This window comes from Triticum dicoccoides, chromosome 5A, assembly GCF_002162155.2.
Source record: "Triticum dicoccoides isolate Atlit2015 ecotype Zavitan chromosome 5A, WEW_v2.0, whole genome shotgun sequence".
In the NCBI taxonomy this organism is placed as follows: domain Eukaryota; kingdom Viridiplantae; phylum Streptophyta; class Magnoliopsida; order Poales; family Poaceae; genus Triticum; species Triticum dicoccoides.
In genome coordinates, this window is record NC_041388.1 from 602,382,276 (window position 1) to 602,453,101 (window position 70,826).

The 70,826-nt window shown below is 45.8% G+C and overlaps 5 protein-coding genes across 7 annotated transcripts; 4 read left to right on the forward strand and 1 right to left on the reverse strand.

The window, feature by feature from the left end:
* The first annotated feature begins 9,930 nt into the window (after positions 1-9,930).
* Positions 9,931-10,760, forward strand: LOC119303272. Its single transcript, XM_037580382.1, has 2 exons — positions 9,931-10,085; positions 10,186-10,760. The coding sequence occupies exon 2, from the start codon at positions 10,205-10,207 to the stop codon at positions 10,562-10,564; it is 360 nt and encodes a 119-aa protein (XP_037436279.1). The 5' UTR covers positions 9,931-10,085; positions 10,186-10,204; the 3' UTR covers positions 10,565-10,760.
* A 340-nt stretch (positions 10,761-11,100) lies between these two features.
* LOC119303271 (transmembrane protein 147-like) lies at positions 11,101-16,583 on the reverse strand. The gene is made up of 7 exons (XM_037580381.1): positions 16,404-16,583; positions 14,025-14,094; positions 13,403-13,465; positions 13,201-13,315; positions 12,574-12,689; positions 12,358-12,482; positions 11,101-11,568 (listed from the first exon to the last, which is right to left on the reverse strand). The coding sequence occupies exons 1-7, from the start codon at positions 16,478-16,480 to the stop codon at positions 11,448-11,450; spliced, it is 687 nt and encodes a 228-aa protein (XP_037436278.1). The 5' UTR covers positions 16,481-16,583; the 3' UTR covers positions 11,101-11,447.
* A 13,397-nt stretch (positions 16,584-29,980) lies between these two features.
* On the forward strand, positions 29,981-35,884 carry LOC119303273 (probable transcription factor RL9). Its single transcript, XM_037580384.1, has 6 exons — positions 29,981-30,717; positions 30,857-30,933; positions 31,331-31,379; positions 31,538-31,811; positions 35,002-35,110; positions 35,548-35,884. The coding sequence occupies exons 1-6, from the start codon at positions 30,315-30,317 to the stop codon at positions 35,770-35,772; spliced, it is 1,137 nt and encodes a 378-aa protein (XP_037436281.1). The 5' UTR covers positions 29,981-30,314; the 3' UTR covers positions 35,773-35,884.
* A 10,180-nt stretch (positions 35,885-46,064) lies between these two features.
* Positions 46,065-46,847, forward strand: LOC119303274. The gene has a single exon (XM_037580385.1). It carries the CDS (start codon positions 46,331-46,333, stop codon positions 46,562-46,564), a length of 234 nt encoding a protein of 77 aa, XP_037436282.1. The 5' UTR covers positions 46,065-46,330; the 3' UTR covers positions 46,565-46,847.
* A 4,790-nt stretch (positions 46,848-51,637) lies between these two features.
* On the forward strand, positions 51,638-57,244 carry LOC119303275 (proteasome assembly chaperone 2-like). 3 transcript variants are annotated; one of them, XM_037580387.1, is made up of 8 exons: positions 51,638-51,813; positions 51,912-52,077; positions 53,951-54,009; positions 54,128-54,246; positions 54,335-54,569; positions 54,647-54,770; positions 55,024-55,116; positions 56,311-56,602. In XM_037580387.1, the coding sequence occupies exons 1-7, from the start codon at positions 51,754-51,756 to the stop codon at positions 55,101-55,103; spliced, it is 843 nt and encodes a 280-aa protein (XP_037436284.1). In that variant the 5' UTR covers positions 51,638-51,753; the 3' UTR covers positions 55,104-55,116; positions 56,311-56,602. The 3 variants fall into 3 exon arrangements, with proteins under 3 accessions (XP_037436284.1, XP_037436285.1, XP_037436283.1); XM_037580388.1 differs by lacking the exon at positions 56,311-56,602 and adding an exon at positions 55,218-55,512; XM_037580386.1 differs by lacking the exon at positions 56,311-56,602 and adding an exon at positions 57,025-57,244 and having other exon boundaries at positions 51,639-51,813.
* Positions 57,245-70,826: the final 13,582 nt, after the last annotated feature.

A 70,826-nucleotide genomic window follows, 5' to 3' on the forward strand; every position in this document is an offset into this window, starting at 1 on the left:
TCACATCATTCTCCTAATGATGTGATCCCGTTATCAACGACATCCAATGTCCATGGTCAGGAAACTGTAACCATCTATTGATCAACGAGCTAGTCAACTAGAGGCTTACTAGGGACATGGTGTTGTCTATGTATCCACACATGTATCTGAGTTTCCTATCAATACAATTCTAGCATGGATAATAAACGATTATCATGAACAATGAAATATAATAATAATAACTAATTTATTATTGCCTCTAGGGCATATTTTCAACAGTCTCCCACTTGCACTAGAGTCAATAATCTAGTTCACATCACCATGTGATTAACACTCACAGGTCACATCGCCATGTGACCAACATCCAAAGAGTTTACTAGAGTCACTAATCTAGTTCACATCACTATGTGATTAATACTCAGTGAGTTCTGGTTTTGATCATGTTATGTTTGTGAGAGAGGTTGTAGTCAACGGGTCTTGCCATATTCAGATCCCTATGTATTTCGTAAAACTTTATGTCATAGATGTTGCTACCACGTTCCACTTGGAGCTATTCCAAATTGTTGCTCCATTATACGTATCTGGTATTTCTACTCAGAGCTATCCGGATAGGTGTTAATCTTGCATCGACGTAACTCTTTATGTCGAACTCTTTATCACCTCCATAACCGAGAAACATTTCCTTATTCCTCTAAGGATAATTTTGACCGCTATCTGGTGATCTACTCCGAGATCACCTTTGTACCCTCTTGCCAGACATGTGGCAAGGCACACATTAGGTACGGTACTCAGTATGGCATACCGTATAGAGCCTATGACAAGAGCATAGGGGACGACATTCGTCCTTCCTCTTTCTTCTGCCGTGGTCAATCTTTGAGTCTTACTCAACTTCACACCTTACAACTCAGGTAAGAACCCCTTCTTTGACTGATCTATTTTGAACTCCTTCAAAAACATGTCAAGGTGTGCGTTCTTTGAAAGTATCATCAGGCGTTTTGATCTATCTCTATAGATCTTGATGCCCAATATGTAAGCAGCTTTATCCAGGTCTTCCTTTGAAAAACACTCTTCAAACAACCGTTTATGGTTTCCAGAAATTCTACATTATTTTGGATCAACAATATGTCATCCACATATACTTATCAGAAATGTTGTAGTGCTCCCACTCACTTTCTTGTAAATACAAGTTTCTAACAAACATTGTATAAACCTAAAAGCTTTGATCACTCCATCAAAACATATATTCCGATTCCGAGATGCTTGCTCTAGTCCATAGAAGGATTGCTAGAACCAGCATACCTTTTAGCATCCTTAGGATCGACAAAACCTTTTATTGTATCACATACAACTTTTCTTACGAAAACTGGTAAGAAAATTGTTTTGACATCCATCTGTAAGATTTCATAATCGAAAAATACAGCTAATGCTAACATGATTCCGACGGACTTAAGCATCGCTACGGGTGAGAAATTCTCATCGTAGTCAACTCCTTGAACTTGTGAAAAGATTCTTTCCCACAAGTCGAGCTTCATAGACGGTAACATTACCGCCCACATTCGTCTTCTTCTTAAAGATCCATTTATCTCAATGGCTTGCCGATCATCGGGCAAGTCCACCAAAGTCCATACTTTGTTCTGATACATGGATCCTGTCTCGGATTTCATGGCTTCTAACCATTTGTCGGAATACGGGCCCACCATTGCTTCTCCATAGCTCGTAGGTTCATTGTTGTCTAATAACATGATATCTAAGACAGGATTATCGTACCACTCAGGAGTAGTACATATCCTGGTCGACCTATGAGGTTCGATAGCAACTTGATCCGAAGCTTCATGATCACTATCATTAACTTCCTATTCAACAGATGTAGGCGCCACAGAAAACATCTTTCTGTGTTGCATCACTCTCTGGTTGAAGTAAAGGTTCGACAACCTCATCAAGTTCTATCTTCCTCCCTCTCAATTCTTTCGAGAGAAACTCCTTCTCGAGAAAGGACCCGTTCTTAGCGACAAATAATTTGCCCTCGGATCTGAGATAGAAGGTATACCCAACTGTCACCTTTGGGTATCCTATGAAGATGTGTTTGTCCGCTTTGGGTTTGAGCTTCTTCGGCTGAAGCCTTAAGCATCGCAGCCCCAAACATTAAGAAACGACAACTTTGGTTTCTTGCCAAACCAATGTTCATACTACGTCATCTCAACGGACTTATATGGTGTCCTATCTAAAGTGAATGTAGTTGTCTCTAATGCATAACCTCAAAATAATAGCGGTAGATCGGTAAGAGACATCATAGATCGCACCATATCTCATAAGGTTCGATTACAACGTCCGGACACACCATTACCTTGTGGTGTTCCAGGTGGCTTCAACTACGAAACAATTCCACAATGTCTTAAGTGATTGCCAAACTCATAACTCAGAAAATCCCCTTTTGATCAGATTGTAGGAACATGATCTTCTTTGTTATGATGATTCTTAACTTCACTCTGAAATCGCTTGAACTTTTCAAACGTTTCAAACTTGTGCTTCATTAGGTAGATATACCTATATCTACCCAAATCGTCAGTGAAGATGAGAAAATAGTGATATCCACCGCACGCTTCAATTCTCATTGAATCACACGCATCAGCATGCATGATTTCCAACAAGTCACTTGCCCGTTTCATTGTACCTGAAAACGGGGTCTTAGTCATCCTGCCCATGAGGCATGGCTCGCATGTGTCAAGTGATTCAAAATCAAGTGACTCCAAACATCCATCGACATGGAGTTTCTTCATGCATCTTATGCCAATATGACCTAAGCGGTAGTGCCACGAGAAAGTGGTACTATCATTATTAACTCTACATCTTTTGGCGTGAACATGTGTATTACCACGACCGAGATTCAATGAACCATTCACATAGGGTGCATGACCATGAAAGGTATCATTCATGTAAACAGAATAACCATTATTCTCTAACTTAAATGAATGACCGTATTGCAATGAACATGATCTAATCATATTCATGCTCAACGTAGACACCTGATAACATTTATCTAGGTTCAATACTAATCCTGAAGGCGGATGGAGCATGCGATGGTGATCTCATCAACTTTGGAAACACTTCCAACACACATCGTCACCTCGCCCTTAGCTAGTCTCCGTTTAGTCCGTAGCTTTTGCTTCAAGTCACCAATAATAGCAACTGAACCGGTATCCAATACCCAGGTGCTACCAGGAGTACTAGTGAGGTACACATTAATAACACGTATATACTTTGAAGTTGTCAGCCTTCTTATCTACCATGCATTTGGGGTAATTCCGCTACCAGTGACTGTTCCCTTTACAATAGAAGCACTTAGTCTCGGGTTTGGGTTCAACCTTGGGTTCCTTCACTGGAGCGGCAACTGGTTTGCCATCCATGAAGTTTCCCTTCTAGCCCTTGCCCTTCTTGAAACCAGTGGTCTTGTTAAACCATCAACACTTGATGCTCCTTCTTGATTTCTACCTTTTGTGGTCCTAAGCACCGCGAACAGCACCGGGATCAACTCCATCCCTTGCATGTCATAGTTCATCACGAAGATCTAGTAGCTTAGTGATAGTGTCTAGAGAACTCCATCAAACACTATCTTATATGGAAGTTTAACTCCCACTTGATTTAAGTGATTGTAGCACCCAGACATTCTGAGCACATGCTCACTAGCTGAGCTATTCTCCTCCATCTTGTTGGCAAAAGAACTTGTCAGAGGTCTCACACCTCTCAACACGGGCATGAGCCTGAAATCCCAATTTCAGCTCTTGGAACATCTCATATGTTCTATGGCGTTCAAAATGTCATTGGAATCCCGATTCTAAGCCGTAAAGTATGGTGCACTAAACTATCAAGTAGTCATCTGGATGTGTTTGTCAGGTGTTCACAACATCCACAGACGATGTTGTAGGGGTTTTCACATCGAGCGGTGTATCAAAGACGTAAGCCTTCTGTGTAGCAGTGAGGACACTCCTCGAACTACGGACCTAGTCCGCATCATTGCTTACAATATCTTTCAACTTAATCTTTCTCTAGGAACATATTGAAACAGGGAGCTACAACGTGAGCTATTTATCTACAACATATTTGCAAAGACAATTTAGACTATGTTCATGATAATTGAGTTCATCTAATCAAATTATTTAATGAACTCCCACTCAGATAGACATCCCTCTAGTCATCTAAGTGAAACATGATCCGAATCGACTAGGTCGTGTCCGATCATCACGTGAGACGGACTAGTCATCAACGGTGAACATCTCATGTTGATCGTATCTTCTATATGACTCATGTTCGACCTTTTGGTCTTCCGTGTTCCAAGGCCATGTCTGTACATGCTAGGCTCGTCAAGTCAACCTAAGTGTATTGCGTGTGTAAATCTGGCTTACACCCGTTGTATTCGAACGTTAGAATCTATCACACCCGATCATCACGTGGTGCTTCGAAACAATGAACCTTCACAATGGTGCACAGTTAGGGGGAACACTTTCTTGAAATTATTGCGAGGGATCATCTTCTTTAAGCTACCGTCGTTCTAAGCAAATAAGATGTAAAACATGATAAACATCACATGCAATCAAATAGTGACATGATATGGCCAATATCATTTTGCTCCTTTTGATCTCCAACTTCGAGGCTCCATGATCATCGTTGTCACCGGCACGACACCATGATCTCCATCATCATGATCTCCATCATCGTGTCTTCTTGAAGTTATCTCGTCATCTATTACTTCTACTACTATGGCTAACGCTTTAGCAATAAAGTAAAGTAATTACATGACGTTTATGTTGACACGCAGATCATAAATAAATTAAGACAACTCCTATGGCTCCTGCCGGTTGTCATACTCATCGACATGCAAGTCGTGATTCCTATTACAAGAACATGATCAATCTCATACATCACATATATCATTCATCACATCCTTTTGGCCATATCACATCACAAGGCATATGCTGCAAAAACAAGTTAGACGTCCTTTAATTGTTGTTGCAAGTTTTTATGTGGCTGCTATAGGTTTCTAGCAAGAACGTTTCTTACCTACGCGAAAACCACAACGTGATATGCCAATTTCTATTTACCCTTCATACGGACCCTTTTCATGGAATCCGATCTGACTAAAGTGGGAGAGACACACACCCGCTAGCCACATTATGCAACTAGTGCATGTCAGTCGGTGGAACCAGTCTCACGTAAGAGTACGTGTAAGGTCGATCCGGGCCGCTTCATCCCACGATGCCGCCGAATCAAGATAAGACTAGTAACGGCAAGCAAATTGACAAAATCGACGCCCACAACAACTTGTGTTCTACTCGTGCATAGAAACTACGCATAGACCTAGCTCATGATGCCACTGTTGGTGAACGTAGCAGAAATTCAAAATTTTCTACGCATCACCAAGATCAATCTATGGAGTAATCTAGCAATGAGGGAAGGAGAGTGCATCTACATACCCTTGTAGATTGCTAAGCGGAAGCGTTCAAGTGAATGGGGTTGATGGAGTCGTACTCGTCGTGATCCAAATCACCGATAATCCTAGCGCCAAACGGACGGCACCTCCACGTTCAACACACGTACGGTTGGGAGACGTCTCCTCCTTCTTGATCCAGCAAGGTGATAGGAGAAGTTGAGGGAAAACTCCGACAGCACGACGGCGTGGTGGTGATGGAGCTCGTGGTTCTCTGGCAGGGCTTCACCAAGCACTACGGAGGAGGATGAGGTGTTGGAGGAGGAAGAGGGCTGCGCCAGGGGAAGGGTGCGGCTGCCCTCTATCTCCCTCACTATATATAGGGGGAAGGGAGGAGGGGGAGGCGCCCTAGGGTTCCCTAGGGGAGGGGCGGCGGCCACAAGGGAAACCCTAGATGGGTTTGGGCGCCCCCACCCCTTAGGAAACTTGCCCCCCAAGCCGGGAGGGGCGGCTGCCCTAGGGGTGGCGCCCCCACCTCTCCTGGTTACGTGAGATGGGGTGGGAGGGGCGCTCATCCCCTTAGTGGGCTGATGTTCCCTCTCCCCTTGGCCCATAAGGCCCCCCAACGCTTGCCGGGGCCTCCGAAACCCCTTTCGGACACGCTGGTCATCACCTGGTACCCCCGGAACAATTCCGGACTCCAATACCCTATGTCCAATATACCGATCTTTACCTTCGGACCATTCCGGAGCTCCTCGTCATGTTCGGGATCTCATCCAGGACTCCGAACAACCTTCGCTAACCACATACTATTTCCCATAACAACTCTAGCGTCACCGAACCTTAAGTGTGTAGACCCTACGGGTTCGGGAACCATGCAGACATGACCGAGACAACTCTCCGACCAATAACCAACAGCGGGATCTGGATACCCATGTTGGCTCCCACATGTTCCACGATGATCTCATCGGATGAACCACGATGTCGAGGATTCAATCAATCCCGTATACAATTCCCTTTGTCCAGCGGTATTGTACTTGCCCGAGATTCGATCATCGGTATCCGATACCTTGTTCAATCTCGTTACCGACAAGTCTCTTTACTCGTTTTGTAACACATCATCCCGTGATCAACTCCTTGGTCACATTGTGCACATTATGATGATGCCCTACCGAGTGGGCCCAGAGATACCTCTCCGTTTACACGGAGTGACAAATACCAGTCTCGATTCGTGCCAACCCAACAGACACTTTCGGAGATACCTGTAGTGAACCTTTATAGCCACCCAGTTACGTTGTGACGTTTGGTACACCCAAAGCATTCCTACGATATCCGAGAGTTGCACAATCTCATGGTCTAAGGAAATGATACTTGACATTAGAAAAGCTTTAGCATACGAACTACATGATCTATGTTCTAGGCTTAGGATTGGGTCTTGTCCATCACATCATTCTCCTAATGATGTGATCCCGTTATCAACGACATCCAATGTCCATGGTCAGGAAACTGTAACCATCTATTGATCAACGAGCTAGTCAACTAGAGGCTTACTAGGGACATGGTGTTGTCTATGTATCCACACATGTATCTGAGTTTCCTATCAATACAATTCTAGCATGGATAATAAACGATTATCATGAACAATGAAATATAATAATAATAATAACTAATTTATTATTGCCTCTAGGGCATATTTCCAACACCCTCCACCATAATCCACCTCGATCATATTGTAGCAGTGCTTAGGCGAAGCCCTGCGTCGGTAGAACATCATCATCGTCACCACGCCGTCATGCTGACGAAACTCTCCCTCGGCACTCGGCTGGATCGGAGTTCGAGGGACATCATCAAGTTGAACGTGTGCAGAACTCGGAGGTGTCGTGCGTTCGGTACTTGATCGGTCGGATCGTGAAGACGTACGACTACATCAACCGTGTTGTGCTAATGCTTCCGCTTTCGGTCTACGAGGGTACGTGGACAACACTCTCCCATCTCGTTGCTATGCATCACCATGATCTTGCGTGTGCGTAGGGAAATTTTTGAAATTGCTACGTTCCCCAACAGTCTATGGCTAGGAAACTTAACCATCTTTGATTAACGAGCTAGTCAACTAGAGGCATACTAGGGACACTCTGTTAGTCTATGTATTCACACATGTACTAAGTTTCCAGTTAATACAATTCTAGCATGAATAATAAACATTTATCATGATATAAGGAAATATAAATAATAACTTTATTATTGCCTCTAGGGCATATTTCCTTCACTTGATGTACCGCGAGCTTTGTTACTATAGTTGGATCATATGGTGTTTCTCCCCCTCTACCTTCTTGTGATGAATTGAGTTTTACCTTTGAGGTTTCACTATTATGGATTTGAAAACACTTGATGTATGTCTTGCGTGGGATACCCGTGGTGGCAATGGGGTGTTCTATTGATTCACTTGATGTATGTTTTGGCATTCAACTCGCGGATTCCCGAGGTGACATTGGGGTAATCTATGCATAGGGGTTGATGCACGTTTTCGTCCTTGTTTCTCCGGTAGGAATCTTGGGGCACTCTTTGAGGTTCTTTGTGTTGGATTAAATATTATGAATCTGAAGTTGTTTGATGCATATCGTATAATTGACCCACGGATACTTGTGGTGACATTGGAGTATCTAGGTGACATTAGGGTCGATTGATGTGTATCATATGATGTTATTTTACTACGAACTCTAGGGCTATTTGCGACACTTATATGAATAGCTCAATGGATTTATCGGAAAGAATAACTTTGAGGTGGTTTTGTACCCTACAAGCAATTTCATCTTATGTTCTCCGCGATAGGAACTTTGGAGTGACTTTTGTTGCACGTTGAGGGATTGCCATATGATTTAATTATGTTATCATTGTTGAGAGAACTTGTACTGGTGAAAGTATGAACCCTAGCCTTGTTTCCAAGCATTTTAATACCGTTTTTGCTCACTTTTGTTACTTGCTACCTTGCTGTTTTTATATTTTCAGATTACAAGAACCTATATCTACCATCCATATTACACTTGTATCACCATCTCTTCGCAACTAGTGCACCTATACAATTTACCATTGTATTGGGTGTGTTGGGGACACAAGAGACTCTTTGTTATTTGGTTGCAGGGTTGTTTGAGAGAGACCATCTTCATCCTACGCCTCCCATGGATTGATAAACCTTAGGTCATCCACTTGAGGAAAATTTGCTACTGTCCTACAAAACTTTGCGCTTGGGGTCCCAACACGAGTCTACAAGAAGAAGGTTGCGTAGTAGACATCAGTGAACTTGAGAAACACCCGGGATAACTTGCTTGATCAGAGAGGAGCTACGTTCAATCACGAGGCATAGGAGAAGAGCTGGTCATCTCTTTGGAACACCAAAGTCCCTGGGAAAATTATAACTTTCCTTTGGAGGCTGGCAAAACATTATTCGCTATCGGAGGACATGCGCCACCACAAAAATATGTGCAACGCGGATTTTTGCCAACTTTGTGGAGCTGCCGATTCCTGGAGGCACTCGTTGATTGATTGCACAACTTCGAGGTGTGTTTGTGCCTTAGGTGATGAGAAATTAACTGATCAAATTGTTGAGTCTCATGAACCCAATGCGAAAAACTGGCTTTTTAACATGATGGATTCATTATCACATGCGGAGTTTGTGAAGATGGTCGTCACTCTTTGGGCACTATGGACCGCTCGTCGAAAAGCAATACATGAGTCTATCTTCCAAAGACCAATGTCTACCCACCGTTTTGTCTGAGAGCTTCATCCCCGAGTTGGATGGCCTCAACATTGCCAGGACTTCCACTTCGGCAGGACGTGCACTTGTAATACCAATGAGAAGCTGTTGGAAACCCCCTCCGAATGGACACGTTAAAATCTATGTAGATGGGGTTTTGTCCAATGATGGGCGTGTTGGAGCTGCGGCGGCAGTATACAGGGATGAACACGGTCACTACCTTGGGTCCTCATCAATTGTTCCACCTGGTGTTATTAACCCTACAGTTTTTTTTTTGCAGGGAAACCTTACAGTTTTAGAGACCATTGCTTGTCGTGAGGCTTTAGCACTTGCGGATGATCTATCTTTGGATCACTTGATAATTGCTAGTGTCTACAAACCGATTGTGGATGACATCATAAAAGGGGTAGGAGGCCCTCATATCACAGTCGTCAAGGAGATAGATAATAGAAGAGCACATTTTACTTGTTTTGATTTTATGTTCGAAGGTCGTGCTTCAAATGATGAGGCTCGCAATTTTGTAAAATTTTCGCTTATTTCCTCTCATGACCCTCTTTGTATCCCTTTGAATATTGTTCCAAATTACTAATAAAGTATGGGATCCTAAAAAAGAAGTAAACTGTACTACTCCTAGGCCAGCGTGTGGATTCCACGAACGACTCTCGCGAAACAACAAAGGGGGAAGCATGCACATGTGGACCAGGTCCGGCCAATGGGGATCCATCTAGCCACCAATTGGACCTTCTCCTTTGGAGGAGCAAGGATAAACTGCCCTCCGGCCACCGCCCGTTGCCTCCCGCACCTTATCCTCCCCTGATCCCCCGTACAAAACCACTCCTTCCTTTCCCTCCATGTGACCCACCCAACCCCAAGCACCGCAGCCGGCCACACTCCCTCCTCCTCCTCCTCCTCCAGCTCCAAGAACTCCAAAAGGTAAGCGATCCAAGCCGCATTCCCGTACCAGATCGCAGCTCGCCACCAATCAGCTGCGGATTACTCAGTCCTTGCTTTGTTTCCGTGGGTTCGCGTGCAGGTTCAGCCGAGCTCGATCAATGGCGTCGCTCTCCGTGGCCACGCTCCCGCAGCTGGCCGGCGCGCCGGCGGCGGCGGCGGCGAAGAAGAGGTCCGGCGTGACGTACGTGGAGGGCATGAACGCCTACAGCGGCCTCAAGGGGCTCAACAAGGTGACCATGCTGGGCGTGCGCAAGAGCGCCGACTACAAGTTCGCCAGGATCGTGGCGTCGCTCAGCCCCGCGGGCAAGAGGCGCGGGGGCTCGTTCGGCGCGCAGTGCAACGCCGCCGGCGAGATCTTCCAGATCGCCGTCGTCATGAACGCGCTCACGCTCGTCGGCGTCGCCGTCGGCTTCGTGCTGCTCCGGGCCGAGGCGGCCTACGAGGAGTCGGAGGAGTGAGTGAAACCCAACCCACCGCCGTGTGCCTGCCCTGACCAGCCGTTTCAGTTCGGTTCAGGCTGCTGCTGTTTGGCTGGCGCGTAAGCCGTGATATATAAAACGTGATGTATGCTATTTTACATTTGGTTTTGTATCAATGACAATTGATTGATGAATACCCCGGAAACACATTTTTGGAGGCTCAGCCCTGCAAATTTGTCTCGATTGTCCGCCGCTTGTATGATTCTTCTCTAGAAAGAGTACACTTCGAAAGGGAAAATGTTCATAGGTCATAGTGCACCATTGTCTAACAACTTTCAGACCCAAAGTCATACATACTTGGTAGTAAGGTGAGAAATCTGAAACAACAGTGTACTCTCTTCAGGCTTGGAGAATAACTACAAGATTTTCACCCGCGGGGCATTCGATTCACAAGAATATGCCCATGTTGACCTTAGTTTCTTAGAATTCCTAGGAGGAATACACTTCGAAAGGGAAAATGTTCTGCAAAACTGATAGCACAACATTCAGAAGTCATAATGCAACATTGTCTGACATCTTCCTGAAACGACGGTGTATTTTCTCGTAAATCTGTGAATGTCCTGGCTTCAGACTAGAAGATGCAATGCTATTGAGCAGAATATGCAATACACAGAACAGGGAATAAAGGTGCTACGTTTTAGCTCGATTCCTACAAGAGCACCTGTTACAGTGGCGCTCATTAGATCATGTGTTTCTGCACTATAGCAGACAAATAAGTAAAACGTTCTGCTAAAGAACCCTCAAAAAATAGTTATGGTAGTGGCAAGGCTCTAAGCAGCATTCTAATTTTGCCCAAGTACAACAAGAGACATCTCGGGAGCGCCCGATCTCCGGTAAAGCTAGCAGTGCTTTGTTCTGTTGATTACATTGGCCTCTGGCAAGCCGAGAACAGCTGCCAGCTGATGAAAGCCATAACCAGCGAGGAGAAGAGCTCGAAGCCGACCACCTTGGGAGTCTGCCACTCCAATGATCTCCGTAAGTAACTGCAGCATCGTTTCAGCATGTTTAGCAGCGTGAACAAGAATGAACAAAAAATAATTGAATAACATGGCCGTGAAAGTGCAGCACATAAACAAATGGACCAAATGGTGATGAATACAGAACGATGTTTCAACTGAAAACAGGTAGAAAATAATTTGATCATTCTAAATATTTTAGTACGTATCCACTAAAAATGTCAACATGAGCATGCCTGATTTGAAAGAAACTGCCCTAGTAAACTTGGCAAACAAGTGATATTACTTCCAAGATAATATTTACTCAAGTTGCAATGGCTTGTGATGTTTCATACACATGCTATTGTGCAGCACACGATAGGGCTTTACTTCGGATACCATTAACTGAACTCTCTGTGTGTCCTAAAATTTCAGTGGTCCACAAGGAGAGATAAAGTTCTAAGACAATCATTACTGACTTGTAACTAAGGATATTCCATGGATAGGAGAGATGCACCGACTTTAGAGTTAGCATGATAGGACTGTAATGAAATTTTGGACAAGAATGGCAGTAGGTCAAAAGTTATATGGAATACAGCAGAAATGTTTGTGGATGGATATATTTTTCTCAGATCCGTATTGACCACGTGTAGGAGGTAGGTATTAAGCCAATATACATAGATTGACACAAATCCTGCAAGATTTACCAACATCTACTTGCTAGTACTTCATAACCAAGAACAGTTTCTCAAAAAAAAAGGAAATAAGAACATCAACATATGTTGAAGCATGATAATTATTCTTTTTGAGGATTACTGCAGATAGAAACGGGATTACCTGGTGATAGATGGCATTGTTGCCAGAAGCAGAGCACATGCATAAATTATTGGAATTAAAGTCCTAGGTTTGTTCTTCCTCAGCCACATCAAGGATCCTAATGCGGCAAGGGAGAGGGTCATCACCTGCAGAAGTACAAAAGTAAGTCTTCTGAAATTAGGATAATCAAAAAAAGGAAGCTGACATTATATTTTTCACACTATATAGTAGCATTACAAGATTGGCATTTGCTTCGAGCCCTTGGAATATGTACTCCCAAGTAAATTCAAGCCCTCGTGCCCCAATCCAGAGAGGTGCCAGCCGGTGCAGAACTGAATCAGCAAAAGCCCAGCCTGAAACCCCAAAAAAGTCCAATAGATCAATGGTAGTCAAGATAAGGTTAAATTGCAGCTGGAAATAAGTCGAAGTATTGTATCACTTCCCAATTTATCTGGAGTAACAAACTTAAGGAGGCCCAATTCAATTTAAATAATAAAGTGAAGTAAGAGCATTCAATTTCCTGAGAAACGCTATCAGTAGCCAAAATAAGCATGCCTCTATTCTTTCAATTGTGTGAATGACAAAAGCATGAGCACGAAAACAAATTTCAGTACAGCTAAAAGGCAAGCAGCAATTACAAACATCAACATCAGAAATGCATCTGTTTATAAAAAGGTTGACCAGCACAGTATAGAAGGAAAAGTTGGAATTTAAAGGTGTAGTGAGGAAGGTGAACATACAGAATGGAGATGGGAAATAAGATTAAAACAAACATATGTGACTATCGATGAAATGTTATAATTTGACAAGACACACTTCAGCTAAATCAAATCAGAAAGTGAACAAGCACAACTACGAACTCACCAAGACCAACAGCCTGGAACTTATGGTTCTGGGAGATGTTTCTGTGGGTCAACTGTGTCAAAGCAAAATAAAGGCCAGCAACATCTATAAACCCAATTAGAATTTTCATTAATTCCTGCAGGGTTGAAAATAATCGGAAGATTAGATGCACTGGCAAACAGGGTAAATCCAGGCATGTTTTGTCAAAGTGCGTAAAATATACCTGGTAGGGATCAAAGCTATCATTCGCATCAGGCACTTTGAGGAATGTTGCTAAGCAAACAAGCTGCCATTATAAAATAGCAATGGTTAGCAATCCCACAAATCTCTTCCATGCAACTGGTGATAAGCATAGAAAACTATATGCCAAAACTAAAACATAAACTAGGCAATGTAAAACATCATGTGGTAATAAAAAGAACCAAGAATAACAAACAGGCTAAGCTGACAATATCAGGATGACAAGCTTCAACTTGTACTGTGATTTTTGGACAAACAGGACTGCATAGCAGGGAAGATAACCAGTACAAACCATGAAAATTGAGATGCCATTTACAACCTTTTAATAACTAATGGAATTTCAAAGAAAAAAAATCAGCCTGCTGAGTGGCATACAACCCTCGAACGATCAGTTTGCTGTCAAAACTGGTACATGAATGTTAGATAAAGAAAAAGACTAGTTGAGTGGTCATTCCAAAGAACATATTAATTGTAGAAGTCAAGTAGTTGGCAAGGGCACATTGATCAAACAACTAAAAAGTTTCTCAAGCAATGACAGATTAATGAATGGTGGATTGTTTGGGCATGTCAATCATGGTACTAAAAATCCACAACTAGTTACTCACCTTTACAAGTGCTGCTCCCAGATAAACAACAGCTGCTTTTACACTAGTGCCAATCGTGTCATACTCTGACCTGCAAAAGGTAGTATGGGAAACTTATTACTGCTTTTACACCAGTGTTTAATGCAGCAGATCAATACCTCATTTATGGTTCTTATTTCGATGAGTCACACACGATAGTATGTGAAAGTTATTACTGGACTACACCCCTTAACCATTGGTACTTATCTTTTAACAATCACACACTAGTGTGCAACTCTTATTACTGGAGTATATAACCCGCTCATCAACCACCAGAAGGGACATATGGAAGTAGGTTGGCAGCGTGCTTCCCATATACAGCAGCCTCATCGCCATCATAGTATGCATAAAGAACCTGATGCATGTTCAGCAACATCTGGCAGCTGACACCATGCCCTGGAGCTGCACACAACACTGCTTCCACAGGAAAGACATGGGTTTCCACCTGTGCTGAATGCCACTGCCTATACAGATCCATGGCACCCACTGTCATAATTGGTGGGAAGTACTGTAGATTGGTAGTTGCCATAGAAGCACGGGCAAAAAGAGCAATGTGCGCAAAAGGGAAAGATGTTGATGGTGTATGCTACCATTGATGATACTTCAGATGCTTAACAAAATTGCAAGATGGTGTAGATAATATGGGTGCGTGTGATGGGCTGATGATTGATCATGGACCTATAATAAAAAATATGTGGACTAGCATTTGTGCAGGCCAAGCTAGGTCTTGCCGTTTAAAAAACTACCTGCTGGAGTCCAGATAAGTTAGAGATCATATAGTGTAAGATTTATTTACAAATTTGCTAAGTGATTCTTGGATGATGGGGAGGTGGCAAGATGTGTAGTAGATATTTTTCAAAGGTTGTTTCTGCTGATGCTTTTTCTATGTGTGCCGAAGGATGTTGTTCACATATGAAGGTCATACCACAATGGTTTGCTGTTTATTTTTTGTAGTGCTCTGATTGGTCGTGATCAGAAACTTTGTTGAACTGAATTTGCCCAGGACTTGTAGCATGTCTTACATAACTCACAACTCACACTTGTAACATTCCAGGGACAGGCTAATTGTCATGCATGACTAATCGAGTAGGCAGCTTTGGAGCTTTGTAACTGTGCTTTAGTATAATGCAAACTTTGAAATTCTGTGAAGGTGCTTTAATAGAACGCATACTTACTGTAGTCACAGCGGCGGCGCTAGGAGTCAGACCCAGTGATGTCAACGCTATATACTTATGCAATATGTGGATCAGCTATAGTCAATCACAAGCCTATTAGTGCAGCTAACCCAAATTTTATGTTGTCACTTGACATCACAAACAAGGACTAGCACCGCCACTGTGTAGTCGTATACATTTGGAGTATTGCTAACAAGAAACAAACCTAAGAGTAAAAATTATCCGGGCGTATGCCTTGTCTATGATTGACGCAACTAAACAACATTTCCATAAAGGAAAAGAATACAAATTGAAAGGAGAAAGTGCCTTCTAGACCTAGCCCAAAAATAAAAGCAAAGTCTTCTTCCACACTCTTTGTAACCCTTGGTTGCTCCTTGTGTGGAATTAGTGCCTCTGTCTTACAAAGTAAAAATGAAAAAATAAAGGAAACAATCATTTTTTTGTTTCAAATCAAATCTGATTAGCTTAGTATTGGTTGGGCGTTACACCAATTACAAATAACGGTGTCTACTTAAATACAGTTACTACCTTCCTAGAATTATTATCAATACTTCAAATGTCTTCACCGCAGCTAGAATGTGTTACAGCTTCATATCACTATCAGACAATCGCATAGTAACTCTTTACTCAGCACATGGATAGAATTACCATGTATTCTCTTGTTTAACTAACATGAAGTTCTTGACGAGGTTCGAGTTCATTACTCAGAGCACTTCATATTGTTAGCGTGCAACTCACACAGGCAAGTCTTCTACTGTATCATCTTCCCATCCAACTTACAAAATGAGCTACAATGCTCTGAACTTACTTGACAGTAGAGGAGACATAAACCACACTAATTATGACTAAACCAATCAGATTCAATTCGAACAGCACAATTCAGCCGACAAAGCTCGAATCCAAGCGAACATTTCAGTAGAAACTCGTCTACACCACGCATTAAACCAATACCTTCCTAACCCTGCCTCAACTGAGCAAAATTCACTGAAACCGCACTGATCAAAACCCCATCCGACGAGCCAAAATCGCACGCGGAACCAACAGTGTCCGGCACTCCTACTCCGCCGTGCCCGGATCACGCAACCAAGCAAGGACCAGACAGCTTGACGGACACAGATCTAACACGTTTGGGATACGGATCTCGTGGATAGAGAGGGGAGGAGGGGGAGAGAGGAAGTTAGCTTACAGGGGGGTGGCGGAGTAGTAGACGACGTGGGGGCCGAAGGTGAGGACCGCGCAGTTGAGGAAGTGGAACACCGTCATCTCGTCGGCGTCGTCGTCTCCGGCGCCTGAGCAACGGCGAGGTCGAATCGCCTGATGCTGCGCGACGATTTCGAGATGCAGCTGGGTAATGGGCTCGAGATGGATCCGGTCGAGCTCTAAGTAACAAACACGCTCGGCGCACGTGGATTGGTTCGTGGGCTTCGCTCTAGTCGGCAGGCAGATGGGCCTAAATGAAGTGCTACCCACCTTGTGTTAGAAAAAAACAATATCCTACTGCCCTTCCCCACAAAAAAATCCTATACCCCTAAAAAAATGTTAGAAATTCCTTAAGAGAGAGTCAATCGAGAAATGCTAAAAAAACATAAAAATAACTCCCTCCGCAACAAAATCTAAGACGTTTTTTATGCCCTATACAAAACCAAAAAAGTCTTACATTTTGACATGAAGGGAGTACTAGTAATTACTAAATGTTCTTTGTTTATGGTAAATGCTAAATGTTATGCTAAAACAAAGAAATGGCAACTACCCTAAGAAAATGCTAATGTTCTAAAATAACTGAAGACATATTAAAGAGACAACACACTCTCCAAAGTACAGAAAACTTGCGTGTTGCTCACTCGCATATGCTAGGAGAGAGATGTAGAAGAAACACAATGGACAAGAAACTATCCCGTGGAAACCAATAACTCGGTGGAAACATCGAAACCCAAACATGAGCCATCAGATCTAAAACGTGGGTAGCTTATTGAATCTTGTGTTTTTGCATACAAGCACCCACAATGCTAGTTATTATTTTGCACAAAGGATCTAAGCTTTTGTGAAATATGCGGAATGTGTTTGTGGGTGAAGCGCCCCTAGATTTTCATATCCAACGACCACATATGAGTTTCCATGTTTCCACTGAGTGAGTGGTTTCCATGTGATACTTCCTCCACAATGCCACAATGGGCATCTTGATGTTGTCTTGTTTTGCTTCTTTAAGAGACGGTTACATAAAATACAATGACTTTCGACCGAGCATCCCAAGTCTTGATTCGTTCTTAGTATTGTACTTCTCATGGCGAGATGTTAAAGACGCAGCTTTACTTTTGCTGATCTTTATGGTGTTTTCAAGTCACTTTTTCATGGTCTATTTTCTAGGTTGAGGACACGGTGACTTGAACCCTCGGTGAAACTGCAATGCACATATAACATGTGTCACCTTTGACAGGAGAACCCTCATTTGGGGTTCTCTTTACTGTCTATATGAAAAATTAAATGCCAAAGATGTTTTGACTTGACATAAGTCAGTATAGGAGTTGTGAAGCATGTCGTATTTGACAAACTACTACCATCGGAGAGAAAAATCGATAGAAAGATCACCTACCGATAGAAAAATAAAAGATGAAGGTAAAAGTAATAGTTTTTGTAGTAGGGTGGAAAGAGTTTAAAAAACATTGGACACACAAGATAGCATCTGTTGTCTACACATGGCGAGTGGTGAGGCATCCGACGGGCGCTCCGCCAATAGAACCCCCACCCTACTCCGAAGAAAATAGAACTATATGTGTGACAGTGTCCTCTTGTTTCACAAATCATATCGATAGAAGTGACTTGTCTTCATACGAAGAAACAAGCTAGTTAGGACCAAATTGGCTATGAGAATCAGCCAAGCCATAGTCCCTAGCCGCCACAGAAGGGGAGCTCCATTATCGTATGTTTCTGATGGTTTCCCTCGTCTTCGGAGGTCTCTCAAACACCAAGAAGCAAGGAAATTATAGGTATTAACATTGGGGGATAGTTTTAGTCCCTTTTATGTCATATTAACATATTATTGGCGATAATCTCGCCGTGATGTCGTACAGATGAAGTCTTATGACTCTATTACCATCCTAGCATGGTCATAATGGTTAGTTCATCTGCCATGAGAGAGCCACAGAAGGCCTCATCTTAATTATATGGACCTTTACATTGCATGCTGCAATGCACATAAAGCTTGTCAACGTGACCGACTATATATAGTCAGACAAAGCATCATCGGCAAATATCTATGCCTATTGGACGAGGCGACGGCCGAGTTGCATACTGCAACATCGGATTCCTATTTCGTTTTTGCCCTTCCGTTTTTGTTTCGATTGTTACCCAGTCTAGCATGTAATTGGTTTCTATTAATCCTGCTTATTTAGATAAAATGAACATCGAGTACAAGCAGATAAGGGGTAGTTTGAATCCACAAATATACAAAAAAGCCTAAAGAAAGAGGGAAAACAACTAAGATTCTTAAGCTTTACAATTCTCGCCAAAGCCACAATTGTACTCGTTGTGGTTGCGCCACCATAACTCTCGTCAATGATGGGCAACATAAAGAAATTCAACTAGGAAGCACTTGCAAAACGACATGTAGAGGACCAAATCTTGTTGATTCGCCACAATAGAAGATCATTGTGTATGATGAAGATGTTGGAAATATGCCCTAGAGGCAATAATAAAAGGATTGTTATTATATTTCCTTGTTCATGATAATTGTCTTTTATTCATGCTATAATTATGTTATCCGGAAATCGTAATACATGTGTGAATACATAGACACCAACATGTCCCTAGTAAGCCTCTAGTTGACTAGCTCGTTGATCAACAGATAGTCATGGTTTCCTGACTATGGACATTGGATGTCATTGATAACGAGATCACATCATTAGGATAATGATGTGATGGACAAGACCCAATCCTAAACATAGCACAAGATCGTATAGTTCGTTTGCTAGAGTTTTTCCAATGTCAAGTATCTTTTCCTTAGACCATGAGATCGTGTAACTCCCGCATACCGTAGGAGTGCTTTGGGTGTACCAAACATCACAACGTAACTGGGTGACTATAAAGGTATACTACTGGTATCTCCGAAAGTGTCTGTTGGGTTGACACGGATCAAGACTGGGATTTGTCACTCCGTATGACGGAGAGCTATCTCTGGGCCCACTCGGTAATGCATCATCATAATGAGCTCAAAGTGACCAAGTGTCTGGTCACGGGATCATGCATTACGGTACGAGTAAAGTGACTTGCCGGTAACGAGATTGAACGAGGTATTGGGATACCGACGATCGAATCTCGGGCAAGTAACGTACCGATTGACAAAGGGAATTGTATACGGGGTTGCTTGAATCCTCGACATCGTGGTTCATCCGATGAGATCATCGAGGAGCATGTGGGAGCCAACATGGGTATCCAGATCCCGCTGTTGGTTATTGACCGGAGAGTCATCTCGGTCATGTCTACATGTCTCCCGAACCCGTAGGGTCTACACACTTAAGGTTCGGTGACGCTAGGGTTGTAGAGATATGAATATGCAGTAACCCAAAAGTTGTTCGGAGTCCCGGATGAGATCCCGGACGTCACGAGGAGTTCCGGAATGGTCCGGAGGTGAAGAATTATATATAGGAAGTGCAGTTTCGGCCATCGGGAGAGTTTCGGGGGTCACCGGTATTGTACCGGGACCACCGAAAGGGTCCCGGGGGTCCATCGGGTGGGGCCACCCATCCCGGAGGGCCCCATGGGCTAAATGGGGAGGGGAACCAGCCCATAGTGGGCTGGTGCGCCCCCATTGGCCCACCCCATGCGCCTAGGGTTGGGAACCCTAGGGTGGGGGGGCGCCCCACCTGGCTTGGGGGGCACTCCACCCCTTGGCCGCCCCCCCCCCCCCCTAGGAGATCCCATCTCCTAGGGCCGGCGCATCCCCTAGGGGGCCTATATAAGGGGGGGGGCAGCCGCACCCTTGAGTCTTGGCGCCTCCCTCTCCTCTGCTACACCTCTCCCTCTCGCAGTAGAACGGCGAAACCCTGCTGCGGTGACCCCTGCATCCACCACCACGCCGTCGTGCTGCTGGATCTTCATCAACCTCTCCCCCCCCCTTGCTAGATCAAGAAGGAGGAGACGTCACGCTGACCGTACGTGTGTTGAATATGGAGGTGCCGTCCGTTCGGCGCTAGGATCTCCGGTGATTTGGATCACGTCGAGTACGACTTCCTCATCCCCGTTCTTTGTACGCTTCTGCGCGTGATCTACAAAGGTATGTAGATGCAATCCGATCACTCGTTGCTAGATGAACTCATAGATGGATCTTGGTGAAACCGTAGGAAATTTTTTGTTTTCTGCAACGTTCCCCAACAGAAGATTGGCAATCACACGAAGCATGTTAGCGAGGGCACCACACTAATCTAGACAGACAACTGCACCAGTATCGCGAGGCCAATTCGATGATATTGCTAAAAAATGCTTGAAAGGGGAGATTGTTGAGGAAGACGATGTTGTTGATGATGGCGATAGAGTCATCCCGACGAGCATCAAAGAATCAATCCATGAAGATCGACAGGACAAAAAATATCAAGCTCCTCAGCAACACTGCCATACCAAGTGTTGTCGAGATGGAATCAGAGCCAGAGGACTTTTGTGCAAGATAACAATGTCAACCATGATACGGAAACCTAACCAAAGACTTTCTTTGCTCCCAAAGAGAGATGAAAATCATCTCCCCGTCGCCCCGGTGTCGGAAAACTAGAGGGAAGCGAAGATTCGATATGTCCCTAAAGCCTAAACACCAAGAAGAGCAGCTTAGTGTTAATTAACAATGACGGATCGTGTGGCCTGTAACTCTTTTCTTTTCTAACGAGAAAAGCAGAGCATCTGCCATTCCTGGGGAAATGTGGACACTTGTACAGTTACGCTGGTTGGTGTATCCTCAGTTCATGAGTTCTTCTCTTTTTTTTGCGGGTGCTCAGTTCATGAGTTCAATCGATGCTTAGCTGCACAACGTGGCCAGTGCCCAGTGCCCAGTGGCCTACACCTGGATGCACTCATGCACTTAACCGAAGCGCGGACCGCCAAATGACTCGTTTTTGAACACCTGGCGAGCCGCGCCACTGTCACGCAGGTGGCATGGCTGCTACTCCTTGGACGCGACCGCGTTCTCGCGTAAACACCGCATCTACACCCCGCGTGTTTGAAGAAGACGCGACGAGGCTCCTTTTTTTTTTTTTTTTGCGGGTGGACGCGACGAGGCTCCTCCGTGGCCTCGTCACACCAGCTGCTTCCGCCTTCAATTTGATCGACGAGCTGACACGTACAGATAGTCGGACGCTAACGGAGCTGGCAGCGACGAGATCCGCTTGGATATCCGTGTCGCCCATGCATGCACCGCCCCCGTCACCGTCAGTCGGGGTCAGGTCGATCGATCGCCCCACCGCAACCGCAAGCCGGACGGGGAGCCGGCAAAAGGTAGGGAAACCGGGCAATAATCGCGCGGAAAAGGCACCGGCGCCCACCCGAAAGGTGGCCGCGTCGCCTTTGGACGCTTCCGCCGCCCGGTGTACGGCCAGCCGGGTTGGGCCATCGCCGGAGCCCGGAGGGAGACCGGTGGGCTAGGTGCCCTCCGCCTAGGCCGCGCGCCGGGGCTGGCCGGCTCAATCATGGCGCGCTGGTGACCTCGCCGATGCCGCCGCTGCGTGTTGCACATGCACGGCCGCGCTGCAGCTTTAGGCTAGCCAGCGGGCCACGGCGCCGATGGTGCGCCCACTGCCCGGCACCGACCGCTGACACGCACACGCCTTTGGAAGGAAGAAAGTGAACGGGTTCGGGAAGCACTCAGTCGGAGAGGCCACCGCAACAATGTTCCGAGGTCCACACACGCCATCTATCCATGCATCTTTTTTTGCGGGATATCTATCCATGCATCGACCGTATCGAGTAGCGCGCTGCCCCTGTGCACGACCACGGGCGCGGAGATCCACGAAGGTAGGCGTGCATGCAGAGCATATACGTACGCACGTACGTACTCGTGCTGCTGCGGCGCCGTGCCGTGCCGTGCGTGGCGAGTCTACTCCGCGGAATATCACAAACAGAACAGATCGGGCCGGGCGATGTGAGTGAGCAATGTTCATTCGAGCTAGTGTTCCGCGTCAATGCATGCACCGAGCCAGTGTTCCACGTCAATGCGCACATAAAAATGTTCTAGGACAAAGATGGCACATCGTACGTACGTACGTGCGTGCATGGAATTTCAAGGTTGCACGCAAAGACATTCTGCGCAGCTCGATCTCCCATGTCATTGTTCGAGGGTCAACATGAGTTACATACAGTACAATGCCACGTCCAATTCGCCAATGTAGAGTCGCAGGCTTTGTATTCCGCGGAGTAGAGGGTCAACATGAGTTACATACAATACAATGCCACGTCTATGTAGTAGTACTATCAATGTAGAGTTGCAGGCTCTGTATTTCTTTTCCTTTTCTTTTTTGATCTGTGCAGGCTTTGTATTTCTACTACTACTACTACTACTACATAGACGGGCCAATTCTTTTTTCTCCCCAAGTGGTTATGAGCTAGGCAGCAGCCTATCTGGCACAAGAGACATGGCCTGGCTCCGGACAGCCAACGTACTGTGCGCCCGACACGGGCTATTGGCGAATTGGACGTGGCAGAGTTGTCCCTCACCTTCTGTAGCTAGCACGTCGATGAGGGTCGCGTGTGAGATGACGTGCTAGTGTAGCGTGTCCTTGTTACTTATTACGGTCCCCATGACAAAAGCTAATTTCGCTGTTAGGCGCGCAGCTAGCTAGCCCCGGCCGGCCCATCGGCCCCGCAATTCTGCCGTGCTTTTCAGTGGCGACTTTCGGTCTAGCCAAGACATGGGAATGATGCCATTTGCATCGGACGTACACATCATATCAGGTCTCGTCCCAGGGGAGGCACGCAGATATATAATGTGTGTGTGTGAGTGAGTGAGAGAGAGGGGGAAATAGAGAGATCTGCACAAACGAACGAAGGATTATATATACTAACTAGAGTAATATACTACGTACTGTAATAGACAATGGCAGATGCAGTGAGCATGGACGACAGTACTGCTACCAACTACACAATGCACATTGCGTGCATGCATGCAACAAAGAGAGAGACAGGGGTAGCTACCAACTCCCACAACGTCGACTAAACAAAGCAGAACCGGACCCAAACGATCACCAAAACCAACGTAGAAGCATTCGTTCGACCAGAGCACGCACATAGTCGTGGATCAGATCCAGACACTTGCCATCAACGCGTTAACTCGCGAGCGATGATCAGATTCAGACAGTGCCGCGCGAGGAGAACCCGCCGCGATGGGCGCTGACCGGCCGGGGGCGCTGGTTTAGCGCCTCGAGAAGTTCTTCTCCCTTGTTCGCATCCCCCCGGCCAGCTGCATGCACACGCTAGCTACTCGTACAAACAAGCGGATCGAGCCCGGTCGGGAACGGGAATCGGCCGCCGTACGCGCCGCGCGCGCGGACGCCTTTTGCCCCTCTTCGTCGCGCGCGAGGTTTTTGTTGCGACCTCGCGGCCGGCGCCGGCACGCACGGCGGGCAGGGCCCCGTGCTTCTCGAGGCCTTGATCGGCGATTACATTATGGAGATCGTGTCGCCCCAACACGACGAGATCCGAATGTAGGGCTCGTACCTTTGCCCCCCTCCTCTCCATTGTTTTACCACTCCCTCCTAGCCTCCTAGGAGATGGAGAGATCTACTGCCCGGCCTCTCCTCGCGGATCACGTGACGCCCACACGTGCGTGCTGGTTCTACCGGCCTCGAATGTGGATTATTAGGACTACCAGATGCAACAACACTGCGATGGCCATCAATTATTCAGCTGCAGGAATAAGCGGATGATCGTGCATGCTAGCTACCGGCCTAGCGAGCTGAATCAATCACGATCAACGGCTCAGCTCTTCCGCTAGCTACTAGCTAGCTAGCCGCTCCGGTCCCGATTCATCTCGTCAGTCGGCCATGCCCTGAGCCTCCTGGCGGATCGTGTCTCTCTCTCTCTCTCTCTCTCTCTCTCTCTCTCTCTCTCTCTCTCTCTCTCTCTCTCTCTCTCTCTCTCTCTCTCTCTCTCGTACCAGCGAGCGCCCCATGCCGTGTTGTCGCATTCCACGGCATTCAATGGCGACCTGCGGCGTCCTTCACCCTCCACCGTCGCACGGCGCGAGCCCGATCGACGCACGAACCCGCTCCGCCACCCTTTTCATGAATATGGAAAGATCCCGGCCGGCCCTCGCCCGGGGGCGTTATACCTCTGCTTTGCTGAAAATGTTCACTGTCAGCCCCGTCTCACAGCCCCTTGGTCCTGCCCCCTGCCCGCGCCAGGCCTGCTGACTCGCCTGTGGATCAAAAGCTAGGTAGCTTTGCAGCTAGCACGACCCGTAGTCAGTCCCTACCGTGCTTCCATATTGGTCCACTCACTCACTCACCCACCAACAAGGAAGCACGAGAAAGATGCCAAGTCCTTAGTGCTGGCCAGTTTCTAAAAAATCTCCGTTTTTATCATTGTGTTTACAGACTAGCTCGTGGAAATATGTTCCGGTGGTGGCGTTATGGTACATGGTACTACCAGGATTCCAAAATCTTAAACTGTAGAAAATTTTGGGTCAGCACTCTAGGAACAACTATGTCATGTCTCATGTGTGTCTCCTTGAAACCGTCCGGGGTTTGCAAACATGCAACATGTCAACAGATGTTGCACGGAGGTGTTTTTGTGATTATTACTTTAAAACATCATTTTTCCAAGAGTGAATGAACACCAATTTCTTTATGTATCCAAACTAAAAGGTGTAATTAATATTTTTGGCCAAACTTCGGACAGTTTCCTTGTATGCATCATAGAATGTCGCTCTCTTTTCCTTAAATAATCATGCCTTCAATTATTGCATTGCCATGGGACGATCCACGTGCGAAAAATCAATCCTACCACGGTCCGAAATGTAAGTCTCTTAATTAATTTTATTAATAAACATTATTTGGTGTGAGCATTGGTACAACAATAATTAGAAACATGGTATTGTGAGTGAATTACTGAAAACAACCACATTTAGGGCAGCCCATTGGAGAAAGTTGTGACCGGGCGTTGGCACACACAACCAATGGTGTGTAGGTCTCCTTGTTGGGCATGAGTAAATCCGATGGCTGGCTTAGTGACCACCTTTCATGCGCATCCTGGTGCACCACTTGGGGAGGGCCAGATAATCCGTTACTACTCTACTGCATCAAACACATCATCGACACAACTCTATGCACGCCACCCACCCAGATCAGAGCAATGCTACACATACCGGCGACATATTACGGGATTAACAGAGATACTTAGCTAGGATTTTTTTGATTCGATATAAATCAGGTTGAGGGGCCCACAACGGCCAAAATTGGGGAGGAGGGGGGGGGGGTAGTTATAATACTACTACTAGGTCTTAAATTGTAGATTTTTTTATTGTTGTTAAATTGTAGAGCTGAAAGCCAGAAGTTTGGGTCAACGCTCTATGAACAACTATGTCATGTGTGTCACCTATGAAACCATCAGTGTTTTGGCAACATGCAACATGTCAAGAGATGTTACACGTATATGTTTTCATGATTCTTAGTATAAAGCATCATTTCCGAAAAGTGAAGGAACACCATTTCTTTGTGTATCCAAACTAAAAGTGTATAGGCTTAACTTCACACAGTTTCCTTGTACGCTTCATAGACTGTCGATCTCTTTTCCTTAAATAGTTGTTCGTTCAATTATTGCGTTCCCAATATTACGTGAGTGTGAAGCGAAATATGCGGCTGCCCACGTGCGAAAAATCCATACTACATAATCTGAAATGTAAGTTTTTAAATTATTTTTGTTAATACATTATTTCTAAGTGTGAGCGATAAAACAAGATTATAGCATAAAAACATCATATTATGAGTAAATTACTAAAAATAACCACATTTAGGGCAGCACATTGGAGAAAGTTGTGACTGAGCATTGGCACAGACAACCAATGGTGTGTAGATCTCGTTGTTGGCATATGAGCAAATCTCATGGTTGCCTCATAGGCCACCTTGCATGGATATCCCAGTGCACCACTCGGGGAGGGCTAGATCCTTCGTTAGTACTTTGTTGCATCAAACACTTCCTCGGCGCAACCCTGTGCATGCCACCCACCCAAATTTGGTTGTTGGCGTCCTTGGTAGAACACGAAAAGATGGTGGAAGCACACCCTCATGGAGGAACCACGCTAGATCTCGGTGCACCGAAGCGAGCACCACTCCCTTCTATGAAACACACATACATTTGAGTGCCCCCCCCCCCATGACTTAAGTACATGGTAGCACTAGCAAAGGGGACTGACATGGGACATTGCCCCCCTAATCTCTTACAAACACATGTATTACTACTCCTAATCCTTTATTTAACTAAGAAATTAGCTAGATTTAGTTGATTTGGCCCCTCCTAACCTTATACGACTAGTTTGGTCCCCTTTACGTGCAGCTCTGGCTCCACTGATGCGAGCTTGACGATGATACCCCGTAGATGAAGGGGAAACACGGTGGAGGGTCAAGATCAACACTGGCGAGCACGACAACTAGGTGAAGGAGACAAATTGTGGTAGGATACTGCCAATGAGGGCAGTGCAAGCCATTCATGCAACAAGTTGTGGGAAGTCCAAGGAAGGTCGACGACGAGTCCAAGGGAGGTGGTGGCGTGCCCCGACCCAATGGTCTTGAAACGACGACAGAAAGAAGAGAGCGTAGAAATTCAACTAGTGTTATTGTACCTAAATGGTTGCCTAATCAGATGTTCATGTGTTGGGTGGCACCTAATCAGCATGGACTATGGGACTGGGTAGTCTTTTTCATGTTAAAACTCAATCAATCGACAAATCAGTGATATGTTGAAACAACCTCGTCCCAAGAGTGGTGGTTTTGTATTGTTTTTTTGTTTGAATGTTGTGGTTTCATTGGAAGTTTGCCCCCAAAATGTGTTAGTTTTAAGTTATTTGCTCCAGGTTCTTATTTCCAAGTTGGCGGCAGTGCAAGTTGGATGTGTAGCAAGAGGTGGTAAACGCATGGGAGGTATGTGTCGAGTCAAAGGAATGTGCGATACATCTCAACGTATCTACAATTTATGAAATATTCATGCCCTATTTATATGAGTTCTACATGGTTTTGGTGCCCTTTTATATTGTTTTTACGGACTAACATATTAATCTAATGCCTAGTGTTAGTTCTTGTTTTTGCATGCTTTTTGTTTGGTAGAAAAGCCATAATTACAGAAGTCCAAATACGATAAAAATTTACAACATTTTTTTATGGAAGGATTAAGACTCGGAAAGCTCCCGGGGGGAGCCGAAAGGTGCTTGGGGGCCCACAACCTTAGGGGCGGCCCCCTAGGGTGCGCCATGTGATCTTGTGAGGCCCTCGAGGCTCCGTCTGCCGGTAATCCAACGCTGAAAAATCCTATATATTCAGAAACCCTCGAAAAGTAAGCTAGAACTTTTACTCCACCGTTGCAAGCCTCTATTCTGAAGCGAACTCTCGGTACCTTGCCGGAGGGGGAAGCCATCACAGAGGCCATCTTCATCATCTTTACTGACTCCATGGTGATGCGTGAGTAGTTCATCCTCGGGGCTGAGGGTTTGTACCAGTAGCTATGTGTTTGATCTCTCTCTCTCTCTCTCTCTCTCTCTCTCTCTCTCTCTCTCGTGTTCTTGATTTGACACGATCTTGATGTATCATGAGCTTTATCAATATAATTGGATCACATGATGTTCACCTACCTCTCTTATTTTCGTGGTGAATTGAGTCTTGCTCTTTGAGGTTTCTTTATGTTGGATTGAATATTTTGGATTTGAGATCACTTGATGCATGTCTCACTCGCGGATACTCATGATGATATTGCAGTATCTAGGTGACATTAGAGTTGATTGATGCGTATTATATGATGTTGTCATAGTATGATCTCTAGAACTATCCGTGACACTTTGGGGTGGTTCATAAAATTGATTGGAAACACAACTTTGAGGTGGTTTACTACCTACAAAATTTTATCCTATTTTCTTCGATAGAAATAAAGTCTTTGGAGTGTTTTTCGTCGCACTTTGAGGGATTGTTATGTAATTCAATTATATTAATGATCTTGAGAGATTGCATTAGTGAAAGTATGGACCATAGGCCTTGTTGCTAAGCATTGAGACACCGTTTTCACACACTTTTGTTATTTCTACCATCCATATTACACATCTATCATCACCTCTTTGCCGAATATTGGGTATGTTGGGGACACAAGAAACTATTTGTATTTGATTGCAGGATTGTTTGAGAGAGAACCATCGTCATCCTTGATAAATCTTAGGTCATTCACTTAAGAAAGATTTACTACTATGCTACAAAACTCTGTGCTTAGAGGCCCAACTAAGTCTATAAAAATAAAGTTATATAGTAGGCGTCCATGTGTTGGCCATGCGTGGAGGCCTAATGATCTTGGAATGACGGCGGAAGGAATAGAGTGGGCGAAGCTAGCTAGCATAGTCATACCTAACGGGTTGACGTGCATGGCACCTAGTCAGGATGGACCATGGGGCTGAGTCATCGTTTTTTTTTTGTTAAAACCCAATAATCGACAAATTGGTGATGTTTTGAAACAACTCATCCCAAAAGCGATGGTTTTTCTATAAATTTGCTCCAATGTACTCCCTCCGTTCCGAATTACTTGTCGCAGATATGGATGTATCTAGATGTATTTTAGTTTTATATATATTCATTTCTGCGACGAGTAAGTTGGAACGGAAGGAGTAGTAGTTTTAGTAATTTGCTACACATTGTTATTTCCATACTGAAATATAATTTAATACTTGTACAATCGTTTCTAGGTGAGGTAACATCTTGGACCTAATCACCACATCTCCAATGTAGTGGTTTATGATTTGCAAAGGAAATATATGGTCAAAATACCATCTTGAAAATTATGTCGCTTTCCCAAAAGAACTGTATTTTGGACCAAAGAACTCCTCGTCACCATTCCTATTGCCGGTAAAATTTTGCATGGGCAGGATTATTGTTCCATGGAAGCTTTTTGTGTCCATGCTCACAAACCTTGACATCTCGCATACAAAGGCCACATGGATCAGTATAGAATAATAACTGAGGTTCGGACGATGTGCCTTGATAGAAAAGTGTGGGTGTGTTTTCCTTTATTAGCGGTGCTTTGTTTGGTTCCGGCATCTGATTTTCCTTATAAACCCAACCAAGTCTCTTCTTCTTAATGTAATGTGGGAGCTCCTCGTCCTCCGATGAGATTCCGTAGAAATACATAAATAACTGACGGCATTTATCTGCAAGAAAGCGTACCACCGTACACATGAACTAGGTAGGATTTGAAGCGTGTAGATCTTGACCGCATTGAAATACCACCGTGTATAGTATATACGTTTACTTGTCAGCTTGCACATGAAGACCAGGAACAGCAACTGTACCTCCATTATGGCCTTCAAAGTATCAGTACCTTCGGCCTATACACCCTGCCCTCTAAAAAGTTCACGTACCCCTACACACTCCTCTCTCTCTCTCTCTCTCTCTCTCTCTCTCTTTAAGCGGCATTCCCAAGGGCGACCAAATCATAAACCACTCATGACCTAATCACCACATCTTTTCCCTCCCCTCATCACTGCCCCCCAGCCTCCAAGCCCCTCCTTTTCCCCTCCCTTGTCACCCGCCCGCTCACCCGCACTCCTTTTCACCGCTTCCACTTTTGCTCAAATCCACCACCCCCACCTCTCCTCTCCCCTCGGCTCTCTCTTTCTCAGTGACTGTTCCACTGTCCCGCCTTTTGCCATCTCCCTCTCTCTCCTCACCTCCTTTTCCCTCTTCTTTCCTCTTCTTCTTCTTCTTCTTCCTCGATCGCCTCTGGTGGAAATTAACTCCCTCTCGATCCATGGCCGTGGCCCTCTTATAGTCCGAAGAAGCCATCACACGATCGCTTGTGATCTAGGAGTAGAAAGTAGCGGCGTGCCTGGCTCTGCGGTATCCCGTTTGAACATTGAGCTGTCGTCGGGTTCGACATTGCAATGTTGCAAAGGAACCTGCCCAGTCTCTCCCTCCGGATAAGCCCGCCGGCCGGCTCCTCGACGGCTTCCTCCGGCCCACCTGCAGCTGTGGGGAAGCCGCTGAGGTCGACGGAACCAGCCGACGCGGAGGGAACCGGCCAAGTAGGGTTCTTTGCAAACCCTAGCTCCGGCGCCGATCCCCCGGGCCTGAGCCTGGGGCTCGGGACCTCGACGATGCGCGCCGACGCCGGCCGCCACGGCCACCCGCAGGCGCCGCAGGGATGCGCGTTCAAGCGCGCGGCCGCCGGCAGGGCCTCGCAGCCCGGCGGCTCGAAGAGGAGCGTCCGGGCGCCGCGGATGCGGTGGACCACCGCGCTCCACGCGCGGTTCATGCACGCCGTCCAGCTCCTCGGCGGCCACGAGAGTAAGCTCGGCCCTCTCACTCACGTGCGCGCTGGACTATATCCATTCCTTTTGTCTAAGTTGACCAAGGCGTTAAGCCATGTCCGCTCAATTCCGGCGAGCTCGCCGTTGACCCCAGCTCACTATCTTGTCCCCGGCAGGAGCGACGCCGAAGTCGGTGCTGGAGCTGATGAACGTCAAGGATCTGACGCTGGCGCACGTCAAGAGCCACCTGCAGGTACGTAGTCCGTGCGTGCGCAAGAGCGAAAAAAATGTTAAAAAAAAGATGGGGAGTAGGAGAGAAGCTACCGCGCGCGCCATGCATGCAGCAAGGCAAGAAAACATGGCGAATCTTGTGCGCATGATGGCCTCCTTTTGTTTTTCCTTTCACCACTTGTACTACATGTGTGGGTGTTCTTACTATTGGTAAACTACAAATGTACTTTGTCCCCGGTCAAGTACTACGTGACAAACAAACAGCATCTATCTATCTATCTATCTAGCTAGCTCTACGATATTCATAGCTGCTTAATTTCACCACCTTCACTTTGCATATGTACTCATTATAAACACACTTACCAGTACAAATTAGCACCTGATTTATCTACCTGTTCCCCTTGGGGTCAAATCTGCAGATGTATAGGACGGTGAAGGGCACAGACAGATCGTCGCACATCGCCGCAGGTACACACACACGCAGCTTTAATCTCCCCCCGCATTCGTCCTCGCCATTGCCAAGTACAAGGCGGATACAGACACGGCCGACGCGGCCGTCCTGTTAAATTCCATGCCGTGGAATGAGTGACCAGTGGTGATCGGTCGATGGGTGGATGGTTTCGCAGGCGAGCGGCAGATGGTGGTGGTGGACGCAGGAGGAGGAAGAGGATGTGGTGGCGGTGGCGGTGGTGGAGTGGTGGCGACGCTGCCTGCTTGTGATGTCGACATGGCTGGCTTCTGCGGCGCGCCTGCGGCAGCCGCGGCATCTGCGCCGCCTGCCCCGACGACTAGTTCCGCTGCGCATTTCCTCTGTGCGTCAGCTACAGGAGCCGCAGCAGCTGCAGCGGCTCCACTGGTGGCGCTGGTACCATCGCCTCCTCCTCCACCCATCCCCCCGAGGTATGTCTGGATGTCCACAAACATCGCTTATTAATCTGTCCCGTTTGCTTTTATCCGTGGGCTTTACACTCCGTTTCTAATAATGCTAATTTTCTCCTTCTTCTAAGCTTCGTTTCTAATGCAAATTTATGTGCCTCTGGGCGTTTCTTTGAACCTGTTTCTTTGCAAGTACTTAATGATTAAGCTTAAGGATTTCAAACTAACATTGATCGATGCGTTTGCACTTCATTTTTTTTTTTTGCATTTTTTAGAAAATGTTGAATACACACATGATTATAAAATTGGCCATCTGTTGGTTTGTTTTCCATTCACTGAATTAAAGGTTACTCCTATGTATTTAAGCGGTGCATCACAATTTATCTACTCTTAGATCGGCGGGCTAGTTTTTTTGGGATGACTAATCTATGTAGATACTACTTACAATGGAAAAAGGACAACATGCGCATGAAATGTGCTTACATGTCCGACTATTTTTCTGCACAAATTATGGTAGCCATAAAAAACTAATTTTATCTGTTAATTATTTTGTAGAAATCAACAGGAGGTTTTTTTTGGCATAAAAAACCCTGACAGAAGGGTTCACCAAGTGTATTAGCAACTGCCCTGATAAAATATGAGTAGAACTAATGACCTTGTTTCCGTACATGTTAACCAGTTGGAGTAGTGTAAGCCTGCTGTCGCCTGCATGCATCTTTAACATCACAATTCACAACAAAATGTATTGAGTTCAGTTCAAAAAAAGTTGGAGTTCAGATAACAGGCATATCCTGCTGTCAATATATAACCGGCATATCTTGTACCTATTATTTACAAATTTATTTTTTTGTGGGGAATTTAAAATTATATTATGGCTACGACATAAGGACAGCAGTGTGTGCAGTGCTATATTTAATTAATAGTATGGGCTATCATGCATTACTTAAAATATTGTTTTGGGTGAACCTAAGACACAAGAAGGATGTGGTGGTTACACCTTTCATATATTAAGACAAATTGCTACTCTCTCCGGTCTTTAAAAGGCCGGCATTTTTGAATTTGATATGTATAGTGTCTGAAGTGTAAATTTGACAATGAATCTCTACTACTGTATAATATTAAATTCGACAATAAACTAATTACAAAATTAATTTTCAAGATTAAAATGTACATATAATTTCCATCGATCGAATCTAATCAGTTTGGAAAATATGGTTGGTCAAAGTTTAAAAACATTTGACCCAACTTATGCACAAATGTCATGATCCAATTCTTTTTGGGAAAATATTGATAGAGAAAACTTTATATTCTTTATGCTAACTACTACCTCCGTCCCAAAATAGATGGCATAAAAATTCAGTCAAAGAGTTAATGATTTCTAAGTTTGAACAAATATATATACAAAAATATTAAGATAAATAATATCAGTATATCCACCATTAGATATATTTTCATAATCTATTTATTCAATATTGTAGGTGTTGATATTTTTCTTCTAGATATTTGGTCATACTCAGAAAGGATTGACTTTTTGACTGGGTTTATGCGCCATATATTTGGGGACAGGGGGAGTATGTATAAAACGTCGTGATTTTCTGAACTGGAGGAGTATTATCCGTTTATTTTTTAAAGAGAAAAAGACATATTTTTCTCTGTAAACTTAATTGGTCAAATTTTGCTAAGTTTGACTTGAAAAAAATATGCACTACATTATTGGATGGAGAAGTACTATTTAGCTGACGGGCCAGCTATAGACTAAAACACAGCATTAATCAGGGCTTGCCGTCTGCTATATCATTAAAACTTGGTACTGTATTATGCTAACCTTAGAGCAATCTTGAAACTGACACTGTAGCTGATTGCAACCTAATTCAGCAAGTTCCTATAGCTGATTGCCACAGGCAACACAGTAGAGCACAGACCAGAAGCACTCACCTAATTTCTGCAGTTAACCAATAATGATGATGGTTCTTGTTAGGACATAGGCGCCCATGTTGAACTCCCCCACCACCTCCATCCTGTACAACCCCAGATCTTTCCACTCTTGATCCCCTATAGCTTGCTGATAAAATCCAGAGCAGCAGTGGCGAGCGCGCGATGAACTGAGCGGCGACAACAGTGCCTCTTTTCCTTTCCTTTGTTTGTTCTGAAGCGGCGACAACCAGCGTTCTCGCTGTAGCCGCTGTGTCCCCTGCCGATCGGCGCCTTCCCGTTGTCTTCCCACGCAGCCCATGCACGGAGCACGCTTCCCCTTGTCCTCGCCCACTCCACTCGTAATCCTAATAATAATGCTCTGCCGGGTGCCGGCCCTGACGATGATCCACCCCTCAAATCTCCCACCCCTCTCCTCCATCGATCGACAGCTTCTCTGGTCGTCGACGCCATCATGACTAACCGATCTGCGGGTGTGTGTCTCGATCGGTGCATGCATGCATGCGTAGATATGGAACGGGAGGTGGTGCCGCTCGCGAACAAGGGCGCTGGGGCTCCTGTGTTTTTGGCCGGTTTGCTGGTGCATGCATGCATGGATCGGTTGAAGTCAGCTTGCGTTTTCCAGCTTGTCCGTGTCTTGTTAGCTCGGTATGTGCGTGGCGTAGGGACAAGGATGTGTCCCCGTGTACGGGGCAACGCCCCAACGCCGTCGCTGTGCGTTGATCACAGATTCAACAGTCGTCGGGCAACGCTACAAACGAGACATGGGAGGGTGTTCGTGCGTGTCGATCTGCAATGATTTACACCTGCATATGTTACAGGGATGGGTTAAGTACACATTACGCCCCACTGCTCGATATAGAGAAGTAAAGTTTAATGACTTCAGACATGCACCGGGGGTTTTCACTTTCACTGAGACGTTGATGAGGTTCACCGTCTTTCGGTAATTTCAGTAGTACACATGAATTTAAATATACAATTTTTGGTCAAATTCAAGTGAATGTTCCGGCCCTTTGGCCGAAATGCAAACCGAAATCACTTAATACACTGAATTATAATGATTTCGGTTGTTGCTGAAATATTTCTGAAACTGAAAGGGAAAACCATCGCATAAGTAGGTCCACGTCCACATAGATGCTAATTAACCTTCTGTTCCCTGTTATTTATGCGGGCTGTGCCCGCGGCTCCTGCAGTACTGGTATCTCCTGCATTTCTGATTCCATTTACTCGTACATACATCCTGCATTCAATGACAAGGGCGCCCTTAATTTCTCGACTACAGGAGAGCTGACCACGCAGCAGTGGCGCTCGAGAAAGGCGTCGCCATTGTTGACCCATTGCACCGGTGTCAGAAGCTTGATTACTCAGCAGCGCTCCAAGATACTCCTCAGGTACGCACGCACGCATCTACTACGTGTGAGATCACAGGCATAAATAAATGAAAAGGCCGCAGTACGGAGTACGTACGTACGTACGTACCCCTATTGATTCCAGCAGGCCACATATATGTGTGACATCGATCGCTTCTGTTGAACCTCTTTTGGACTTCTGAGCACTAACTATTTACGTGGGCCATAAAACTGATGTGCACATGTACTGTGATCCACTGTTCCTCCACGGAAATTACCATTCATCGTCTTCTTTTTCTCCATGGTAAAATTACCATTCATAATGTGCGTGATCCCTCGAATGAAACACAAATTAATTTTTGAAGAATGCAAAGTCTTGGCTTATAGTATATCAGTAAATCAGACGGCTTCATATGTATGTACTGTATTTGTTCTGTATAGTGCTGACATTTGCATTTGCATTGTTTTATGGTGAATAGGAAGCTAAAGAGGAGGCGGCCGGTCACCTGCCGCTGGGGGTACATGGGGGCGTGGAGGGGGCAGTCTCTGGGAACTACTGTTCAAGCCCTGCGAGCTCGTCCCCATCTCTTGCAAGCTTCGAGCTGCTCGCGGACGACACCTTCGCGCCCAACCTGGAGATATCGCTTGGGAGGCACGACTGGGGCATGGAGCACCCGGAAGAACTGAGCCTGAAATACCTGTGAAAAAAGATCTTCTTCTTCTTCTTCTTCTTCTTTCTTTCTTTCTTTCTTTCTTTCTTTCTTCTTCTTTCTTTCCTTTTGGGTTAATTTCACTCTGCTAACCATTGATCATTAATGGCTGTGACGACTGAATTTCATTTCAGTATGTTCAGTGAGAGAGTGAGCTTGATGTTTGGCTTGAAAACGGTGAAAACCTGGAATCGAGTGGGTTGGCCGGCTTGTTTGTGGGTTCGTACTACGTGGTTTCGTCTTCTGGCAGCATACATGGGTGTGGTCGTGTGGTGCATCTGTGAAACATGATCAAGAAAAAAGAGGGGGGAATTTTGAGAAATCTCGCGGACTGAATAGGGGATCGAGAGGTCACTCCCATGACGAGTCCGCCGTGGAGAAGCCGTATACATTGAAAGAAGAGACCTCTTGAAAGAATGGAAGACGGACGAGTCACTCGGAGCATCTCCAACAGCCCTATTTTAGGACGGCCAAAAGCGCTTGGTGTAAATCTAGGGCATAAAAGGGTGCTTTGTAGGGCATGACAAAATGAGTGTCTCAAATAGCTACTCTAAAATAGGGCATCAAAAACATTGAAACTCTTTTTTCTAAAATTGATACGCAAACTACTTCGGGAAGATCACCTCGTGCAGCAGCCGGCCGAGCCTCCAAATGGCGATGTCGTAGGCGCGCGTGGCTACGACCGCCGTTTTGAAGGCACCTAGACAGTACGATCGGCCGTCACATTGAAATTCAACACCAAAGCGACCAGATGGCTGCGGCTGGCTGGGTCTCCAAATGGCGATGTCGTAGGCGCGCGTGGCTATGACTGTTGTCTTGAAGGTGCCCAGACAGTACGGTCGGCCGTCGCACTGAAGTTCAACGCCAAAGCGACCGGATGGCCGCGGCCGAATGCCGCGGTAGCCAGCCTGGTCCTTCACATGTTTTGGCTCCATCTAATGGTGCGGCGCGATGGCGGATAGAAATCGATGGTGCGCGCGACAATAGATGCGGTGGCGGCGGTGGTGGTTGTGCGGCCAATCGGAGAAGGGGGCAGCGGATCCGGGTGGTGGGGTGGTGCGGCTGAGATTCGGTCGGATTCAGTGGGGGCGACGACGACACGGGAGAGATATTGGTTGTGGTTGACGGAACCATGACATTTTTTTGGGCTAATCAGGATTTCATTTTATTTTTTTGCAAACTATTGCAATTAGGGAAACTATTGGATGTTATTTTTGGGTCCAAAAGCCCTAAAACAGTTAGACCGTAATAGGGCTGCTATTGGAGATGCTCTAAGATGGTCATTTGACGTGGGGCACAACCGATGTACGACCTCCATCTTAGGCTTGATGAAAGTCACGGAGCCTCGGCTCAATCAAGCCGACGTGGGGGTCTCCGGCGAATGACATTGTGAATTGTGTAATTGTTCGTACATGCTTTGGTGATTTTCTTTGGGCTAGCTGCAATTTGATGGGTTGTTTGAAAGTTGCGCAATAGACATGTCTGCAATCTGAAGATGAAGAGTGGCGCTAGAACAAGGAGCTTACATGTTGCAAAGGGGGGCTTTGACTGCTCACGGAGATGGGTGTGGAAAGGGAAGGGGGCAAACTCAGCGATTCGAGGTAGGTAGGGCTGGAGAAAATGAAGAGGGCGACAGAAATGATGAAATAGCTAGGACAAAAACTGATGCTTCGAAAATTGTTGATGAAAATGATTTTTGGGATGATCAAGAAACTTACTTGTGTGGAGTTTGATCTTTGGGAGATGATCTGAGGGTGCTACATTCCAAACATGTAATTCAGGAATGCTATGTCTCAGTCGACTGAGACTTCGTTATGCCTCAGTTGATGCTATATTCCTTTGATTTTGTATGGAGATTCGTACAAAAAAATTCTTTTCAGTTTTTTTTCTTTTTATAAACTATGTCACTTGACTGAGACTTGGTAAGTCTTAGTCAACTGAGATCTAGTCACAACCCATATAATTTACACTATGCTATGTTGTGTTCGCTTTGTGTAGTCAGCTTAGATGCGACAACGGTCCGTGAGAAATTGTTCACAAGGCCTTTTGATTTCTTTCGCATTTGCACCGTGATACTTTTATACTATGTTTTCAAACAAAATTTATTTTTCGAATTGTATGAAAGAAATGAGTCGGTATGGATTTGAACAGCCCAACCAGCTAGGCTGGTTCCTTGGCTCGGCCGTCGAAGTAGAGAAGGCCGTTTTTTACAAGAAAATGGTTTACTACAGGTGAGTTGTACACTCGCAAATCCTTTGTCTCGCTTACCGCTGACTTGTAGAGTTCGTTCGAGTGGGCTAACCCAATAGAAGTTGTGCATGAGTGATCAGGGCGGGTCATGAGATTTTGGGGGCCCGGGGCGAAACTAAATTTCGGGGCCCCTAATATAAACAATATACAATAATAATGATTATACTTATATATGAAAATGTACATATGAACACTTGAATGCATCCAAAAAAATACATATGCAGAAATTATACATATTACCTTAAAAAATTATATCATTTTTTATGCAAACTCAATTCTGATGAGGTTCATGTCAATCTCTTTCAATAATTTCTTCTTGACGCACATTGATACCAAGCCATTAAAATTCTCATTAGTCATTCTTGACCTCAAATAGTTCTTTGATAATTTTAACTTTGAAAAGCTTCGTCTTTCAACTGATGCCACCGTCAGATGCACTATAAATAAGATGCAATATAATACAAACATTAGGATAACAAATAAATTTAGTGACATGCTTAAAAATCTCCATAGCATTATACCATCTGGCAATGTGAAATTTATAATCTTTAATAATTCAGAAAAAGGCAAATTTATAATATACCTTGGATGAGTCGGCATCGGCGATCGGGCATTCAGCGATTTGTACTCGTTCGCGTCTAGCTCTAGAGCTCGACGGATCGGCGATGATGTGCGTGTGCTTGACCAGTGCCCAAGGTGAGAGCGCAAAGCGCATTCTGAATACTGGCTAGACACTCGAGCGATTGGGAGGCCCCGGAATAGAAATCGGCGAGACCACGTACTGCTGATCAGAATTAGGAACGGAATTTGAAGAAAATGAGCAGGGACGCAAGTTCTTATCGCGAACAGGACGGCTGCTTCAATGCATCTAACCTCCTTAATTTTTCGCGAAGTGACTCCGGCGGTGTATGCAAGTTGGAAACTTGGAATTAGGTATGCCGCATGATTTCAGGATGGCTACGTGATGGAACATGGAGGAAAGTAGGAAACGAATCGCAAAAATAGAAAAGGAATAGGAAGGCCTCAATACGTCGTCTGCCGGCGTCCACGCATGACCACGGCCCATGATTTTCCTAGCGCAAGCCCACAGGCTATCTGGGGAGGGGCCCCTGGATTCGGGGGGCCCGGGGAGGTCGCCCCCCTGCCCCCCCTCAGGGCCGGGCCTGTGAGTGATACATGAACCTTCCATCCAGTTTTGGGAAAGTTCGATGCATTTTTTTCCTTTTTCCTGTGTTTTTCTACATCGATTTTCCTCACATTCTTTTTGTTTTTAGTTCCTTTTCCTATTCGTTTATTTTTGTATTTAAAAAAAACATGTGGACTTTTTCAAAATACACAATGAGCATTTTTTTTCTTGTACACAAGTTGATAAATTTTCTAGATAGTAGATGCACGTTGAATATTTTATAATATAGACTATAAAAATTTATGCGAATACATGTCAAACATGTTTAGACAAAAATGGACATTTTTAGACACAAGTTGACCAATTTTTGAAATGCTCATGATTTTTTTAAATGTGTGTACATTTTTAAATGTTATGAACAATTTTTGAATGGCACTAACATTTTTTACATGTTACAGGAACAATTTTTTTACATTTTCATGACCATTTTGAGAAAATGTCATTAACGTATATTTAAATGTATGAACATTTTTTAAATGACAGAGACTTTTTTTGAATGGTATGAGCAGTCTGCAAAATTACATGAGCAATTATTCATATTTTATAAACTTTATTTAACATGTGATCGTATGGTTAAATATTTTTGTATATGAAAGAATTATGAACAAAAAAACGAAAGCAAACATACGAAGAAACTAACAAACACAACAATTAGCAAACTGAGACACTACAGAGTCTTCTTGAGGCGAGATGAACGTCCCTCTAGCTAGAGAAAAAAGCTCCTATCCTTCTTTTTTTTTTGCTTCTCGAAATCTTATAATCGGCCCATAATAGCTTGCAGGGTTCAGGCTACCAGCAAAGGAAAAACAAGAGTCAAAGATCTCCAGGTCCTAGCTCAATCACATGGAAGCCCTAAAGCTAAGCAGCCGCGCTTGAGCCAGTGGGTGCCACCCCGGGAGGGAACCTGCAAGATCAACGTCGACGCTGCGTTGATGACAAACAGACCGATCGGCGCGGTTTCAACGGTGTGTAGGGACCGGCATGGAGTATTCTTGGGCGCGTCCACGATTAACTTCCAGGGTTTAGACGATCCCACGACGCTTGAGGCCTTGGCAGTTCGGGAGTCACTCGCTTTAGCGGACGACCTCTACGAGCACAGGATCTCGGTGGCCTCGGACTGCAAAAATGTTATTGATGACATCAGACAGGGGAGTGCAGCGGCCTATGGTGCTATCATTAGGGAGATTGTAGATCATTCCAAGTTTTTTGCTATTTGTTCTTTTAGCCATGAATTTAGGAGCTCGAATGTCGAGGCTCACAATTTAGTGAAGCATGCTCTCTCACTTGGGGTCGGCCGCCGTGTGTGGTTAGGCAACCCGGGTGATCTTTCTTTCGTCCCTGTAAACATTGTAACGAGTTAAATAAAAGCTTCGCGGGATTGTCTCAAAAAAAAGCAAAGGAAAAACAAGAGTCAATAGGAGAGGCTTGCAGCGAAAGCCAAACCCTATTCAGCAGGCACCCCCTATGAGGGGAACCCAACAGACATGCAGGAAAAAAGACACGATTATGCTTGACGAAAAAGCACAAACGTGCTCCCCGCATTTGTGCTTCTCGAAATAGTGAAAACCACAACTTTGCTTTCACATGCACCACAGTTGTGCTTCTTAGAAAGTGAAAAGCACAATTGTGTTTTACGGTGAAGCACAGTTGTGCTTCCCGAAAAGTGAAAAAAAATCACACATGAGCTTTCAAAAAAGTGAAAAGCTTAGATATCCTTCCGGCTTTGTTTTTTCGGCTATCAGTTTTTTCGGTTTTTTTGGTTTATGCTCTTTTTGGTCTTTTTCTTTCAGTTTTTGGATTTTTTATTTTTGGGTTAGTCTTTTTTGGGGGAAAAGAAGCCCGTCCAAAAAATCTAGTAACATGGGATCTAGTTTCAAAGATCTTGATGGAAGAGATACAACGACAAGCAGTTGAATGCACGGTTTAAAAGATAAAACATTTAAAAAATGAACGAACGAAAAAAGCATTAAGCTCTCATCTTGAAGTGTCACAAATGGAGTGCACCACTTGTGACCACGAGAGATGGGAGTGACATTTGCAAGGGCCCTTGATCACTTATCTGGCCTTTTAACTAGTCATTTCTCTATTCGGCGCTTAAGGTATCGCTTTCTACTGTTTGGGTATAAAAAGCACAACCCTTCCGACCTTGCGCCTTGGCCCATTTACTTATTCCCACCACATGCTCAATTTTTTTTCTTTCTTGTCACATTTCAATTTCGGGAACCTCGAACCTTCTAGAAGGTTCCCTCAGTTTTCTGGGCCAGGTTTTATGTATTTTGAAACTCTATTTTGGCCAGTTTATGTTAGGTCATTTAAAGTTCTTTTTCTCTTATTTTCTGTTTTATTCTGTTCCTTTTTCAAATTCATGTTTTTTTAAATTTGCAAAACTGTTTTCGAATTCGTGAATATTATGAAAATCCACAAGCAAGTTTTAAAAGCTGGGAGTATATTTTAAATCCATGATTTTTTTGAAATGCATTAAATTTTGGAAATTCGCAAACTTTTTTCCAAATTCGTGCATGAACTTGTTTCGAGCTCGCGAACTTATTTTCAAATTCGTGAACTTTTTCAATATCGCAAACATTTTTACAAATTCATGATTTTTTAAAAAATTCAAAAAAAATCATGAACTTTTATCAAATTCATGACCTTTTTTAAAATACCTTAGAAATTCTGAGTTTACAGTTACTTTCAACGGTATCATAAAAAACCGGGCAAATTTTCCCTTCCAACCCAACGACAATAAAACTGGAAAGGAGCCCAAGAAACCCACTATGAAGTCTACTAAGCCATCTGCTAGGGCAGCTACTGGCACTAAGGAGGTACATACTTCTGTTAGAGGTGTCGCTTCTGCTGCGAAGGCGACCCCTCTGATTTTGCTCAGAATATGGTGTCTTCTTTGTTTTGCAAGAAGGAGAAAAATATGCTCATTCGTAGTTTTAACAATATATTCAACACATGCAAGTCCACTTATGAGCGCCATGTCAGAGACATTAATATGGGCAAGTAGTTGTGGAGAGATCAAAGGCAGTCAAGGCACACAACTCAGGAGGGCCAGCACCACCCAGGCGAGAGGACATTAGCAGTTGGGCTACTGAATACTCCAGCCCATGTCTCAAATACAACTTCAATGACGAGCATGATGATGTAGATAGCGCCTCTCCCACCGTTTAGGTCTTTGCGTTAGCATTGCTTTTTACCCATGTTGGTGTCTTGATGCCAAATAAGGAAAAGAGTTTTTTTGGATCGTGTGCTTGGAAACATTGCAAACCCTTGCCTTTTATTTGATTCTTATGTGGGCATGTAAACACCTTTTTTTAAATCCGTACTCGTGGTTCCGGAGCTTTGGCTTCGGCACCGCTGCAACAGAAATTAGCAGTCACCAAAGAGTGTGAACTAGGGGATAAATCCACGTCCTCGACTCACTTGTGGTTAATCCTTTCCTGTCCCTTACTTGCTTTCTATGCTTGTTAGCTTGCTAAATTAGGTGGTTAAACCTTCCCCGTACCTTTACTTGCTTTCTATGCTTGTTGGCATACTAAATTAGTTTTTTCCTAGCTTCCTTTGCTTTGAGCTTGTTTGCCACGCTTATTGTGTTCATCTAGTTGCACACTTAGAGAACCTACTTTATTGACATTAACCTAAAATTAGAAAGTTACGATTAATATCTGTAGTTTCCTATTCAACCCTACTTTAGTCAACCTCTCGATACTCTCAACTAGTATATAGACTTAACTCTAAGTTTTATGTGTGAACTAAATGTGGGCATGGGTAGTTCGGATCGAGCCCAACTGGTAGGCCAGGCTTGAGTTCCTATTTTACGCCCGAAGCTCGACTCGAAACCTGAAAAATGCATATGCACAATACATATATCAATTTGCTTAAAATTTATTTAAACATTTTTAAAATTCAATAAAACAAATAAAAATGCATCAAATGCAATACACATATCAATATGCTTTACATATTTTTAATCATTTCATAAATTTAATTACATCAAGGGAAAAGACTATGTCTTAATGTTTCGGGCTAGACTTGTCTTGGTATGTTTAGGTTGGGCTAAACATTGGCCGCCACCAAGGTCTCCTCAACGCCGTTGCCTTGGTTCCCCTCCTTTCTTCTGTCCACGGTTCGACAACAACCAGAGGCATGGGGACCCGCCCCTTTCGTTGTTCTCGCTGCTAGTAGGTTCTTAGTTGTTTCGCTTAGGTCATGCCGTCCCGGTTCTCCGGTGGCATGGACAAGGTAGTGGCAGTGATGGCGCATTGGAATAAGGTCTTTCTAACACTCCCTACCTCGACACCGCCTTATAATACAACGACGAAGGGGCTTGTGAGGGTAAGTGTTGCCTAAATCTGTTGGCTCCCTTTAGATCTTGCCAACCTGTGCGTGAATCAAACGAGTAGTGAGCTGGCTCATGGTGCGGTGAATTCGACCCCTTTTTCGAGTTGTTATGCGTCGTGGCCCAGTTTTTCCAAACTCTGGACTGATGACGAAGGATTGCAAGCCCTCGCTACTGGGGTGATGCCCCAACCAATGTATCTTCAGTGGTTACTAGATAGCGTTTTATTAGTGATGAGTGGTTATTGTGGCCTACAAAGCATGGTATGCCAAAGGCGTTTGCAGGTGCCCCTTTCACTTACTGTTGATCCAATGCATTTTTCAACCTCCAGCGGACAACATACAACCAAGGAACAAGCCAGGTAGTATGTTTTTGACCTAATTTTATATTTTAGTGGTCATTTGATGTCTTGTTGTCTTTTCATTGTACCATGTATTTTCTCCTTGATAATTGACAGATATAAGATATTTTTTGGGTGTCTTTTTCTCAAAGGAGAATATATCAGCTTGGATGGATCATAAAAATCTCATTCAAAAAAGAGAACCTTGCCAGCTTGTGGTAAGTTCGTACTACTAGCAGTCGATCAGTACAAATACCAGAAAAAGCAGTCATCAGCTAGCCTGATAAACGTGCTACCAGACTACCACACCAGTAGGACCTGCCATGGTTGGCTAGCTCGGCTTCAGCTTGGAACATGAAGGCACCACAAAAACTGCACAGAGAACAGCATAATTCACACAGTTACAAGAAATTACCGCCTTGTAGAAAGATTCTAGACAGAGAGTTGGCGTTCGTAAGCAGCGAGAGTCAATTTCAGCAGCAGGAGCGATGGCAACAGCAGAACGGTCCCCCCGATATACTTCCGTAGTTGTCGCAGTCAGATAGCCCACGGTACCGCCGCGACTCCACCCACGGTAATGCCCAACGGCCTGCCCCCGCTGGCCCGCTGCGCCCACCATCAATCAATCAGAAACAAACACGTATTCTCAAGCGGCGACCTCCTCCCGCTCCCGTGGGCGCGCGCTTCCAGAGCGACAAGAACATTCCTCTAAAAAAAAGTGACAAAGCTGCGATCCTGTGTGCTGAAGCACCAAGTATCCCCTGGTTCCAGCAGACTCCAAGAGCCATTCCAGGCCATGGCGCCTCCGCAGAGCTCCTCGATTGGTCCATCCTTGCCTATTTTTAATTTTTTATCAGCACATGCAGCCTCTATAAAATCGCATCGCTCTTGCTGCCCACTCGCACTGAAGATCTCCCCGATCGATCCTCGCATTCAGCTTGTCACTCTCTGTCTCTCTTGTAGCTCGGCTCAGTTGTCTGTTCCCTGCAAGCCGCGGCCGACCCATGTCGAGCCTGATAGATATTTGGACGGTGGAGGTGGACAGGATCCGGGCCATGAGGAGAACGGGGGGGCCGTTCAGACCCACGGCTTCTCCCGGCGCACAAGAAGCCGGCCACGTAGCTCGGCCGTCCGGGTCCGGCGACGGAAATGGAACGCCAACACCTGATGGTGCCACGGCTTGGCCGGCCAGGGATCAGGCTGCCGGCGCTGGCTCGCCGTCGTCGCCGGTGCTCGTCCGGGAGGACGCCTTCTTGTCCATCCTGGTCGATTGCTTCGGTCAGTAGATTGCACCGAGCGCTTGAACATGTAGCAACACGTTCCTGAGCTCTAGCTAGATGCGGTGCAACTAAAGTGTCTTTCGTGATTGCTGTAGCCTGCTGAATTATCAAGTTCGGCGCCTTCTGAATGTCTCTGTTACAGTACAAATCTCTTCTCCAGTCAGGTCCGTTTTCATGATGGTCCCTGGATGGGAAAAAAGTTCGTTTTCGTGGGTACGAGTACGATCGATCGAGACGGTGCAGCCAAGTGGGAGGGGAGATGTAATTCATTACCACCACTCGGGCGGCTGAAGTAGTAGCGAAATATCTCTCTTCGCCGAGATATTTTGCTTCAAAATTGTTGCCATGCATACTGAACGTTTTCTCTGAACCTCAACGTTCCAGTTGCTCCTGCACCTTGCAAAACGTTCGACCTCTGGCGCGGCCCGCGATCCGGAGCATAAACCTTGCTCAGATTCTTCGATTCCCCGGATCAAATGCTACGTCCGGGTGGTGCGGCGAACCTGGATGGCAGAACCATGCGGGCACGGGGCGCGGTGAGCACGTACGTGAGGGCGATGGTCCGCGTCGCCGGCCGCTGCACTTGCACCCGCCCCAGGGCAGTCAATAGTCACCGCGCGCGCAGCATCCTGGCAGCGGCATCTCTCCCCGGATCCGCCCGCGCGCCGAATCAATGGTACGCGCGAGGATATCCCCTCTCCACCGCGCGCGCGACGGCAGCCTCACGTTCATTAGCTTGGCCTCCGATCGCGCGTCGCGCCGCGCCGTGCGTCACATGGCAAATGCACGGCACGGCATGGGCCTGCGCCGCAACGGACAAAGCCGATGAGCTGTGGCCGCTCGCCCGCCACTCGGCGGCACCCAAACAAAACACCGGCCCGAGGAGGCGCCTACCGTTCCGCCCCGCGCGCAGTTTCCTCCACTTTTCCCACCGGCAGTGGCAGGCAGCTCGCGAGTGCATGCCAATAGCCGGTGCATTCCTTCACACCTGCGAGCTGTATAAGTAGAGCCGGGCACCCAGAGTTAAAGGAACGCCCACTCATCCAAGCAGTGAAAGAGAAGAAGCTAATCAAGCTCAACAGCCTTCTTTTCCATCGAGTGTGTGCGTAGCAGACCCAAGAGTTAGAGAATCCAAGAAGAGTGTGGACCTAGCCATGGCTGGGGTGGTCGGCGTCTGGTTCGCCAAGTTCGGCCGGGAGGCGGCGCCGGCGGCAGAGGCAGAGGCCGAGGTCGTCGGCCGGCGACACCAGGGCGACGGCCTGCTCGAGGTGGAGGCCGTGAAGAAGGGCGGCGTGCAGATCCAGGAGAGGAGGAGGAGGACCAGCGCCGTCCTCGCCAACTCCGAGGACACGGTGTGCATGCTCATGGACCGCTTCGCCCCGGCCTGATGCGCCGGTGAACCGGCGGTGTCCGTACGTACGTGTAAATTCCAGGGCACGTACGTCCGTAGGGGCGCGGGCACAAGGGAGGAATCTATACCTTGTGCTGTGATTGTACATAAGCTTTTTTTCATCGCTAATCGAGTGATCGTAGTAGTACTGTAGTAGTGCTCATGCCTTCCGTTAAAAAAAAGGATAAATAAATTATGCGGCCAGTTGAATCAACTGTATCATATCATGTGCTCCTATGTATGACTGTATCCTTTGAATGGATTGTTTGGTTTCTATGGCATCTCTGTTGCTGCTGCTGCTTTTTCTTAGTTGGTGTTGGTGCTGCTTTTGGTGATACATTTGCTATTGTGGTTCTGCTCAATCTTCTTCCATTTCTTTTTTTTTTTTAGAAAAACGGGGAGTTTACAGTTCTTGCAGCATTTTGTCAAGGGCTGTTTATTGACAGCTGGCATGATCCAACCTATGTTTTCCGTTGCTGAACTACTCACTAAAATTGGGGAAAGTGTTTAGCAGCCAAATGATAAATAAGTACTGCACGAGATGCTCCAACGACATAGAAGATACCATGAGGATTTGGCAACACATCGGCATCATCCCCACCCCCACCTTCGGTGATCTATAGGACTGTGTATTGCCCTTGGAGTCGAACACTCTACTTTGAGTTACATCCTACTGGAAATGGCTATTCTTTGAAAGATCTGGGATGCACGAAATGCAAGACTTTTAGGGACGGGACATCCATACTGCGACGACCTTCATCTTTGGTATCACCGTCTCTCCAAACAACACGACAAGGTGGTTGTTTTCTCGTGGCAACTTTACCTTTCTTCGTGAGTGTTCATGCCCTTGTAATTCAGTTTGCTTATCCAGAGAGTGGCGATGTGTTAACTTAGGTTGTGTTTGGCACAAGAGCGGAAGTGCCACTCTTAAAGAAATCCACCGAAATGTCAAACACAACCAAAATCGTTCAGGTGATTATCTAAGAGTTTGGTACCAATATTCAACCTTCGCAATAAATTTTGTAAGGCCTAACCGCTCATGTCACAGCATTGGTGTTTGAGTGTACCGTACCCTACTTAAGAACTGGATAACCAAACCAATTTGACCAAAGACTTGGGTGCCAACCTTTGGGCCATGATGCCGAAAGGATGCATTTGGCATGGGAAATGCTGAAAAAAGCTAATGACCATCGAAACAAAAGTCAAGTATTTGAATATAGCGTGTATGGTTTTGACTGAAATCAAACCTGTCAGAGCTATGCACCTACTTTACAATTGTTATAGTTGTAAATTGAGTTTTAGTAGAGTTATCGAAACAAGATCTCATCCAGGTTTATAGATAAAGCAACAAGCAAAACAGAAGTCCAAAAGCAAAAAAAAAAGTTGTCTAATGAGCCGACAACACAAACATGCCCAAAATATGAAAAGAAAATGGAAGAACGATCAATCTTGGCATCAAGCAAAATTCCGCCCCATTGGTTAGAAAGGTGCCAACATTGCTGCATAAAAACCAATAATTTAAACATAGTGTCAGTAGCACGAGACAAATAACCTTCTCAATAAGCAACTTATTACTATTTGCCCACAAGCTCCAGCCCAAGTCAGCGAAAACGTCTCCTACAGTTGTCGTAGAGTTATGCATGCTTTGTGGCATAGTTGTTTTGTTAGGGAAACCTTATATTAGGTTATGTGCACATATATCCCTAAAAATGGATTATGTGCACAAATTTTCGGGCATGCATGATGTCAATGAAAGAACCTTAAGTGTTTAAACTATGATTTTTGCGGACCATAAAAGAGCTGATGACACATCACTTCTTTTAAGGGAAAATCTCAAATGATTTTGCAGAAAAAAAGTGGCTCGACAAGGTTATTTCCCACCAGGTAGTCCCACGACTACATAAGACCCAGCTAGGGCCTAGGGAGGCCTAAACCCGCACGTGTTACAACCCAAGGCAACGTCAGCAACGGGGTGGCCTACCAGTCGAAGTGGGCAACAACCGAAAAAATTCCCTCAGTCGATTCATCCGTCAGTTGGATTATTGTCACTCGGATTATATTAGTAGCTAGGTCCATTCATTTTGTCAGATTTAGCACCATGACACATCTCAACCCCTCTTTTCGTTCTATTCATGTTAATAGCTGCACCATCCACTCTGCATGTGGTGATCTAGCATTTCACTGTTACTCTTTTGAGACTGAGCCAACATATCATCTTGATTTACGAAGTCATCTTAGACGACTCGTCGTCGACGGAAACGTCTTCTCCACTGAAAGCGCATCACTGGAAATCCTGAAATAAATTCAGAAATAATGCAAGCACCAGGACTTGAACTCTGGTGAACTGGGATATCACTTGTCACCTCAGTGAGATATTCTGTAAAATTTAATGGAACCCTCTTGGATTCGTTCGCACCGTCGCGTGGGCTTCGGCAAGGTGACCCCCTATCCCCGTTTTTGTTCTTGTTTGTGGCTGATGGCTTGTCTGCTCTATTGAAGGATGGAGAGGCTCAAGGAAAATTTACTCCCATTAAAGTTTGTCGGCGCGCGCCTGGGATCTCACACCTACTTTTTGCTGATGATACATTGTTGTTCTTTAAAGCGGACGAGGGGCAAGCCAGGGAGGCGAAGAAAATTATAAATACTTATGAAACTGCTACTGGACAGCTCATAAATCCCACAAAGTGCAGCATTTTGTTTGGTAATTCTTGTTTGGTAGCTGACCAGGAATGTGTCTACACAGCGTTGCAGGTTTAAATGTCCACTTTTGAGGAAAAATATTTAGGCTTACCAACACCGGAAGGACGGATGTCAAAAGGTAAATTTCAGAATTTACAGGCCCGCCTCACAAAACGCATTATCACGTGGGGTGATACGCTGTCCCTAGCAGGGAAGGAAACAATGATCAAGGTAGTTGCCCAGGCTATTCCGACGTACATAATGGGAGTGTTTAAACTGCCTATGTCGGTGTGTGATGACTTAAACATAATGGTTCGCAATTTTTGGTGGGGCGCTTCAGATGGAAAGAGGAAAACTCATTGGATATCTTGGCCGTGTATCTTGGCACATAAAATGAGAGGAGGATTGGGATTCAGAGATTTCAGAGTCTTCAACCAGGCGCTGCTTGCTCGGCAAGTGTGGCGTCTTCTTACTAATCCTAATAGTCTTTGTGCGCAGGTCCTCAAAGCTCGCTACTATCCAGAGGAACGCCTCGAGGATACATTATTTTCTGGGAATGCCTCGTCAACTTGGCAGGCTATCCAGTATGGGCTTGAGCTCCTCAAGAAGGGGCTGGTGTGGCGCGTGGGAAATGGCCAGAGCATCCGTATCTGGCGTGATCAATGGCTACCTCGAGCTCCGTCGGGCGTTCTGATTTCCGCCCAAGGTACCTGCCGGCTTCGCCGAGTGGCCGAGTTACTCGACGAGCGCGGCGCATGGCATATGGACCTACTCCACCGACACTTCAATCCGGCTGATGTCAATGTTATCAGGAATATACGGACGTCTCCACGCCTCGCCGATGATATCCTTGCATGGGCTCCTGAGAAGAACAGTATATTCACTGTTCGGTCCGCGTACCGCTTCGCGATGGACGAGCACGAGCGTCCTTCCGCGAGCGCATCTAGCAGGACACCGGATGGTCGGCGCGCCATCTGGAAGACCATATGGGGGTGCCCTGCCCCCCCAAAGGTACGTGTGTTTGCATAGCGGCTTGTGACAAATTCTCTTGCAACATGGGTGAATAAGTTTTCCCGTCATTTGGAGACCACTGACATATGCCCCCCTGTGTGGTTTGGAACGCGAGGATGGGTTCCACGCGATGTGTAGGTGCCCCCGTGCGATGGAGCTTTGGAGGGCGATGGCTAAGGATTGGAAGCTCCCGGATATAAAGTCAGTTCGGCACACAAGCCCGGAGTGGCTTTTTGATGTGCTTGAGCCCCTCTCGGACACGTCCCGCATGGTGCTCTTGATGACCATGTGGCGCACGTGGCACGTCCGCAACGAGATCACCCATGATAAAATTCCTCTACCGACTGAAGCCTCTCGACGGTTCCTGCATAGCTACCTGATGTCGCTACTTTGCATTCAACAATTCCCTAAGGATGATCAGAGGAAGGGGAAAATGGTTCTGATGGACCCGACACTAAGGACGGCGCCTTGCAGCAGCAACAACGACGCACTCGGAAACGAAAGAAACAGCGGAGCGCTGTGCACGAGTACGCACGCGGTACGCTGGGAAACAAGAACAACAACGGTGCACTGTGCATAAGCATGAATCATGACGAGCTACACACATGCATGAACAGGGGCAATGTAGCTTCTGCGCACAAGCATTCGTGTGTGGGCTGGCGGTCACCTGAGCCTGGGTGGCTTACTTTAAATGTCGATGGATCCTATATGGCGCATACTGGAAATGGGGGCATCGGCATGGTGCTCCGTGACAGCTTCGGTGGTATTATCTTTACCTCGTGCCGACATCTTTTCACATGTGATAATGCACTAGCCGCAGAACTTGAGGCTTGCAAAGAAGGAATTGCATTGGCGCTAGAATGGAGCTCACTCCCATTCACCGTTGAAACGGATAGTGTTGAAGCTGCTACGATGATTTCCAACCCCTTGGTTGATAGATCACAGTACACTACCCTTGTCCAGGAGATCTCTGCTATGATGAGAGGGGACATACAGATTAAGGTTAAGGCGATAAAGAGGGAGTGTAATCTTGTTAGCCATGAACTAGCTAAGATTAGGAGGGTTGAGGTTAAGACGGTCGTCTGGTTACGGTTGGGTCTTGAGAGGGTTGTAAAACTGTGTGCACTGGATCATACTGATCCGGGTTAATTAATACAGAACCCTTTCCCCCCGAAAAAAAAAAAGCTATCAATGCAAAGATAGGAAGCTCTTGGGTATTCGTGAAAAAGAATGCGGCACACTTCCTCGGTTAGGAGGTTCGTGGGCTGGGCCACTCTCGCAAGTTCTCACAATTTTCTTCGTGTAGTCCAGCCTGGGAAGGTACAAGTCCACGACCCACTAGACTCGGAATACTCGGCCCAAAACGAGTCAGCCAAGGGCTGCGTTCTGCTCCTCCGCTCTGTTCCTCAGACTCTCGTCTCGCTTGTTCCTCAACTTCCGGCGCAAGCTGAACCCTCGGACCCGACCGCGGCAGCCGCCGATCCAGCCCCCGCCGCGATGGAATTCTCCCTCGTCGACGGCGAGAAGTTCTCGCCCTCCTGCTCCACGCTCGTCATGGTCTGTTTGCCAATTTCTGCTGACATCCATCTTTGGTACTGGTGTCTCCTTCCTTCTGCTTTCTCACGTTGCTGATCCGCTCTCCTGGCCGCGTGCAGCCCGCGCTTTCGATCGGCAACGTGGGGCAGCTCGCCGTGGACCTGCTGATTCCGTCGGCGAAGGCGAGGCGCGTGGCGTACCTCGACGAGCCCTCCGTGCTGCCCTGCATCGGCAACGACGCCTTCGGACCGGACGCCGCGGGCGACCTCGCGCTCGCGCTCGAAGGTTGGGCCTCTAGAACCCCGAAAACTTTGCCCTCCTGTGCCGTGCTCGCCGATTGTTTGATGGATTGTGTTAGTGGTGCTGCTATTTAGTTGCTGCTATTTAGTTGCTGCGTGCACCGTTGTCCTTTATTTTGTGCATACCATCTGTTTGACGAAATGCGGTGCTGCGTGTGCTCTGTCTGCTATGCACGCTGCTGTTTGATGAAATGCGGTGCTGCGTGTACTCTGTCTGCTATGCACGCTGCTGTTTGATGAAACGCGGTTACGACGTTGCATGTGTACTTTGTTTGCTATGCCTGCCACTGTTTGATTAACCGCGTTTCGGTGTGACGGTGCTGCGTGTACACTGTCTGCTATGCCTGCCACAGTTTTTTTTTTGAATTATGGAGCTGTTCGCTCCCGATTTCCATTTGAAAAAACCGTAAGACAACAGCAGTTTAGAACTTACAGACACACGGAACACTCCGGGTGCTGCCATTGGTCACCTATCCGGCTCCAGGGCTATACCCCATCGAGCAAATTACGGTATTACAAAGCACTAAGTTTTAACTTCTCAAGAAACAGAATCGAACCATCCGAACATCAACATTACAGGACGGCAAAATAACAACTCCAAAGGTAACTACCGATCATGTGAAACGTAGCATAGATCTGCAAAACGAGGCCCACGCGTCCATCATCTTTAGGATCATCCCACGCCAATCCTGAGAGTTGTTATTCCCCAGTCTCTGCCTCGATTGTAGAACTCCATGGCCACCTCAGAAAGCATCAGTGCTGCAGATTGTAATACTTGTTTGTTTCTTCCTCTCTGCAATTCAGCCTACTATGACACCCAGTAGGAATTCTGTACAATTATTTGGGTACGATCATTAAGTTACAAAAAGAGGTCCTATTTGGTCATTAACCATAACAGCTACTTTGCCGCTATTTATGGTTTGCATAACCTATTCTATATATTTCTCAGGAACCCTCTCTTAACCAGTACAAACCTAAAAAAAGATCAGTTAATTTTTGTCATAAGCTTTTACAAAATCCACTAAAATAGCTACTATATGATTCTCTTCTATGAATTTCATGTAAAACCTCATGCAGTATACTTACATCATCTAAAATGAACCTATCCTCAATAAAAGCTGTCTGTACTGGAGCAATTATTTTCTCAGCAACATCTACAGCTCCATTATTCACTACTTTTGTAAAAATCTTAAACAGAACATCGGATAAGCATATAGGTATGTATTGTTGAATAGTGTCAGCTCCAACACTCTTTGGCAATAAAGTCAAAACTTTATAATTAAATTTGGCAAGTCCAAACCTTCCATGATAAAACTCATTAAACATGAATAATAAAGCATTACCAACTATTCCCTCCGTTCGGAAATAACTGACGTGGTTTTACTTCAAATTTGAACTAAAACTACATCAGTTATCTCCGAACGGAGGGAGTAAGTGCCAATAATGCTAACAAAATTCAGCAGGAAAACCATCTGGCCCAGGTGGTTTATTGTCTTTCATTTGAAAAACTGCTATTCTAATCTCTTCTAATGTGAAATCCTCTACTAAGCAAGGTCCTATCTATATCATTAAGAACAACAGGTGTATCAAGGTCAATAGAAATGTTTAAATTGTTATTAGCAGGACCAAATAAGTTTTGATAAGAAGAGGCCGCAGTGCTGTGCATACTGTATGTCTGCATCTGCTATGCACATCAATTGTTTGATGACATAGATTGTTTGTTCGAGGCAGGTAGGGAGGGAGAGGTAAATGATAAATACACAAATATGAGCTGGTTTTGGAATATGTCTCTACCAAGTTAGTTACTGAAATACTGGCACGTCATGCAGGCTCACCTGCTTTCTCATTTTTGCGTGCAGAGTATGAATCAATGTCTCATGGGCTGGCTTTCATTCAACAAAGATCTCCAATTATTACAGTATGTTGATCTTACCTGTGTTGGCGCATGCTGCCATCTTCCTATAATTTACGAATCTGTAGCAGTATCTAACCGGTGAATATAATACGACCACTTTGATTTATCATTACAAATGCAGGGGATGATGGTTTCGTTTGCAAAAAATGTTGCTAATTTCATCAGTAGCATTGGGAAGGACCATGTTGTTATCCTTTCAAGTTTAGACTCTGGCAAGAGAAGAGTAATTGATGCATCCAGGTATTTGAAATGTCTTGCTACACAGATTCCATATTTTGGATTTGGATGTTCTTTCAAGATTGGGCCATTAACACGTTTCATCATGCAGTGATATGCTGTATTACCTTTCAAGTTGCAATGAAGATGGTTCTGATCCAGAATGTGAGAAACTAGGGTGGAAGAAACTTGAGGAATATGATCCATCTCAACGACTATGGAAATGTCTTGCTAGTCTAGTTGAGGGCGGTGTTCTTTTAGAAGACATGGCTGATGATCCTGAAGAGATGACCATAAGTGATTACTATGCGACCTTGCCATTTGCAGCTCTATTCTTCGCCTGCAAGGTATCTGATTTTATCTCAACTCTAAAGTATTTTGTCATTTGAACTTGCTCTTTTAACATCTCCCTATGTTATGATAGGCCAAAGGTTTGAAAGTTAGCTGTGTGTTATGCTACTGTTCAGAAGGGGACAATATGCCAGAATCTTTTCACTTGGCAGAGGCAGTATGCAAACTTCTAGGTCAAGACCCTGAACAGTTCCACGGTATATATCTCTATATCACCTCGAACACTTATCCCCTTCTTACTCTGGAGTGAACCCACTAATTACAAAATATAGTCATGTTTATTCATTTGTCTCAAAGTGACCAACTTCTCTTGCAACGACTGCTCTGGTTTACAGTGCTCCCTTTTTATCGGTTTACAATACTGTTTTAGGAAAGCCAGTCCTCGGTATTCTGTGATTAAAGTGAATAGTTGAGTTTTCTGTGTAAACGAGTGTTTCTATGAATTTACAGGAAATGGGTCAAATGGATGGACTATTCCCTTGTCATGGAAATCAATTTATGGACCACCACCTGATATGTCTATTTTCTAGACTGACTAACCTAGTAAGTCAATCTCATCTATCTTTTTGAACCTCGCCTTCAGCGATTTTTACTCCAAAGGCAAAACAGTTTCTGAATGAACAAAATCTCATTCTGAAAACCAGGGATAGCATCAAAGCATAATACAGGGACGCTCAGTTTAGGGAATAGCGTGCACAAATGTGTGTGTGCCGCCTTGTTTGCTTCTCTGCAGATATGACTAAACTTAATCCCTTGAAAGTTAATCTCATATCGAGTATGGCAATGTTACGCCCAGTAATATTTGAACATCTTCGCTACAATTTCATGCTCTCTGGATTTTTTGTTCATTGGCTTTGTTTATTTTTGTTGTTTTGTATGAAATGATCTTTCTTGTTACAAACTGTCATATTTTTCATTTTTAATGATATTATTCCGCCTTTTCTTGTTGGCATCATTGTCGCTAGGTCTTCTGTGGACTAGGTCTTCTGCTTCATATAGAATTACAATGTACCGGGAAGCTTGTTCCACCCATCTATCTAAATAATGAATACTGTAGGAACTAATGCCACTTAAGAAATACATGAACCTCGCAGTTACCACTCCATCACTTCAATCGAATGGACTTTGTTGATACCAATACCGAACCTAGCTTTATGGACATTGTTTGCAACCTCGAGGCATGTCGTTAACCGATGCCGAGAGAAAGATGGCTTAAATGAGCCATAATGAGCACATATCTCACTCTACAAGTAAAGTTTGATGAGCTCCTAGTGAATCTGTGCCTACTGGTATCTACCAAGTGTGTTTTAGGGGAAGAAAGCAAGCTGACAAGTTCTCACTCTGTCTAGTGGCCAAGAAGGCTTAAAGAATACCATAAATTGATCACTCGAACCTCATATTAGGCCAAGTTAGTCATGTCATTGGAGGAATATTTTATGTTTGGAGATCTGACCAAGTTTTCCGTTTCCCTTTTTTGCTGAAAAATTAACAGAATCATTTAGCATGAAATCGTTTTTCTCAAGTATTTTTCGAGGTTTGCTAGAATAAAACTGGTCCTCATAAGATTATCATACATTAGTACCATTGATCACGTGCACAGTATGCAGTAATGGGCCGCGCAAGTTTGTGCTAACCAACATCAACCCCCTAGCAATAACAACTCCAGTTTGTTGATGGCTTTCTTTAAAGACCTTATTAATACTGTCGTACCATTATTAATACGGAACTGCTATGCAGACGATGGACAAGTGCACGACCAGTGCACGATGAGCATCTAAGGGTCTGCTACCGGCTGTTGGCATGGAATGGATGGAGCAGATGTGTTCTCGTGCACATGTCGTCTGCCAAGTATCGTGTGCATAGCAGTGCTCTTATTAATATGGCTGTTGCCGTGTTGCCATAGCACATTATTCCCTGTGACCCATGATATTAAACGAAGGCCACTGTTGGTTCTTGACAGCAAAGCTGTTGGTCCATACTGCAATGTGATATACTCCAGTAAAAACTACATGAATACTAGTAAAACCTACTCTCTCCGTTCCTAAATATTTGTCTTTTTAGAGGTTTCAAATGGTGTCTACATACAGAGCAAAATGAGTGAATCTACACTCTAAAATATGTCTATATACATCCGTATATGGTGACCATTTGAAATCTCTAGAAAGACAAATATTTAGGAACGGAGGGAGTATTAACCAGCTCACCAATTGAAGTTTCTTGACATATCCCATGGTTGGATATCTTAGTAAACCTAGACTAGTCCAGTTAACTAGAGATAGCTAACTGTATGAAAACTGAAATTTATGGTTTCCACCACTACATCCACAAGAGCTAGTTCGGCCTCCTGAATTTATGTTTGCTTGCAGTGAAGCCTGTCAAACCTGATTTTGATTAATTGTATCTTGCATTTTCGGGTTGATTCGTGACGTTCTTTTTCTCGCGGTTTGACAGGTGAGGTTGCAATCGTGGACAGCGCTGTGTTGAGAATTAAGGGCATTAGCTTTAGGTTGTGTACCAGAAATCTCCAGGATGTTGAGTCGCCCACCATCTTTGGTCAAGCAACAAACAGTTTCCAACTTCCGTTTAGAACTCAGGCATCGTGGTACTTGGAACATGGAATTTGTGTGTCCTTACAAAGTCAGTATCCATCTTTGCCATTTAGCCCGCATCATTTTTGTTTGTTTGTTTGTTTGTTTGTTTGAAAGACACCCAAAGATGCGCCGGATTGGGTGTCGTCGAGGTAGGAGAGACCGAAGAAACCTTATTGAAACATGCCATCATCACCACCACCTTGTTGATGCCGCCAAAGAAAACCAAAGCCTAAGAGGAGAAATGGACATGTCACCACTCCTCTTGCGGCCGACGAGGCTGCTGAATGGATGAGAGGAGGGAGACCAAAGCAGCGGCATGGAGAAGAGCCTAGGCGACGATGACTAGGGTTGGAAACGACGTGCCAAAGGGTTGCTGGAGAAGTCGTTCTTAACTTATGTTGTGAACCCACAACAATTGACATGACATTTAGTAAGAGCAACTTTAACCGATCTCCTAAATTTCAAGAAGTAAATGACCGAGGATACTTTTGAGGAGCACATTTGCTCCTCTAAAAAATGTTGTTTCTAACCGAACCCCAAAAACTTGACGGAGCAAAAAAAATTCTGAAAGGTGCATCAACACAAATTCGGTGCTAAATTAGGTTCAAACTACTACATAAAAGATAAAACTTACTAAAATGAAATTTGATGCAAATTCAATTTTTTTTACATAAAGCTTACTAAAATGAGATTTAAATTTTAGGCTAGAATCTTGATCAAATTATGGAATTTTATACACCAATGTGCGGTCAATCTTTTTATTCATTTTTGCGGTCATTCTTGTCGCCACCATGCATCCGCCTTTGTACACTCTGGTTAGATTGATTTCGATCTGAGACAAGATTCCGTGCCGTGTTAGTGCGCGCCGCTTTATGAGAAAGTAGGCGCCAAAAGTTGGTTCTGCTGGCGAGGCCCTTGCGTAGGATGCCCCATTTGCTCGCCAGGGTAAACCTGAGGATCACACGCCCTTCTAATTCCAAGCACATGTGTATGCAGTTAGATTCGGGCTGCTGCACTTGGTCTCCGTTCTCTTCCCCTTCTGACCGTTGACAAGCTGCTGAGCCCAATAAGGGAAGATCGGCTGTCAGGCCCCCCTTAAGACGAGGGTATGAGTGATACGCACTGCTCAACAAATTCCGAAAGATGTTAGGCACAACCCGCAAAAAAAAAAAAAGATGTTAGGCACAAGTTCTTTGAGGCGTGCCGTTTTTTTTTTTTTGAACGAGGAGGCGTGCCGTTAACCATCGTAACAGGATTGTCGCCGCTAACCACCTGCATCATGCTCCACACTGCTGTACTGTAGGAACAATATACGACCTTCATTGGGGATCAGTATGTGACTGTTTTGGGCGACCACCTTTGGATCGGTGAACCAATCACCTCTTCAAACCATCGCTATGAATGCATCAAATTAACGTGTCTACGTACTACCAAAATTATCACTATAATCTTCAGTTAACCAGGCTTCTTTCATGCTGTTTTTCCATGGTGGAGATGTGATATATGGACCTAATAATTTAACAAATTGCAAAAGTTGTTACGCAGAATGTTCTTAGAGGGTGCTAAACAGTGTGGGTGTGCTGTTTTTTCTTTTTCGAAATGTGTGAGTGTGCTGTTAAGTGTTAACATCGTAACAGGATTGTCGCTAAGAACCTGTGTGGGTATGCTCTGTCAAGGTCGCTTTCGGTTTCAGGTTGAGGGGCTCCAGGTCATAGAACCGTCGGATTGCCAGATCCGGAGTTTTCATATTGCTACTCTAGGATCATGTGGCACCTTCATTGGATATATCATGAAGTGGACGTGTCAAGACAAGTTTGACACTGCAGTGACCATCTCTAGTAATATGAGCGTGTCTCTGCACGGAGCAAAAAGAACTCGCAGTTTGTTGCTAGGTTTGTGCCATGTTTTTCTTTTGCCACACGTTTTGTCTAGAATACTCTAGAGAAAAGTATACTTTCCGTCCCCCAACTCTTGGCGTAGTCTAGATTTGTTCCTTCAACATCAAAACCGAACAACTTGCACCCCCAACTACTGAAACCGGACAAGGTTCGCCCCTGGACTAGATTTTGACCGGTTTTGGCGCTGACTCACCCCAGTTTTGACCGTGTTGACTCAAATTCATGTACTTTTTAAAATCCGTGTACTTTTTTCAAGTTCGTGTGTTTTTTTTTCAAACTAGTCAATGTGTACGTGCAATGCACGTTAATTTAGAAGTATATTAAGTCCATGTGGATATTATTTACGTGTTATCATGTGATTAGCATTATATTTGGCATGAAATTAACTGCACGCTAAACGTGTTGAGCGTTCGACATTGAAGCAGTCTAGGTCGTTGGATTGACATAATTTGATAGCTGAGATTAATTGGATCTACCCCTTTGGGTCTTTTTATATTGATATAGATTCACATACTTTTCCAAACCCGCATAGTTATTTGGAAAAAAAAACATCAATTAGAAAAAGTACGCAAACTAGAATAAAAGTACGTGGATTTGAAGAAAAATGCGAGCTTAAAAATGTACATCGTTTTGTAAAAAAATACGTGAATTACAAAAATTACGAAATAATTACAGGAACAGTATGCAAACAGTACGTGAATTACAAAATTTATAAATGTACGCAAACATTATGCTATCTTGAAACAGTATGTGAATTTGAAAAAATTTACACGAACTCGGAAATGTGCGCAGATTATAAATAAGTGCAGAAATAATAAAAGAGTTCAGGGATTTGAAACATTACGTTAATTTGGAAACTTCACGTGAATTTCAAACAATTACACGAACTCGAAAAGAATACGTGAATTTCAGAAAAGTTCATGGATCTGAAAAGGTAAGCACTTGTAAATAAAGTACGCGTATTTGGGAAAATAAACAGATACAAAAAAGTATGTGAATTTAAAAAAAAACGTGAATTCGAGTCAGCACCGGTCAAAACCGAGGTGAGTCGGCACCAAAACCGGTTAAAACCGAGACCAGGGACAAAACTTGTCCGGTTTTAATAGTTGGAGATGCAAGTTGTCTAGTTTTAAAGTTGAGGGATCAAATCTAAATCCGGACAAGAATTGAGAGACGAAAAGTATACTTTTCGTAATACTCTATGTGTCTGTGCCATGTTTTTCTTTCACTCAAAAAGTTTGAGATGGGTCACACGATCATTTCGGTATGGGCCCATCACTTTCGGTTTGCCTGTCTAATTTCCTCATCAAACTATTCGCTATGAATGCATAAAATTTAATGTGAATGTGTATGTACGTATAGGCTAGGGTCGTGTATTGTCATGCTTTCTTTCTCCTTCCTATAGTGTACAGTTTGGAAGAAAGTCGAGGTCGTGCACCCTTGTTCCTATATATGTGCGCTTGCACCTGATCAATCTATTGTGTGACATGTAATCCCATCTTTTCTAATAACATGGTACCAGTTTCCGTTTTCTCTCCCGCGACCTAGCTTCCGCTCCAAGTCGCAGCTGCACCTTGCCCCCGCTGATGCAACCTGCCGTCGCCGCCCCTTCCTCTCCCCACCGCAGCCGCCGCGCCTACTGCCGCCACTGCCTCTATCCATCCCTTCTCATCTCCACAAAAACCCGAACCCTCATCCACTTTAGCCACCACACCTTTTTTACCCATCACCATCTGTTGTTGTCGCCATGGACTCCTCCCTCTTCGATGCCTCCAACCCTTTCGACGGCCCACCACATGTCGGTTCCTCGCGGCCCCGCACCGATCCTCCTCGATCCGCGCTCGACCGACCATCAGGGGCCCCTGGCGGCGGCTACACACTGTTGCCTGCACAACCGATGACAGGTGGCTACCCGCTGCCGCCCCCACCCCAGCCCTACGAGGGCCCTGCCATGCCGCCGACCCCCACGCCCTAGGATCCTGCTCCTTTTGCGGCGCTGCACTCGGCTCCTTCACCGAGTAACTACGGCGGGGGTGGTGATTGGTAAATAGACACGGGTGCTGCGGCCCACATGTCATCACATCCCGGTGACATCATCTCTTCCTATCCGGTTAACACATCCACTCTCATCACCGTCGGTGGCGGCTCCTCTTTACCTATCACACATATCGGTCATAGTTCTTTTCCTTCTACATCCATACCATTATCTATGTCTAACATTCTTGTCTCACCTGCACTAATTAAGAATCTTGTTTCTATTCGTTTTTTTACTTGTGAAAATCATGTCATTGTTGAATTTGATGAAATCATTTTTTGTTAAGGACGCCCGTCCCCAGATGGTTCTTCATCGGTGTGACATCCCAGACGAGCTCTACCCATTGCACTCATCCTCCACCGCCACTACTGCCCGAGTCGCCCTCTCCGTCAGTGTGGACCTTTGGCATGCTCGTTTGGGTCATCCAAATTCAGCCGCACTTCAACATATTCTTCAGAGTTCCTCATTCACATGTAATAAGATCGACGATCACACTTGTCATGCTTGCTGTGTCGGAAAGCATGTTTGTCTTCCTTTTAGTGCATCAACCACCATATCTTCTTTTCCGTTTCAATTACTTCATAGTGATATATAGACATCTCCAGTCGCGAGTAATACTCGCTATCTTTATTACCTCATAATCTTAGACGATTTTTCACATTATGTGTGGACGTTTCCTTTACGTCGCAGGTTTGATGCACTACCAACTCTTACGTCTTTCTATGCCTATGTCTCCACACAGTTTGGTCGTCCCATACATGCACTCCAAACCGATAACGGGAAAGAATTTGACAATCTTGTCGTTTGCACACTTCCCGCATCACGTGGCACTATCTTTCACCTCCCATGTCCTTATAGATCACAAAAAATGGCCACGCTGAACGTGTGCTAGGCACTCTCAATGATTGCATATGTACCCTTCTTTTTTATGCCAATGTGCCTCCTCAGTTTTGGCCCGACGTGCTCGTCACCACATCTCTTCTGCTTAACATATGTCCTACTCCACCCTCGTATGATGAGATTCGTATCTTCGGGTGTCTTTGTTACCCTAGCATCGCCTCCACCACCCCTCACAAGCTTGCCCCACGCTCCCTTGCTTGCATATTCCTTGGTTATCCTCCCAACCCCAAAGGTCCGGTGCTACGACCCCCCCCCCCCGCGTATTCACTTCACGACACGTTTACTTTGACAAGAAAGTTTTTCCCTTTCACCCGGTACAACCAGCAGCGGTATTTTCGCCAGCTCACCTCGACGTGCCCCAGTCATGGCATTCCAACTGGTCACAGGCTACCCCTGCTCCTGTCCATGACAGGCCATCCACGTCGCCGGATCAGGCCTCGGCTGCCACGGCGGTCCCCTCGCTAGCCTCTTTGGGCATGGCCCCATCGGGCACAGCTGCCTCGCTGGCCTCTTCAGGCGCGGCCGCCTCGCAGCCCCCTCAGGCGCAGTCATCTCGCCGGCCCCCTCGGGCGCACCTGCCACGGCGGCCTCTTTGGCCGACACTGACATAGTGGCGGACTTATCAGTGAGCTCCCGTTCGCCACCCACGGGTTCTGGATCCACGACGGGCTCGCCACCACCCTCGTCCACATCTTCATCTGCCACTTCGGTCGCACCGTGCTACTTCTTGAGCTTGCGTTGATTTTTCCCTTGAAGAGGAAAGGGTGATGCAGCAAAGTGAGATAAGTATTTCCCCCAGTTAAGGACCAAGGTATCAATCTAGTAGGAGGAACACACAAGTCTCCAATAGATGCATCTGCACAAACTAACAAACACTTGCACACAATGCAAAAAAAGGGTTGTCAATCCCTTCACGGTCACTAGCAAAAGTGAGATCTGATAGAGATAGGTATAAAAGATAAGTAAAAGTGGAAAATAAAGTAAATACAAATATATTGCAGCAAGGTATTTTTGGGTTTCTGGTTTTATAGATCTGAAAATAATATGATACAAAATAGACCCGGGGGCCATAGGTTTCACCAGAGGCTTCTCTCTTGAAGAAATCATACGGTGGGTAAACGAATTACTGTTGAGCAATTGATAGAAAAGCGCATATGTCGGTGTCAAAACCGGCGGATCTCGGGTAGGGGGTCCCGAACTATGCGTCTAAGGCAGATGGTAACAGGAGGCAGGGGACACGATGTTTACCCAGGTTCGGGCCCTCTTGATAGAGGTAATACCCTGCATCCTGCTTGATTGTTCTTGATGATATGAGTATTACAAGAGTTGATCTACCACGAGATTAGAGAGGCTAAACCCTAGAAGCTAGCCTATGGTATGATTGTATGTTGTCGTACGGACTAAAACCCTCCGGTTTATATAGATATCGGGGGGCTAGGGTTACACAAGGTCGGTTACAAAGGAGGAGATATGCATATCCGTATTGCCTAGCTTGCCTTCCACGCCAAGTAGGGTCCCATCCGGACACAGGATGAAGTCTTCAATCTTGTATCTTCATAGTCCAACAGTCCGGCCAAAGGATATAGTCCGGCTGTCCGGAGACCCCCTAATCCAGGACTCCCTCAGTACCCCCTGAACTAGGCTTCAATGACGATGAGTCCGGCGCGCAGTATTGTCTTCGACATTGCAAGGCGGGTTCCTCCTCCGAATACATTATGGAAGAGTTTGAATACAAGGATAGTGTCCGACCCTGCAAAATAAGTTCCACATACCACCGTAGAGAGAATAATACTTCCACAAATCTAATCTTCTGAAGCGTTTTGGCAGCATGACATCATGCCATGGCCCGGTAATTATTTGAATCGTTTTTCTTTAACCAGCCCCGGACATAACGTGAGGCGGTTTCTTGACACGTCTTGTCAAAGCAGAGATCGTGTTGCCCTTATCACGGGATTCTCATCAATACAAACGTGGGTAACCTAATCGCGCCTGTTGTTATGACTCCTAGATCTTAGGTAAGTCTAGAACGGCCACGAGGAGGACGCCTGATATTCATCCCCTTTATAAAGGGGACAAGGCCTTTTCTTTTTCCCTCCTGTGCTCAATCGAATCCTTCCCCCGCCTCGAGTTCTAACACCCCAAGCTCAGGTCAGGTGTTTCGGACCTTCAATCATGTCCGGATCCAGCCTTCAAGGCCGGTGGGTGCCTTCCTCCGTCACGGAGGAGGACATCAAGAAGTTGAGGGAGCCCAGATATCTGACCGCCGAAATTTCGCATAGGCTGCCCGCCCGAGGGCAGGTCGTCCCTACTCCCGAACCCAACGAGAGCATTGTGTTCGTCTCCCACTTCCTCCGTGGACTAGGCCTCGCTCTGGATCCCTTTGTTAGGGGTCTTATGTTCTATTTCGGGCTGGATTTTCACGATCTGGCCCCGGATTCCCTTCTTCACATCTCGTCTTTTATTATCGTATGTGAGGCCTTCCTCTGCATTACCCCTCACTTCGGCCTGTGGCTCAAGACCTTCGATGTGAAGCCGAAGATGGCCGAGGGGCCATACGCAGTGTGCGGAGGTGATCTAATAAGCAAAATTGCTGACGCTCCATGGCCAAAGGGTTCCTTTCTAGAGGTGTCCGGACTGTGGCAACGGGAGTGGTTTTACGTCATAGCTCCTCGAAGTGCCAAATGGGTAGCCGCCCCCACCTTTCGCTCCGGCTCCCCACCACAACTGATGTCATGGATCAGCAGGGGGCTAAGCTGGAGTCTAGCTAAGGACGTGCCAATACTGCAGAGCCGTATCCGAGATCTCTTCGAGGGAGATTTCAGTCTGGTTATGGTAATGCAAGTTATGCTGGTTCTTCAAGTCCAGCCTTGCAAACGCTGGCCCCTCCGCATGTGGGAACTCAACCCGAAAGGACCGCACACTATTCAGCATTTACTCGGCATGCCACACAAGTAGATGTACAGATTGTTCTTCGAACCCCAAATAGAGTGTCCGAACACTACCGAGGACGTGGGCCTGAGTTGCAACCGCCCCGCTGCCCAAGTAAGTAATCCCATGGCCGAACACACCGTCGCTTTATTTATCATGACATCATTCTGAAGAATCACTCTTTGACCAGGACTGGATAACAAAGACGAAGATGATCCGGTGTTCGTCCCCCCTTCCTGAAGGCTTGGACAATCCGGTGCTGGAAAAGATGCTCGAGCCAGCACCTTGTCTAGTGCCCTCAAAGGAAGATCAAGGGGGGAAATAAAGAGGGCGAAAGCGGGCCTCCATCGCTACCTACTCCAATCAAGGGGAAGGGCGCCTCCGCGAGGGAGGATAACCAAGGGGAGGAATCTGACATTCCCTCTCCTTGGGGAAGGAAGAGGACTACCTCTGAAGATCCGGAAACTAAGGTTTCCAAACGGGAGAAGAAATCTCTGCCAGAGGGTCCTGCCCTGGAGGGCATTCTTGCCGCACAATGTCCGCGCGGGGATCAGCCCTCTACCGAGCTGTAAGTAATCAAAAAGTACTTAATAGTGAAGATACTCTACCTTACTTCCGAAGACAATAACCGATGCTTGTAAATTGTAGTCCGGATCGCAGCCTTTCTCGACAGAGTTCATCTTCGAGGGATCTTCTTCCGGAGATGATGGAGAGCGAAACGCCTCCCACGGACTCCCTAGCTCAAGAAGCGGGCGACCTTGAAGTGTCATCACGAAGGGTACCTCCGGATCCAATATCGCCAGAGAATAACCCTTTGGCTGCCCGGCATCCCCAATATCTGGCTCCTGAGGAGAGCGACAGCAAGGGTCCGTATAGTGTGCGATCGGACGCGCTGAAGGATCTTCTGGGGCAAGTTGTCGTCTCGGAAGCGCATCGTACGCTAATGGGTATGGTAATTGAAAGGATTTCATTCGCAGAAAGCGGTTTGCACGAAGCTTTTATGAGTCTGCTGAAAGGCTTCGAGGTACGTGAAATAATGTATGCCTTTTAACAGTACCACATACGTTAGGTATGCCCATGCAGATAGTAGCCCCTGAGACTCTGGTTGTCGTCGAGAGCAGCGGCAAACAGAGGATCATAGTCCCAGGTAATAACCAGACCACCTTTATGTGCATGGTTGAAGCTCCGGTGGCTAGCCGGACTGAAGAGTTTGCCGAACTAAAGCGGCAACCAGATGCGGCAGACGCCGACATTGTGCTTGTCAACAAGCGGCTTGACGAGGCACAGGGTGAGTGCTTTTTTTTCTCTGGTGATAGTCACATAGTAAGAGCAGCATGATGTCAGTATCTTTAATATGTTGTGACTGCAGATGGAGCTGCCACCGTGGAGACCCTTCGGGCGGAGCTTGCCCGAGCCAAGGAGCAAGCGAGGAGTAGCAATGCAGCCGCTTTGAAGGCGGCCGAAGAGTTAAGGGCCGAACAGGCCGCGCATTGCGAGAGCAAGGAAAAAATAGCCAAGATGGATGTAGAGTTAAAAGATGCAGCTGACCGTTAACAGCTTCTTGAAGAAGAAGACCAGGCGAAGGCAACGGACCTAGAGAAGGCCCGGGTGGCTGCCAAGGAAGCCCGCTCCAAAATTAGAGCGACGAAGGAGGAGCTGAATCAAGCTGCAGATATCGTGTCTGGGAAGCCCTTCTTGTTGCGGACTAAGTTCGGAGATCCGAGGTATGCTCCTCTGGACCGGCTATGGAGTTCTGCGGACGAGTACATGGATTTGGCTGCAAGTGCTGATGATGCAGCCGAGCACTTCAAGGATCAGAAAGGTCCCGGAGTGGAGAAGCTGTTCTGGTCATAGTTTCACGCTCCAGTCCGTCCGCTACTGCTGAATGAGCGATTGACCGGTTGGGCCGAGCTCCATAGGTTGTCCGGACTTGCCATGAGGTCCGTTGTGGATCACCTGTGGCCGGGAGGGCCAAGGCCGAGTAGCTACTTTAGCTTAGTGCAACAATTCCTTGAAGTTGTGCCACGCATCGATGTTGTAAAGAGATCAGCGTGCATAGAAGGTGCGTAGATGGCCCTTGCCCGTGTCAAAACATACTGGGCGGAGATGGAGGCCACCACTATTGCGGCACAGGGTTCGGCCATAGGCCGACTGGCTGCCGAGCACTACTTTGAAGAAGTCCTTGAAGGCGCTCGTTCGATCGAGGCTCAATGCTCGAAGAATATTATTTTCCAGTGACATGTAGTCCCATTGTACAAACAATGTTTTTCTGAATTAATCAAGGCTATATTTATACTTTTGCCCGAAAGTACTATGATGCCTCTTGTGCGGCCGTTTATGTATATATGTATATAACCTGAAAGTTTGCAGTCGCCAGCGTCCGCCCCCACGCATATAATGCGGGGGTGTTCGCAAAAGATGCATATCCACACTTGATCCAACGTCTTGGTCCGTTAAGGAGGTGATAGCGTAGCAAACGAGGCAATCGAACTATATTGCTTTAACACTTTCACTTAGCCATAGGAGTTTGACACTGGGGCTACTATATAGCCCCTGGTACTTCCGCCCCGTCCGAATACGGCGGGCGTACGTACATGACTAGGAAACGGTCCTTCGTTAATGCGAAGGACTCCCGAAGATTCCAATTAGTCATCGAGTGGTTGACCAGTCTCTTGCTATATCATGACAATCAGTTTTCGGCTTTCTCTACTGAGGTGCTCGTCCGGATGAACCAGGGCACAATCGCAGTAGTTCTCCTGGTGCTACCTTAGCCGATATAATGGAACGTAAGGTACCAAAACGTGGGACCCGGGCAAACCCAACATTTTACCAAAGACATGATTCGGAGCTGATGCATATAGGGCCAAACTCGTGACGCCGAACACTCCCTAAGGTGTTTGGTCTTTATAACATATACCGGGCTAAACAATGCCCTTTATAAGAAACCCCTTGTGTCCAGGTACGTGCAAAATCCTGGCGTGGCCACATGCCAATAATGCCAGCATCCTTCTCGGTTGTGTGGAGTATCCGGAGGATGTGAGCAACAAGAGACAGTAAAAAAGGTTTACGCAGGGCTTTAATCTAAAAAGAAACCTTTTGGCGGGTCCCTGCTACACGTCTGCGCCTGTGTCTCCGTTGTGCCGTGTCTTGGACGGGTGTAGCACGATTATAACCTGCAAAAGGAAAGAATTTAGGTGAAAGTTGCCGTGCCGAAAAGGAAGAATGAGTTATCAGAATTCCAGAGAAGCCTAGTTAAGCCGGGCTGGCCCTCATTACATGCAGGAAGCCCCTGGTATCGTTTTATGAGGGTTCGAAAACCAATCTCATGCATGTATGATGGAACACCAGACTCGTCTAACCGTGTCCGTGGTCTTGACGACCTACCATTTTTCTGGTTGGTGAGGCCGCCTAGTGTGCGGCTGTTAGAGCCGCCGCATCCTCTTCCGTACGTGGAGAAGGGTTGGTATTTCCGCTAACTGTAATGACGCCTCGTGGACCGGGCATCTTGAGCTTGAGAAAAGCATAATGTGGTATTGCGTTAAAACGAGCGAAAGCCGCCCTTCCGAGTAGTGCTTGAAAATCACTTCGGAATGGAGCGATGTGAAAAGTCAATGTTTCATTTCGGAAGATATCGGGAGAACCGAATACCACCTCTAGTAGTAGAGATCCCGTGCAGTGGGCCTCTTGGCCTGGTATTACTCCCTTGAAGGTAGTATTACTGTGGCTTATTTGTGTCGGGTCTATCCCCATTTTGCGGACTGTGTCTCGATATATTAGATTTAGATCACTGCCGCCGTCCATGAGGACCCTTGTGAAATGGTACCCATTTATTATTGGGTCTAACACCAAGGCCGTCAGTCCTTCACACCGGATATGTGTATCGTGATCCTTATGGTCAAAAGTGATCGGGCAGGCCAACCAGGGGTTGGACCTGGGGGTGACGGGTTCTATGGTGTGTGTGCATCGGAGTGCGTGATTGCTTCTCCGCCTTGTCATTTTGATCACATTTACTGTTTTAACCTCCGGTGGGAGCTTTTTCTGTCCTCCGGTGCTTTGCTGGCGAGGTTCATCCTCGTCTTCGCTTGGTGTCTCCTCCCCTTTGTGTTCGGCGTTTAGCTTACCAGCCTGCTTGAAGACCCAACATTCCCTGTGGGTATGATTTGCAGGTTTGTCTGGGGTGTCGTGAATCTGACAGAGCTTGTCAAGAATTTTGCTTAGGCCAGATTGTCCTTCTCCGCTGCCTTTGAAAGGCTTTTTCCGCTAACCTGGTTGGGAGCCCCTGAATCCGGTGTTTACCACCGTATTATCTGGGCTACCTTCTTTATTTCGACGCTTGTTTTTGTTGCGTCGTGGTTTACCATTGCCATCCCTTACTTCGGATGTGCTTGGGTCATTGGTGCTGCTACGGGTCAACCAGCTGTCCTCGCCCGCACAAAAGCGGGTCATGAGGCTCGTTAGGGCTGCCATTGTTCTCGGTTGTTCTTGACCGAGGTGTCTGGCGAGCCATTCGTCTCGGACGATGTGTTTAAAAGCTGCTAAGGCTTCGGCGTTCGGACAGTCGACTATTTGGTTCTTCTTGGTGAGGAACCTGTTCCAAAGCTTTCGGGCGGACTCTCCGGATTGTTGGATTGTATGACTTAAATCGTCTACATCCGGAGGTCGGACATAAGTCCCTTGAAAATTGGCCCGGAAAGCGTCCTCCAGCTCCTCCCAACTTCTAATTGAGTTTTTGGGAAGGCTTTTCAGCCAGTGCCTAGCTAGCCCTTTAAGCTTGAGGGGCAATTATTTAATGGCATGGATGTCGTCTCCGCGAGCCATATAAATATGGAGGATGAAATCCTCTATCCAGACTCCATGGTCTGTGGTTCCGTCGTACGCCTCTATGTTCACCGGTTTGAATCCTTCTGGGAATTCATGATCCAACACGTCATCAGTGAAACATAGTGGGTGTGCGGCACCGCTGTATTGGGATGCGCCATAGTGTTCAGACGGTTGTAGTATTCGGTGTTGGTTGTGTACCGTAGCGCGCTTCCTAGATCCATAGATAGATCTGGTCGTGCCAGATTTTTGACGCAAATTCTCACGTAGAACGTGTGTTGAGTTATGCGTGATTTTGTTAGCCGCTCTATCGCGTTCACATGGTGGTGGATCCGGCTGGTTGGCCGTATCACTTATCGGCTGTATGGGCTCTAGGGCCTCATCGTCAAATTCCGCTAATAGCTTGCGCTTTGGATAGCTATTTGGGTGGTAGCTTCTACCATACTTTGTTACTTTGTTCCACTTGCTGTTGAGCGTATCTTGTGCGACCTTGAGCCTTTGCTTCTATTTTTTCAGGTTTCTCGCTGTGGCAGTAAGCCTTCTGCGGAGGTTTTCTTGCTCCAAGTGTGTTTCCGGGACGATGGGTACATCTTCGTCCGGACTATTTTCTTCCCTAGATGGGGATTGATGAGGCTTATCTTTGGCGTCATCGTGTTTGGACGTCGGATCCGTACTACGTTTGCTGTTTGCATCTTGATCGTTTTCTGCCACTGGGGTGGTGGAGTTGTCGTCTTTTCCGAAGTCGCGTGGACTATTGTTATCACTGTTTTTGCTATGGCGGGACTTAGGGCGGCGCCGCTGACGTCGATGCTTGGGTTGCTTCTTGGAGGGGTCATCCTCCGCTTTCTCGTCGCCGTTGGCTTCGTTGGGGATGTCCACCATGTACACGTCATGTGATGAAGTAGCAGTCCAGCGCCCTGTGGGCGGTGGTTCCGATTCATCTCCGGCTTCGTCGTCCATACCGTCGAAGTCTTCGGAGCCGAAGTCGAGCATGTCGGTTAAGTCGTCGACAGTGGCTACTAAGTGGGTGGTGGGTGGGCAGCGAATTTCTTCTTCGTCCGCATCCCATTCTAGCCGGACATA

What these genes read in the sequence shown, in the direction of transcription:
- LOC119303274 (XM_037580385.1), top strand. Translation starts at nt 46,331, where the DNA reads ATGGCTGGGGTGGTCGGCGTCTGGTTCGCCAAGTTCGGCCGGGAGGCG.
- LOC119303272 (XM_037580382.1), top strand. Translation starts at nt 10,205, where the DNA reads ATGGCGTCGCTCTCCGTGGCCACGCTCCCGCAGCTGGCCGGCGCGCCG.
- LOC119303275 (XM_037580387.1), top strand. Translation starts at nt 51,754, where the DNA reads ATGGAATTCTCCCTCGTCGACGGCGAGAAGTTCTCGCCCTCCTGCTCC. An exon ending in AAAGATCTCCAATTATTACA is followed by an intron (nt 54,010 to 54,127) that starts GTATGTTGATCT and finishes TTACAAATGCAG; the next exon opens with GGGATGATGGTTTCGTTTGC. An exon ending in AGACCCTGAACAGTTCCACG is followed by an intron (nt 54,771 to 55,023) that starts GTATATATCTCT and finishes ATGAATTTACAG; the next exon opens with GAAATGGGTCAAATGGATGG.
- LOC119303273 (XM_037580384.1), top strand. Translation starts at nt 30,315, where the DNA reads ATGTTGCAAAGGAACCTGCCCAGTCTCTCCCTCCGGATAAGCCCGCCG. An exon ending in ACGTCAAGAGCCACCTGCAG is followed by an intron (nt 30,934 to 31,330) that starts GTACGTAGTCCG and finishes TCAAATCTGCAG; the next exon opens with ATGTATAGGACGGTGAAGGG. An exon ending in CCTCCACCCATCCCCCCGAG is followed by an intron (nt 31,812 to 35,001) that starts GTATGTCTGGAT and finishes TCTCGACTACAG; the next exon opens with GAGAGCTGACCACGCAGCAG.
- LOC119303271 (XM_037580381.1), bottom strand. Translation starts at nt 16,480, where the DNA reads ATGACGGTGTTCCACTTCCTCAACTGCGCGGTCCTCACCTTCGGCCCC. An exon ending in GTTCCAGGCTGTTGGTCTTG is followed by an intron (nt 12,690 to 13,200) that starts GTGAGTTCGTAG and finishes TTGGGGTTTCAG; the next exon opens with GCTGGGCTTTTGCTGATTCA. An exon ending in ACAATGCCATCTATCACCAG is followed by an intron (nt 11,569 to 12,357) that starts GTAATCCCGTTT and finishes ACGATGCTGCAG; the next exon opens with TTACTTACGGAGATCATTGG.